Consider the following 72089-nt stretch of genomic DNA (forward strand, 5'->3'; position numbering starts at 1 on the left):
TTGCCCCACAGGAAAAGCCAGTGCCCAGATCCAGAAATCAAAACAGTGGCCCAATGACCTAGCCAGCAACTTGACTGAGACCAAAATCATCTGAAAAGCTAACTGGGATTGCACTAGGGAAGGGTCTCACTTGGTTGCAAGCTGACTTGGATCCCTCAACAGACCAGAAATCTTAACCTCTTTGTTGATAGAGGACCTGGTAGTTATAATACTTACTCTTACATAAATACTCAGTGCTGCTTTTGATTGAATGTGTACAGTATAAAGTTAACTTTTAGAATCTACCTATATTTTATTCCACTCAGCCTACTTCAATACTCCCATAGCATGCAAACTCAACACCTAGGAATACATTTGTAGATACTCTGAGAGAGTCTTAAGAGCCACAACTAACACCTTAAGCTCCTACCCTGAAGATATATAATATCAGATCAATTGATACAGCTAATAATACCCAGCTAGCTAGAAAATCCAAGCATTAACTTAATCCAAGATGCAAAAATATATACATTATAATACAAGAAGCACTAAAAAGTAAGACAATATAAATCCACCTAAAGGTATTAATGTATCAGAAATGACCTCCAGTGAGAACGAGTTAGAGGAAATGCCTGAGAAAGATTTCAAAAGAATGATTGTAAATATGTTCAAAGAAGTCAAAGAACAAATCAAAGGAGTCAGAGGAAATCAAAGGAATCAAAGAAGACACAGGACACCAATTTCATGCAATAAAGAAGGCAATACAAGACATAAATAAGGAAATAGATATAATAAAGAGAAACCAGTAAGAATTACTAGCAATGAAGAACACAGTTAATGAAATAAAAGACTCTGTAGAAAATCTCACCAGTAGAATGTATGAAGGAGAGGACAGAATATCTAAGCTAGAAGACCAGATGGAAGATGTAATACAGTCCAACAAAGAGAAAGACAATCTTATAGAAAAGTATAAGAGGGAATTTCATGATATTCAGGACACTATTAAAAGATCAAACATAAGAATTCAGGGCATAGTGGAAGGACAAGAATTCCACTAAAATGGTGTAGTAGGCGTCTTCAAGAAAAGTATAGAAGAAAACTTCCCCCAAATTACAAAAGAGGTGCCCATGCAGATACAGAAAACCTTTAGAACTCCAGCCAAACAAAACCTGGAAAGGTCCTCTCCTCACCATATTACAATCAAACTACCAAACACACAAACCAAAGAAAAAATATTGAAAGCAAGTAGAGAGAAGATCAAGTTACCTACAAAGGCAAGCCCATCAGGATTACAGCAGATTCTTCAACACAAACTTTAAAAACCAGAAGGGCTTGGAGTGATATATTCCAAGGTCTGGAAGATGACAACTGTCAAACAAGGTTACTTTATCCTGCAAAGCTATCCATTCAAATAGACAGAGAAATAAGGACATTTCATGACAAAAGCAGGTTACAGGAGTTTTTGAAGACAAAACTAGCTCTACAGAAAATACTTGATAGAATCATCCATGCTGAAGAAAAGGAAAAGCACACATATAAGGAACCTAGAAAAAACAAGCAATACCCAAATACTAGTTAACATAAGAGAGCAAATGTTGAACCAGATCCAAAAAAAAAAAAAAAAATGGCAAACATAAATACACAACTCTCAATAATATCTCTTAATCTCAATGGCCTCAATGCCCCAATGAAAAGACATACATTTGCAGGATCCTACAATTTGTTGTCTCCAAGAAACTCACCTTTCTACAAAGGATGGACATTATCTTAGGGTGAAAGTTTGGAAAATTGTGTTTCAATCAAATGGACCGAGAAAACAAATAGGGGTTGCAATCCTAATATCTGACAAGGTAGACTTCAGTCCAATGGTAGTCAAGAAAGATAAGGAGGGCTGGAGAGATGGCTTAGCGGTTAAGCACTTGCCTATGAAGCCTAAGGACCCCGGTTCAAGGCTCGATTCCCTAGGACCCATGTTAGACAGATGCACCAGGGGGCGCATGCATCTGGAGTTTGTTTGCAGTGGCTGGAAGCCCTGGCATGCCCATTCTCTCTCTATCTGTCTCTCTCTCCCTCTCTCTCTGTCACTCTCAAATAAGTAAATAAAAATGAATAAAAAATATTAAAAAAAAAGAAAGATAAGGAAGGTCAATTTATATTGATTAAGGGCACACTCCAACAGAAGTACATTACAATCCTAAACATATATGCCCTCAAATGGGGGCTCCCAAATTCATCAAACACTATTCGAACTAAGGTAACAGATAACACCAAACACAGTGGTGGTGTGTGACTCTAACACCCCACTCTCATCAATTGACAGGTCATCACGAGAAAATATAAACCAAGAAGCTTCTGGAGTAAATGAAGTCATAGAAGGAATGGACCTAACAGATATATACAGGGCATTTCATTCAAATGCTGCAGAATATACATTCTTTTCAGCATTACATGGAACATTCTCTAAAATAGACCATATAGGACACAAAGCAAATCTTAACAAATTCAGGAAAATTGAATAATTCCTTGCATTCTATCTGACCCCAATGGAATTAAAGTACAAATCAATATCAAGAAAGGCTATAAAGCATGCACAAAATTATGGAAAAGACTAGATGAAATTATTTTAGAAAATTTTCTTATAAAGAAATGACACCTGTGTGAGAGATGTGTCTATTTGTCTATCCAGTTTATACATGCATTGATACACCATGCCACTCCATTAACAGGTACAGTTTTATCCTTTTTATAAGTTAGCTAGAATAAATTTAGTTTCTAATTAAAATAATTTTTGAAAATAAATTCCAAAAGGGAAGATAAGAAGGCATAAAGACATAGTATTGGGTTAGGGGAGAGTGAAGATGAACAAATTTAAACATTTAGCCAACAAGGCCAACATCTTTTCTGATATAGTTCATATGAGATGGATGAGACAGGATGCATGAAGGAATCCCAGCACAATGACAAGAACCAATGGGTAGACTCACTGTCATTTGTCAAATTGAAGATGACAGGATTGGGGGAGGGGGTGAGGAGCATAAAATCTAATTGTGTAGTTTGCAAAATGGCACACTATATCCCTAACTCCATACAACCATTAAATATTAATGAAAATTAAGAAAGACAATTTGGGGTGACAAAATATATGCTGAGCATGAAATATCTATGATTATATATTCAAGTATGAATGCTTAATTTCCAGTTGAATATGAGCCCTTGTGGTTGAGGAAAAGAATCCAGGATCAAGATATACTGAAATTTATCAATACAGGGACAAGCTTCCTGCATATGCTTCCAGTGCAAATTACACCTCAGAATTCCACATCCCTCCTCCAAATACAAAATGAAAGTGGTAAATAGAGTCCTGCTTTTTGGGTATTCTGTCCTTATCAGGACACGTCTTTTCTTAGGACTCATTTCCCCTTCTTGCCCTACCTTTACTGTTACTGACACTGTTGGTTCACTTCCTGAAGTGCCCAGCTTTCATCAAGCCCCTTGAACTTACAAGTAGATGCTTTTCATTTGGTCAAGGTGATTAACATTCAACTACAATTATGAAAAAATATTTTTCAAAATTTTCACTCAAGCTGGAGAGATGGCTTAGCAGTTAAGATATTTTCCTGAGAACCCTAAGGACCCAGATCTGATTCCTCAGTATCCATGCAAGCCAGATGCACAAGGTGATATATGTGGCTGGAGTTCCTTTGCAGTGGTTAGAGGCCTTGGCATGCTCACTCTCTCTTTCTCTTTATCTGCCTCTTTCTCTCTCCTTATCTTTCAAATAAATAAATAATATATTATAAAATAAAATAAGTCTGCTCTGTTTCCATTTACTACCTGGAGAAACCATTGAAATAAACTCAGTGTTTGAATGAACAGTGCCAAATGACGGTGCACTGGGATATCTGCAGAAATGCCCAATCATCATCAAACCCAAGAACTCTCTTGAACCAAACTAGTAAAATGTGATTTAAAAAAGATATAATTTTATTTTCCTTATTGACAATGGTATTCATGTTATAAATTTGACTAGCAGAAAGGCTTTGTGTTAAAATGTAGGAATGTTTCTTAGATTGCATTTAAGAAACACCATGCTGAAAGTCACAATTATGCTTTTGGTTTTCATTTGCTTGGACTGATTGAATACTTATTTTTTTTTTTTTTTTTTTTTTTTTTTTTGTTAAAACTATCCCTTGAATCAGCAACTCCCCAAATTCCCTGGAGAAAGGATGAAAATATGAAATGTCACTTTCATTACCCAGGGTCCTGCATTTGCATCATCAGGTAACTTTTATATGAATGCTAGTATGGGAGATTATGGAACAAAAGCAGGAAATTCAAATGAATTCCTGTAATATTGGAAACAGATATAGACTAATATTCTAGGAATTCTACTCTCTCCATTGATCTGAAATCCTAGTCTGTCCTCATAAATCAAAAGAAAAATAAACTAACCCAAATGATATTTTCACTGTGTGCAAATGGGGATGTGAACACTGCAGCTTGCTAGAACCAGATCTAGATCCTGCTAGGTGTACTCATGCAGCCTGCATCATTTCATGCTGGAAATATAGTAGACGATTTGAAATCAGAATTGAGAATTTCCCAATTATTTATTATATCAGCTTTCAAGAAAAGAACTTAGCTATAATTTTATTTATTTAGTTTTATTTAACAAAAACCTAGAATCTCTTATTAAAAAAGAAAAAAAAATTACCATGAGGGTATCCTTATAAAAGGATTATTAAATCACAGAAGCAAAGGTACTGGCAGTGTTTAATCTCTTAAACATGATGTTGGAGTATGAAAATTTATCATATTCTCCCTGGTTCTATGGGATGGGGAATGGAATTTTTTTAATGAGGAAAATGTGTGTGTTCACAATGAAGCCATTTAGGGAAAACAGATAAATCTGCACTATTAGTATGGTAATGTCTAGAAACTGTACCTCATGTGACAAAAGAACCTTGATACACAGAATGGCATATTTAATCTACATTATTATAGTCTATGATTTGCAAACCCATAGTCATACAACAAGTCTAATATAGACAATGTCTGATGTTTCCAAGTTTCATTGAATTGTTTAATATGCTGTTTCCTTCTATTTAAATTGCTTGACCAGACAAAAATAGTAACATACAATTTAGGGGAAGTTCTAGAATTGGCATATTGAGAAGTTCTGTAATGTCATACCTGTACAGAAATACTGAAAATATTGACAAACATAGTCAAAATCAAATTTTTCCCATCTCTGAAAATTAAACAATGTCTTCTAAGATAATAAAATATTTTATTTTATTTTATTTATTTATTTATTTGAGTGCGACAGACACAGAGAGAAAGACGGGTAGAGGGAGAGAGAGAGAATGGGCGTGCCAGGGCTTCCAGCCTCTGCAAATGAACTCCAGATGCGTGCGCCCCCTTGTGCATTTGGCTAATGTAAGACCTGGGGAACCGAGCCTCGAACCGGGGTCCTTAGGCTTCACAGGCAAGCACTTAACTGCTAAGCCATCTCTCCAGCCCCCAATTTTTTTTTTTTTAACTGTGCCACAACTTGTTCAGAACAGCAGGGCGAGTGGGTTTGCATTTTGCCTACCCACCTCCAATAAATGTAGTGGTTAACTTGAGCCCATTGGTGAATATATCCAGGGGTAGCAGGTATGCAGAAACTGGGATGGACTGACATTCTGCAAAGGATGCTTCCTGAAAGCAACATCACTACTGGACCTGCATTAAAGTCACCTGGAAAAACTCTACTTGGGGGCTTGATCATTATTTGTTTCATTTCTTATTTCTTAAAGAAAAGCCTAGTTTCTAGGACACTTTTCTTCAAAATAGAGCAATAGTTATTTAGCATGAAATCATCCTGACCTATAACATTAGAGTTTATAAAGAAGATACTGATGTAAGTAGAAAGAAGAAATATGAATAGATTATATGAGAAGACAAAAGTGATACAGCTAACCCCCAAAGTAAGTACAAAGATCACTCAAAAGAAATTAATCCCACCATTCTTTGGTATTTACCAAAAGCCAGAAATGGAAGAAATCTTCCTTAACTCAGGCTTGGAAAACATGATGTCTGTTATGCCAGATCTGGCAAAAGTTTTATGAGAAAAGCAAAACAAACTAAAATCAAAAGCTGGATAATTTTAGTATGTCAATAAAAAGTTTCAAAAATGCTAACTATCTGGGTTTAATAACAGTGTAAAGAGAAAAGAAAGAAAGGAAACATGAATTGAAAGGGATTCCTCAAGCTTAAGAAAACTCTATCAGGGCTGGAGAGATTGCTTAGTGGTTAAGGTGCTTGCCTGCAAAGCGAAAGTACCCAGGTTCAGTTCTTCAGGTCCCATGTAAGCCAGAGGCACAAGCTGGCGACTGCATCTGGAGTTTGCAGTGACTAGAGGCTCTGGAATGCCCATTCTCACTCTCTGTCTCTTTCTCCCTTTTTCTCTGACTCTAATAAATACATGAAAATAAAATCTTAAAAAAAAAAGATGTGGACTATCATGCCAAACTTCATTAAAAAAAAAGAAAAACTCTATCAAATCCCCTTAAAAAGGATAAAAAAAAAATCAATCAGCAGAATCGAGGAAAATATGACCGAATTATATGACTAGTAGAGGATTAATGTTTGGAATATGTAAAATTTCTAAATTTTATACTAAAGAACAAAAATACTCCAATAAGAAAATATCCAACACACACCAAGGGACATTTCCAAATAGAAGATGCACAGATGAAAAGTAGAAAATGGAAAGGATGTTGAACATACCCCTCATGGACATGTAACTGATAGTTTTTACTCCACATCTATCAGATAGTTAATATATTTTCTAAAATTTTTGTTTATTTGAGAGCAACAGACAGAAAGAACAATTATTTTTTAAATATTTTATTTATTTATCTACTTATTTGAGGGGGGTGGCAATGGACATGCCAGAGTCTGTAGCCACTGAAAATGAACTCCAGATGAATGTGCCACCTTGTGCATCTGGTTTATGTGAGTATTAAAGAATCAAATCTGGGTCATTAAGCTTCACAGGCAAGTACTTTTACCCCTAAGCCATCTCCCCAGCCCATTAATTGAATGATTCTTATATTAGTGAGGAAAATTTAAAAAAAAATTGTAAAATTACTAAACAAAAGACCAGATCTTGCCACATTGTTCCAGTTCACCAATTCTATTCCTGGACAATTATACGAGAGAAATATGATATATGTACTCATACAATCCTATATACACTAATGTGTGTATACATTTTATTATCAATATTCCCAAAATGAAGACACTCTGTATCTCCCAAAAAGCAAATGAATAAACAAACCACAGGAAAAAAATCTCACTATGGCTTTTTATTCAGCATAGACAAAAATCAATAAGCTATGATATGTACAGTAAAATTAATGAATCTTTAGAGAGTTATAGTGAGTGAAAAAGTAAATTCCTAAATATCACATACATTTCATTTACATAGTACTATAAGATAAGATCATCAATTGGGGAGATTTGAAGTTCACAAAGACATCTTTGATATGGTATATTGTTTTTTAAATTTATTTTTATTATATATGGACATATTTAGTATGTAAACAACACATGTTGGTACCATCTTTCCCTGCTCCCTGCCCCTTTTCTGAAGACACCTTCCTTGTTGGGGATATAGGACAACCCCATGGGGATTGTTGGTTATGCATTATGGGGGCAGCAGTCAATTATGGGTGAAAGGCAATGTCTCCATGCATCATGTTCCAACTTGTGGCCCTAACAATCTTTCTGCTCCCTCACCCACAAAATTCCCTAAGCTATGCTGTATTTTAAATCTGCTTTAGTGATGGGCACTCAGGAGCCTCTGGATCTTTGGTTTGGGTTGGTAGGTATTGAGAATCCTCAATGTCTATCTCCTTCACCCTTGTGCTGATATAAGCTTTACTAAGAAAGCAGCACTCTTGTCCATTTCCCCAATTCCTCTGTGATTTCATCTGTGCCGGGAGTGGAGTGTTCTGGATCATTTATCTCCTTAGGTCCCACTCCCATCTGAAAAAGAGAAGCAGATTCTCCAATGGAGAGTGAAGTCATTAACAGTTAAGTGGGATAATAATTATTAATTTAGCGATAATTTAAAAGGTGTAGACCATCTTATAATCAAAGATTAGTGGGAGCTTGACAATGGAAAGCAGAATCTTTTTCTGGATGTGAATCTGATTTGTTTTTCAGTTCCAGATATGGTTACCTTTCCACTGAGTGGATCTGCTAGCCAATCCAAGAGCAGTTAATACTCACCATGATTGTGTGCCACTATTGCACTTGTGTGAACACCACATCAGGTTGTTTGCTTCTGAGTCACTTAGACTTTGAGTTTCTTAGACAGATGTTATGACTTTCCCCAGGAAACTCATGGAGTGTGTTCCATGACTAGATGGGATAATTGCCTGGGAACTGGAGAGTTTTCTAATATTTTATTCCATCAAGTTAAACCTACTGTCAAAAGTTGAATGCTCTAGGAGATGATTCTATTCAATTTCATTGATATGATTGTTGGGTCTTTGATGGTGAGCTGCCATTTCAGCAATCTTTTTGATTAGGGTTTCTTTGATTATTGTGTTTTCATTTTTGGAATGAATTTCTGTTGATTTCCCTATGATTTCATTGGAGGCTTACATTTTAGGGCTAGACATCCTTGGTGGAGATCCCTCAGTTTTCTGTCTTTCATTGACTTTTTTTTTCTTTGTTCCCTGCCTATTTTTGGGATACTCTTTGTTTTATTGAGGAGGAAGGATGTTTTTGTACTTTGGCCCATGAACTCTCTGACTCAGGTGGACAGGAATGTTGGTATACAGTGGCCAGTTAAGATACCAGAGCAGAAGGCCTGATTCCATAGCTCACTAAGGGAGCAGACCCCCCAAGGAAGGCACAGTGGGACCAACCAGGACCAGGGAACTGGGAGTGGCTGGGAGGAGCCAGGAGACAGGGTTCTGGCCTACTCACTCTATATTGCCCAGCCTATCTGCACAGTGTCCATGCAGAAAACCCAGACCAGGGAGCTGGAAAGAGCCAGGAGACAGAGATCTGGGCTACTCAGTCCACACTGCCAGCCTGCCTGCACACCATCTGTGCAGGGAACCCACACCAGGGAGCTGTGAGGAGCTGTGAGGATAATGCTTTCCAAAAACTAGTGAGTACAATTGGAAATCCACATGCAAACAAACAAATGAAAAAAAAACAATACTTAAAACATACTAAGAATTTAATTTCTATCTTACATGATATATAAAATTACTCAAAGTGGATTTACAAACTTAATGTATATCTATGATTATAAATCAGTATATAACATTATCACTTTCAATTATATAGAAATTCCTTAGAAATGGCAATAAATCAGAGACATTGACATAAAATAAATTTTAGTTAAAACTTAAAGTTGTCCTTCAAGAGAGTCCATAAGTGAAATAAGATAAATAATATCCTGGAGAAGTACTTCAAAATATGAAAGGAATTAAATTAGCTATGTAAAGAACATGTACAATCCAGTAATTAAAGAAGGCAAAACAACTAATGTTGGAGAAAACTTTAGAACCAAAAGTTCTCCAAAGAGCATATACAAATGAACAATAAATACATGAATGAACATGAACACCATCCATCACTAATTAAATGCATATATAAGCTACAAGGAGATACATTTTATACTTATAGAAGGTTCCAATTAAAATGAGAGACTATAGCATGTGTTGGTGAAGATGTAGAGAAGTTGGAAATATAATAGATTGCTAATGAAATTTTTAAAATGTTCTCCCATTAGATTGGCACTTACTCAAAATAGTAAACACAAACTTAACCTGTGATTATGCAATTCCACTTCCACACATAAAACATATCTTCACACAAAAACCTTTTCAAAGTTAATTTTTACAATGCTACACATAGTAGTAGTTAAAAATGGAATGATTATCTTCAAATTAAGACATGGCATATCTGTCCATGGAATGTTATTAAATGCAATTGAATGAAGATTTATATGAGCTACAACTTAGATGAAACTTAAGTAAAGTATGCTAAATGAAAAGTAAAATAGAAACCAAAGAAATTAGATGGCTAAAAATTCAATTCATTTGAAAAGTCCAGAAATGCCATTTCTGTGCTACCAATAAATACAAACAAGACCAACCTATGTGGATTGATAATGCAGATAACTATGGTCATAAACACTTCAACCAGGTTTAACAAGTTTATAGGTTATCTGAATATATGTACTCAGAAAACAATTTTTCTTACATGAGTCATCCACCAGTTTCCAACATATGTTTTCTATGTATACAGAAAACATATAAAGAGCTTCCAGGCTAGTGGGTTGTCCTAACACACAACAGAGCAACCTGGAAGAGTGTTCCATACAATTTAAGGACACTCTAGCCATCCACCTGAGTGATAGGAGGAACTGGCAGAAATTTCAATAGCCTCACATCTCCCAACACTCAGAGTGGAAAATCCATTCAAACAAACCATTGGCAATCAAAGCAGTAAGGAAGCATATTCCCATAAATAATATTTTCATGAAAATGATTAAACATGTAATAAACAGAAATAACATCCCCCAAACAAGCAAAAACAAAAACAATGCCTATATCACTTTCAGGGAGCTCAGGTGATGGGAACACTAGATGAAAATTAACTTGGCTATCACCATTATGTGGGAAAAATTCAGAAATAACTAACGGTATTGGGAGGTGCTGACATATAAAACTGAGATAAAAGAAAGCTAGAAATACATTAGGAAAGCAGAAATAAAGAGAAATTTGTGAGGTCAATAGTTTACATTTAAAAATTAACCAAAGAGGTTTGACAACTATGAAGTGGCAAAGAAAAAGACTTAGCATAGCTAGGATATATATATACACAACCTAGAGTGATACCTTTTTTTCATACTGAGTGACTAAATGAAAATAAAACAATAAAGAAGCCTCAGAGACGTTGGCTCTCCAACAATTAATTAAAACTTCAATGATATTTGCATAGCAGCAAGTTACAAAAGGTGAGGTGACATGAAGCAGAGAAAGTACTAGAAGGAACATGTGTCTATAGTAAGAGAAACAGTGAACTAGTAAGTCAAGAACTCCTCTACAGAGAAAGCCCATGCACAGAGAGAGCACTCATGAATGTGGGTAACCGGCTAAATCATCCTATTTCAGCACCCATAAGCACTTCCTAAACCAGAGAAAGAATAAGACTTTGTGAGCTCAGTGTCATCTTGACAATAAGTTATAATATTTTCACAAGAAATAAAAGCCAAATTTGTGTCAATAGGAAAAAAAAAATATCTTAAGGCCTGAAACACTTCTCTATAACATCTCTTAGGGAGCTATCCTCCAGGAGGCCAGGTTAATCAGCCTCAGATGTTTAGAAAAATGATGACACACATATGTGTGAAAATCACACATGCAGTGGTGTCTTATAGTAAAGCAAATTTTAAATTTATTTTCTCATATGCAGAACCTAGCTTTGCAGTTTTAGATTTGTATATGTAAGTAGGAATAAGAGTTAGGAGAAGACAAACATCTACAAACGGTACATGAGAAGGGAAGAGGAAAAGAGCTTAAAGCAAGGGGACAATAGAACACACATGCTATGGAAACTAAAGGCACAGAGAATTGGTCATACAAAGATTTCAGTGGGGGTAGTGGTTGGAGATGGGGAGAGGAAGAAGAATGTCAGGGTACATCAAAACAAAAGACATGAAAAGTCACATGAAAAACAATGTTAACTAATTTATTTTTATTTATTTATTTATTAGTATATAGTATGCATTCAGCCATGATGGTACCATCCTCAGTCTTCTCCCTGTAATCCCCCCATAAGGATTGTGGATGTTGCATTGTAGATGTGGCCATCAATTTTGGGGTAGAGGCAATGTCTCTGTGCATAATTACTCAACTTATGGCTCTAACAATCTTTCTGCCCCATCTTCCCCAAAGTTCCCTGAACCATACATATTGGGTTCATTATAGGTCAATTTCAGTGACAAAGCCTTGAGAGTCTGTCTCTCTGGATATCTAATTTGGTAGGAGTTGAGTATCCTTTGTGTTTATCTCTTTTACCTTTGTGTTGATACCAGGTTCACTGAGAAAGCCACTCTTGCTCAGTACCCCACTAACTTTATGGATTCAGCTGATGCCCTGGTACTGGCATAAACAGGAACATAGATAGACGAATGGAACACAATCAAGGACCTGTAATTTGGGTCAAATAACTATAGCTACTTGGTATTTGACAAAGGCCTTAACAATGTAGACTGGAACAAAAGGCAGAATCATCAACAAATGGTGCTGGACAAAATGGATAACCATATGCAGAAATATTAACCTCGATCCACACATTTTGCCATGCACAAAAATCAAGTCCAAATGGATCAAAGACCTCAATATAATACAAAAAACTCTGCTAGTACTGGAAGATAAAATAGGAAGAATTTTCCATGATATAGGACTGAGAAAAGACTTCCTGAACAAAGTCCCAGTAGTTCAGGAAATTAAATAATCACTCAACCACTGGCATCTCAGGAAGCTGAAAAGCCTATTCACAGACAAACATACAATAAGCAGAGCCAACATACTACCCACAGAATGGGAGAAAATTTTTGCCCTATACACATCAGATAGAGGCCAAATTTCTAGATTCTACAAAGAACTCAAAAACCTAAACAATAAAAAGTAAACAACTCACTCACAAAGTGGGGCAGAGAACTGCACAGGGAGTTCTCACAGGAAGAAATACAAATGGTAAACACACAGTTAAGAAAATGTTCAACATCCCTAATCAATAGGGAAATGCAATTTAAAACAACTATGAGATTCCACCTTGCCCCAGTAAGGATAGCAAACATTAAAAAATCTAATGATAACAAATGCTGGCAAGGTTGTGGAGAAATAGGAAACCTCATTCATTGTTGGTGGGGATGTAAGCTGGTACAACCACTATGGTAAGAAATATGGATACTCCTAAAAAGGATAAGTATAGAGGTACCAACAGACCCAGTTATTCCCTTACTGGGCTGTTACCCTAAAAGCTCCAAACCTCAGCTCAGAGATATTTGTTCAACCATGCTCATTTATTTATTTATTTATTTTTGAGATAGGGTCTCACTATAGCCCAAGCTGACCTGGAATTCACTATGTAGTCAAAAGTTTCCTTGAACTCATGGTGATCCTTCTACCGTTGCCTCCTAGGTGCTGGGACTAAAGGTGTGTGACACCATTCCCATCATAATGCTAGGTAATTAAATATATATATATATGCTGAGTTTATGCGTTTACATTCCAGAAGACCATAAATCTAAAATCAGCATTACTGGATTAATAATATGAATGCATCAACAGAGAGCTATGCTTTCCAAATAATCTGTCACACCTTACTTAGCTTCTAGTGACTGCTGGCATTTCCAGACTAGTGGGCACATTGCTTCCCTATCCCTATCCACATTAAAATCACATTTTGTCTTTCTTTCTTTCTTTTTTTTTTTTTCCAAATGAAACTTTCCTGTCCCTCTCTCTCAAAGGGAACACATATCATTCTATTTTGGATCGAACCAGTAGTGAATAATCTAGCTTTTACAGAAATTTGTCCTTTACCATATCATGGAAGATGAGCATATTTTTTCTTTAAATTGTAATATTTATAGGTCCCAAGTATAGGAACTACCTTTTTGAAACTAGGTATATGTCTAAATTATACACTAAGAGTATAAGAAGAGAATGAGGGCACAAAGGTATTTGAGGATGGTTTGAATGAAGGGATGGGTAAACATCTACAGTTTACTGAAGCTGAAGATAGCATAAGGGTCACTATCTAAGTCAAAGTTTCCGGGCATATGAGGAAAACACCTGTATTTTATGAGTTAGAATAAATATTGGTCAACATGCGAAAGTTTCTATTTAAACATAAATATATTTTTATTATACAAGTATGTAATATGTAATATAAATTATATTATTAATTAAATTATAATTTATACTTATATAATATAATAATATCAAATTATATATTTATAATTATAATTTATAATAATTATAGTTATAAATTTAAATTATATACATATATACACACACACATACATGGAAAGAAATTGAAATAATCTGGCTTACATGTATACTGTAAGCCAGATGTACAAAGTGGTGCAAGCCTTTGGAGTTTGCTTACAGTGGCTAGAGGTCCTGCATGCCCATCCTCTCCCTCTCTCTCTCTCTCTTACTTTTTTTCTGTCTGTCTCTCATAAATAAAGAAATAAATTTTTAATTAGGAACAAAATATCAGGGTAATAAATATGAAACAAGCAATTATGGCAGAAGATATTTAAAATTTATAAAAATTATTTCAATATCTGTTGTCTAAATTCATTCATTATGAAGCAGAGATTGTCACAATGGTTCAAAGCATAACTATATTTTATAAGAAACTTCACTTAAATAAAACATTAAAAATAAAGGTACTAGAGAAATATGGCACTAAGAATAATCAAAAGAAAATAAATATTTATAAATTTAATACAAATCAACATTCACAAAAATGGAATTATTATAAAAAAGTGGGATTACAAAATAGCCCAAAGATCAAATTGTTAAGCAATATTCTAAAATGTCAACTGTTGCTTAAAACTTATTTAAATTGTATTTGAATGAAATTCATTCTAGATTTTTCATATTGTAAATAGTGGATGTAATTGAGATTTGAGAAGGCATACCTTCTAGTAAACTTAGGGAAGCAGACATTTTCTGTTGTGAGATATTTATGTATACCTGAAGAATCAAAATTTCCTTTCATTTTTCAGGTATTTTTGCATTTATTTATTACCTCATAAAGAATGACCACATTGTAGTAGAATTTCTCTGAGTAATTTTATACTTATCATTATGATTATAATATACTAGCCTACTAAATATATTAATAGGTGTAAATTTCAAAATTTGTGAATACATTAGAATCTGTATGAAAGGTATGAAATAATTTTTATCACTAAACTTACATAATGTGTAACAATATGCTTTTAAAAATTATAGTGGTAAATACTTAAGTACCAATTTTGTGATTTTATATGTCTTGTCTATTATAACTATATGTCCAAAATTAGAACAATAATTTGGATAAAATACAATTTGTATATCATGAAAACTATTTTATGTTATAACCAACATTACTTTTTCATTAATGTTGCAAAGTAGCATTTGGAATGCTAAGATCTCTTTTGGTATCTCCTTACTTTGTAAGATATTTTCAGTTACTACATATTAAAGTATAAATTACATTGTGTCTTTCATGTGTGTGTGAGACAGAGAGACAGAGACACAGAGAAAGAGAGAGAGAGAGAGAATGGGCATACCAGGGTTTCTAGCCTCTGTAAATGAACTCCAGACGCATGTGCCACTATGTGCACTTGGCTCACATAGGACCTGAAGAATTGCACCTTAACCACTAAGCCATCTCTCTAGCCCTGTTTTTATTTTCTACATTCTTAATTTCATCTTAATTTTCACTTAACTTTCCAAATTGTCCTTAATCCATTTAACTTCCACATCTCTCTTCTTCTTTTTTTTTTTTTTTGAAGTTCTTTTGAACTTAAACTCTTTTGTACTTATACACTTGTATTGTTGGGTTAGCCTGCTACTTTTTTTCTATTAAAAAAAAAAAAGAAGTCTTCCTGACAATTTGCAGAAGTGATATTCTTTCTTAAATTTCCCTTGATAAATGAAAAGCCCTTTTCTAAATAAGAAAGATACAGTAATCCTACAATATCAGTATGGTATTATATTCTAAATAATGAAGATACCTATAACTGAAGCAAAGAGACACAAATCACCTAGAACTCTAGTGCCTGCCATAGTATTGGTAGGATCAATCTAACCTAAACCTTCTACATATTCCATCCCTCCCTCTCCCTCTCTCTCTCTCTCTCTCTCTCTCTCTCCCCTCCTTAACTCTTGTATATTAGTTATATTCTTCCTCATTTTCTTAGTGTGCACTGACCTGTGACTCCCAGTACCAGCATGGGGCTATCATCTACAATGAGCTTTTGATCAGAGAGACCTACAAGGTTTCCTAAAAGAATGACAGATTTCTGACAGAGTACTTGATGATCCACCAAAGGTTAGTGGTAAGAACCTATTGCTGAAGACACCATAAGCAGCAGACAAGTAAAATGGAATGGCATGGCTGGAAGCCAGGAGAGAGTCAGTCCCCAGACAGTCAGCATATCTAGTACCAGAAGGTACTACATGGGTGACTGGGGGAAATAACCAATATCTCTCTAAGCAACTCATGGTCTAACCTACTTAGCAACAAATAACCAGTTGTGATGCCCACACAAGTGCAGTAGTGGCACACAGCCATGGTGGGGAACCAACTGCTCTTGCTTTGGTTAACTGATCCCCTCAGTGGTATGGGACCCATAGCTGGAGCTGGGAAACAAGTCAGAATCATATCCAAACATAAGCTCACTCTCCAATATCAAGCTACCATCAATCATTGGCTACAAGAGGGCCTACACCTATTAAACTCTCTATTAAAAAAAAAAAAGTAAGGGTTATTCCATTTGTCTTGGAACTAACTTACTCCCCGTTGGAGAATCTGCTTCTCTTTTTCAGATAGATGATGATCCTAAGGAGAGAGCCACCCCATCATACCTCAAAAGGGGTCCCGGCTGAAACAAGCAAGGGTGCTGATTTCTTGATGAACCAGATACCAGCACAAGGGGAAAGGAGACCAACACAGAGAAAAAATCAACTCCTACCAAATCAGAGAGCCAGAACCTCAGAGGCCGCCAACACCTCATCACTGAAACCGACCAAAAATGAACCCAACATGGCTCAGGGAAATTTTATGGAAGAGGGGGCAGAAAGAATGTCAGAGCTACATGTTGGGTCAGGATGTGCAGAGACATTTTTCATACCAATAACCATGGGCTAACTCCACAAGGTATGACCTATATACCTCAACAAGGAGGGGCCAATGGGGAGGGGGTCGGTCATGGATGAGCCTAATAATGGTACCAAACTGCCTGTAGTTGCTGAATAGAAAACTAATAAAAAAAAGAGAACATTTAACTGAAAATATGATAATGCTTTCTTGTTTTCCTTTTATAATTTAATTAATGGTACCAAACAAAGTACCAGAATATGACATATGGTATAGGGAATACAGGATTAACTATTAAACAATTTGAGCTATCAGAAAAATGAAGTATTTCATATTATTTAAGTGTTCTGAATATAAAACTGGAAAAAATCTAGTAGATATTAATTAAGATTTTTTACAAATGCAATAACATAAATAGGTATTTGTTTAATTTCCCTTTATATATTAGGATAAAATCTTCTCTGTTACTAATGATATGAAGCACCTCATTTCATATGTTTGAAGCTGATATAAATATATGTTTTAATGCTTTTTTCTATAAACTTGAAAAGAACTATAAATATTAATTAATTTAGAATTGTCTAGTTTAAAAGTAAGAAAACATCTTTTCCAGTCCAACCTCCAATTATTTTAAATAGTTGATTTCATTTTCCTCAAGGGCCAAGGATAATCAGGCACAGTGATAGCTCCTTTGAATAGCTCAGTTACTCTATCCAATGATCCAACTTTGGCTTCAGGTTGCCATAGCAATTAAATGGGAATACTGAAACAAAGCCTAATAAAATTTCACTGAATCCATTCTGTATGGTTACAGAGAACCAGCAGAAAGCTTCCTATGGTCCTAAAGCGGATGCATCATCTCTGTAGATAATGAAGTGTTTTGGTGGGAATTTATTCAGGAAACTTGATGTACAATTAGATAAGTATGTCTGCATATCATGTTTCAGTTAGGTCTGTGTGAGCCTCCATGCTTGTCAATGGGTCCTGCTCCTAAATGTTTTTATGCCTGATTAATTGTCAATATCAGGCAGGAGCGTGCTCATTAGCTCCTCACAGAGCCCATTTTAGATTGCAATGAGCTTCATTTGCTGACGATACCCTAACTGTTAATAAACTGAATGGGATGTGTGTGTGTGTGTGTGTTTGTGTGTGTGTGACTGTATCTAAATGGAAAAATATCTATAGAAGTATATTCATATTAATCAGTCACAGAATTGTGGTTATATTATCCATGGTCCATTAGTTAAATATGATCCTTGCAGTTGTTTGCTATTTTATATATCATGTTTTCAATCTATCTGGTATACTCCACAGATAGACCAATGCTTTTAACTAATGTCACATCTATATATAGTGAAAACAGTTATTTTAAGATTCATTGTATATTATTATTTCTTTAGCAATAATTATAATAAATGTGTATTTTAAACCATTGATAAAAACTGCACAAAGCCATTGGCTTGATATTTCTCCTATGAGTTTACTAAAATTATTATAGGATCAAGTAATATCCCAGATTTATTAACATATGTTGAGACATTTATGGGGCTAGGGAATATTTCCTAAAAATAAAAGAAGGTCATGTTAACTGTGATAGATTAGTTGAAAACATAGTATTCAGCCGGCAGTTGGGAGGCAGAGGTAGGAGGTTCTCTGTGAGTTTGAGGCCACCCTGAGATTACACAGTGAATTCCAGGTTAGCCTGGGCTAGAGCAAGAGCCTACTTCAAAAAACCAAAACAAACAAACAAACTAACTAACTAACTAACTAACTAACTAACTAACTAACTAACTAACTAACATAGTATTCAAGAAAGAATTAGAACCTCATCATTCCCAGTCATGATTTTGGGGTTCCTATTCGTTGTTTTGTTCTCTTCTTTTTGAATTAAGAAATAAAATTTAGGGCTTGAGAAATTGCTCAGTGGTTAAGGTGCTTGCCTACAAAGACCAAAGACTCAGGGTTGATTCCCATGGACACATGTAAGCCACATGCACAATGAAATGCATGTGTCTGGATTTTATTTGAAGTGGATGGAGGTCCTGGTGCACCCATCTCTCAATATATCTACCTCTCTCTCTCTCTCAAATAAAATAAAATAAAATAAATTAGAAAATCCAAAGGAATAAAATTTAACCACTAAATAGTTTAACCTCTGAAGAATCAAACCCAAATTTTCTTTTCGTTTTTTAAAATTTTTATTAGCATTTTCCATGATTATAAAAAAATATCCCATGGTAACTCCCTCCCTACCCCCCCCCCCACTTTACCCTTTGAAATTCCATTCTCCATCATATTACCTCCCCATCACAATAATTGTACTTACATATATACAATATCAACTAAAACTGCTCAAAGCACCACTAAGAATATGTTGGTAATCCCATGCAGATAAAATATATACAAAAGATAGAGAAATCTCTTTGAATTTGGAAAATTATTTTTTAATGAAACAAGGTACATCAATTTAGGTTCCTCTAAAAGAGAGAAGATAAATGCCACAAACCACATAACTTTGTTTCAGCACAAGTCACAAGTATTCTCGTTAAGGAGTTAGAAAAAACTTAGAAAAAAAGTTACATATAGTTAAAATGCAACATATGAAACAAGGGTATATAAAATATTATCTGCTCAAAACTAATGATAATGACTAAGTATAATGCTACCTTTATATAATGAAATATATGATGAAAGCATTGCAGGAAGTTCCAATTATCTCAGGTGTGGAGTGAACTGATATTTTGAGAAAAGAGTGGGAACATTCCTGGTGACAATCAAAAGTTCTCACATTGCAAATGACCCATGTGCATAGAGAAGAGTCTTGGAATATAAAGTGTCCTTTTTGACAGATACCTTGCACTCCAAGTATTTATAGCTTATATATTTATTTATCTTTTTTAAAAACAAGTTCAGGGATGGAGAGATGGCTCATTGGTTAAAGGTTTGCATAGCCTGTTGGCCGTGGTTCATTTCCCAAGCCATTCATGTAAGCTGATGCAAAATGGGGTACAAGTGTGGCCTTCCTTTGCAGAAGCAAGAGGCCCTGCTGCACACAAACACACTCACCCAGTAACACACACACACACAAATGTGCAAGAAATTAAAAAAAACAACAAAACCAAGTTCAGGGGCCAAAGATTGTTTTTTCATACTTAATTGTAAGAAGGCAGGATGATTAGGCTCCTGAGCATGTCTTCTTTTCTATTATGTATATTATTTTCTGTAGTTAATGATTTAATTTAAGAACTTGTGTGACTTAAATTTAACCAATGACTGAGGTGAAAGCAGTTATATATTAATTTGTATTTTGTGTTAAGTTGAAAAAATATGTATGTATGTAATATACATTATATTATTGATGATATTATATTATAGTTGATATTACAATAAATTAAATATTATATTATAAAACAAGGGATGGAGAGATGAATTAGCAGGTAAGACACTTGCCTATGAATCCTAAGGACTCAGGTTCCCTTTCCCAGTACCCATATAAGCCAGATGCACATGGTAGCACATGTATCTATAGTTTCCTTGCAGTGGCTAGAGGCCCTGTTATTCTCTCTCTCTCTCTCTCTCTCTCTCAGCCTCCCTCTATCTCTCTCTGTCAATCTCTCTCTCTGCCTTTTTCTATCTCTCATAAATAGACAAATAAATAAATAAATAAATAAATAAATAAATAAATAAATAAATAACTTTAATTACAAAAAAAGTTCAGGGATGTGGCGATCAATCAGTAGGTTAAAGGCACTTGCTTGAAAACCCTGTTGGTTTTTGTTCAATTTCCAAGCCACCCATGTAAATTACTATATATATAGAACATAATAATGAGTTACATTAGAAAAAATACATATACATAAGGATACAACTTATGAAACAAGGTATATATATATATATATACATATATATGTATATATATATATACATATATACATATACGTATATATGTATATATATATACATCTATATGTGTGTGTGTGTGTGTGTGTGTGTGTGTGTGTGTTTACCCATGTATACCATAGTAATGACCTAATGCATTTTATGACAGTACAAGGTTAACTCCAAACAGAATCTACAATGGAGCTATCACAAGAAGAAGAATTTCAGGAAGTTTGAAATAATATTCTACTTCTTAGTAAGATATTAATTCCCTATGCAAGGAGGGCAAAAGATTCTTAAACTAATGAGTTCGATTTATCTGTTTACATGGCCTTGTAACGTGCATGGTGGGTGTTCTCCTAGCAAAAGAAACTCAAGGTCTCAATTCACCTGTGCAACTATCACTTTTATTTTCAAACTACTCATTGGAAATTGTACCAGTTTCTATTTTCTACACATACCCTTGGGGTTTTCTTTCCTTTTTTATTTATTTATTTATTTATTTATTTATTTATTTATTTATTTATTTGAGAGTGATAGACACAGAGAGAAAGATAGCGGGAGAGAGACAGAATGGGCGCACCAGGGCTTTCAAGCCTCTGCAAACGAACTCCAGACGCGTGCGCCCCCTTGTGCATCTGGCTAACGTGGGACCTGGGGAACCGAGCCTAGAACCGGGGTCCTTAGGCTTCACAGGCAAGCGCTTAACCGCTAAGCCATCTCTCCAGCCCTCCTTTTTTTTTTTTAATGAGCACCTATCGTATGTAGAATATTTGCTGTGCATCTCGGACTGTGAAGAGCAAATCCATGCATCTTCCTTGTTTCCTTTCAGTTTTATCACTTTAACATTGCCTGAGCAATTCAAGGAATGTGCTCTATTCACACCAATGTCCAAAACTATGTTAGTTGTGTCCTCTTAGTTTTACATATTTTCTACTGAAATAGTTGGGTTTAAATATTTTCTTGTAAAGTAGTCGGCTTGAATATAATTATGACATTTGTGATATTGAGATATAGACATTATTAACAAAGAAAAAGGAAACACAGTGACAACAGACTCCCCAGTGGGAAGAAAAGAAATTAATTTTAGTTAATAGTTATAGAGGCCTAGGGGTGTGTGTGTGTGTGTGTGTGTGTAAGGTTGTTTTGTGGTATATACATTTATAGAGTGGTCCACTTAGCTTCACAATCTAGAATGGAATATCAAAGTATCCTCATAAGGATTTTTCCTTCTCTTAGATAATCAATCATTGCTTCTCGCCTAGCAATAGGAAACATCTTATTTTTATATTTGTGTTATATTTTACTGAACTTTTTGTGAATGGAACCCTAAAGAACATAATCTTTTGTACCCAAAACTGTTTATTTAGTATAGTATTCTAGAGGATCATCATTACATACCAGACCATTCCATTATTATAAGGACATGTAATATTTTATGCACCCATTAGCTGAGGGAAATATGCATTATTTGGAAAGTTATTGTGGTGGTTTGATTCAGGGGCTCCTCATAAACTTTGGTGTTCTGAATGCTAGGTGCCAAGCTGATGGCAATTGGAAATTAAAGCCTCCTGGAGGCTTTGTATTGTTGGGGGCAGGTGTATGGGATTAGAGCCAGTGTCCCCTTACCAGTGTTTGGCACACTCTCCTGTTGCTATGGTCCACCTGATGTTGGCCAGGAGTGATGTCCACCCTCTGCTCATGCCATTGTTTTCCCCTGCCATTGTGGAGCTTCCCTTGAGCTTATAAGCCAAAATATACCTCTTTTTCCCACAAGCAGCTCTTGGTTATGTGATTTCTACCAGGAATGAGAACTTGGCTGCAACAGTAAAGTGGTACTGAGAAGTTGGATGGCTGCTAGACACCTGACTATGTGACTTTAACCTTTTGGAGCTGATTTTCAAAAGGAATGTGGAAGAATTTAAAACCTTGGCCTAGAAGATGCCGTACAGTGCTGTAAATAAATACAGCTTGATGGACTATTCTGGTCAGAGTTGAAAGACATGAATGCAATAAGAAATATGGGCTGTGAGGTTTTGCTTATGAGGGTGAGAAAGAGCTCTGCTTGGACTTGGCTAGCAGTTTGTTTGAGAAGCTTGCTCTTATATCTGTGACCTGAGAAGTTGTGCAGGGTTGCTATGCATAAAAATGAACTGGTGTGAGCAGAGGGATATGGCACACACACACAAAAAAAAATATTTTGGGTGAATTGCTGCCCATTCAGCTGAAATCAATAATTTACAACCTTTGAAATTGGGCCAGCTGACCTGCACTGGGGCAACAGGAAGAATGTAGTCTCTTTTGAAGGAGGCTAAGTACTCAAGGAGTGCTCTGTTCTTCAAAGTCTGCTTTGTTTCCCCATGGATTAACAAACTGACACTTTACCTGGTGTTGTTGAGTGTGAGAAATGCAGAAAAGGGAGGGTCATTGAGTTTGCAACATGGTCTTGTGTTTTGGAAACAGCCATGGTCAGTGTGAAGCAGGTTTGCTGGTTGCCTGCATGGAGACCATATGGGGCCATGAGGATGAACCGTGGATTGCAGTGGAGACACAGTGGAGGTGCCAGGACCATGAGATGGCTGATAAGGAAGGTTGCCAGGACCAGTGAAGTTATCCAGGACTGTGAGTAGACTAGCTGGAGGGGAGGAATTGGAAGTCCAGAGACTTGTTCCTGCTTAAAAGTTATGGAACTGGGAGATTTGTCACTAACTAGAGTTGTTGGACCTGGAGCTACAGAGTTTGGTATTTGCCATTTTAAATCATGTATTGTTTGAGTATCTCTTTGCTATGCCCAATGCCATCTTTTGCAGTGTGAATGTTTATGGGTTTTAGGGGGATTTTTTTTTTTTTTGATATTATGGTTCAGTTAAAAGATGTTGGATTATGGGGATGTTTGAACATCATGAGGATTGATAAAAAATAAGGCAACTCTTAAAGTTATACTGAATGCACTGTATTTTACAACATGTAAGCTTATGTGGGCCAGGGGCAAAGTGTGGTGGTTTGACTCAGGTGTTCCCCATAAATTTAGGTGTTCTAAATGCTAGGGTCCTGTTGATGGCAATTGGAAATTAAAGCCTGCTGAAGGTGGTATATTGTTGGGGGCAAGAATATAGGTGTTATAGCCAGTTTGCCCATGCCAGTGTTTGGCACACTCTCCTGTTGGTACTGTCCACATTATTTTGGTCAGGAGTGCTGTCCACCCTCTGCTCATTCCATCATTTTCCCCTGTCACTGTGGAGCTTCCCTTCACACCTGTAAGCCAAAATGAACCTGTTTTCCCAGAAGCTGCTTTTGGTTGGGTGATTGCTACTAGCAATATGAACCTGACTGCAATAGTAAAGAGCCTCTGATATGGTAGTATTCCTCGGGGTGACTAGCCAGCAACCTGGTGGCAGGTTGACTACATTGGACCACTTCCATCATGGAAAGGGCAGCATTTTGTCTTTACTGGAATAGACACTTATTCTGGGTATGCATTTGCCTTTTTTGCATGTGCTTCTGCCAAAACTATCATTCATTGCTTCTGACCAAGGAACTCACTTCACCACCAAGGAAGTATGGCACTGGGCTCATAGTCATGGAATTCACTGGTCTTACCATGTGCCCCACCACCCTGAAGCAGCTAGCTTGATAAAACAGTAGAATGGCCTTTTAAAGAAACAGCTACAGTGCCAACTAGGTGGCAGGAGCTTGGAGGGTGGGGGGAGTGTCCTCCAGCAGGCTGTATATGCTCTCAATCAGTGTCTTATATGTGGCACTGTTTCTTCTATAGCCCGGATTCACAGGTCCAGGAATCAAGGGATGGAAATGGGAATGGTCCCACTTACCATCATCCCAAGTGACCCGTTAGATAAATTTTTGGTTCCTGTTCCTGCATCCTTATGCTCTGCTGACCTACAAGTCTTGGTTCCAGAGTGGGGAGTGCTTTTGCCAGGAAACACGAAGAACATTCCATTGAACTAGAAGCTAAGACTTCCCCCTGGTCACTTTGGGTTCCTAATGCCCTTGAGTGAACAGGCTGAGAAAGGAGTTATAGTGATAGCAGGGATGATTGATCCAGATTACCAGAGGGAAATTGGACTGCTCCTCAACAATGGAGGTACGGAAGAGTATGTTTGGAGTACAGGAGATCCTTTAGGGTGTCTCTTAGTGTTACCATGCCCTGTTATCAAAGTCAATGGATGATTGCAACAACCCAATAGAAGTAGTGTGATAAATGGCCCAGATCCTTTGGGAATGAAAGTATGGAACACCCCTCCAGGTAAAGAACCAATACCTGCTGGGGTGCTTGCTGAAGGTGAAGGAAATATAGAATGAGTAGTAGAAGAAGGCAGTTACAAATACCAGCTGAGGCCACGTGACCAGTTACAGAAATGAGGATTTTAATTGCAATGTTTCTGTCCTACCTTGATATAGAATGTTTGTACATATCTACACCAATCTTAAGATTATATCACTGTTGAATTTATGATAGACCTATTATACTAGAGAGTAAGCTAAGCTTTGTGTTGGGGGAAGATTTTGTGGTTCTGGTTATAAATGGGACAGTTATACCATGTTAGGTGGAATTATGAGCTTGTTACTGTTTTCATTTGGAAATTAAGTATGATCTAAGGAAATATGGTTTGGTATCAAGTTGACAAGGGGTGGACTTGTGATAGTTAAGGTGTTGTCAACTTGTTCTGTTTAGTAATCTACAGAAATCCCTTTTGGGTGGGTCTCGGAGGTTGCTTCCAGGAAGGATTAACTGAAGGAAGAAATGCTTCCCCCAGAGTTTGCCCTTCCTCCAGAGCATGCAGCTCCTCTCGGATGGGGACTTTTATATAAGGCATCTCTCGGTGAGAAGAGCCCCTTCCTTCTTCTCCTTGGCTGCTAGATCTGCTCCCTGCTCCCTGCTTTACATTGTGGATTGAAGACCAGAATCAACTGAAGACACACATGGATTGAAACCCAGCAGCTCCTCAGGAAGCCTCCAGACCTTATGGCTCCATCTGTAGTGTCTGATCAGGGCTGCTGAGGCATCTGGCCATGTGAACTAAGTAGCTACCAGGTTCCTTGATTCTTGAGCCTGCAACTATTATTGGACAACTGTAAGCTAATCCAATCAATTTCCTTTTTAAAATAATTCATTCTAGCAGTCCTGTTCCTCTAGAGAACCCTAACTAATACAGTTATGTTAACTTTTTATTTATCTATTTATTTATAATCAATTTTATTTTTAGTTATTTGAGAGAGAGTGAGAGAAAGAGAGATAAAAGAGAGAAAGGGAATGGCCTCCATCCACTGCAAATGAACACCAGATGCATGCACCACCATGGGCATCTGGCTTACATGGGTTCTGGAGAGAATAAGCTTGATCCTTTTGGCTTTACAGGCAAGCCCCTTAACTGCTAAGTCACCTCTACAGCTCTATGTGAAATTTTAAATAACATGTCCTTTAGCAATAGGAGGGTATTTTTAAATATTGAAAAGTGTTTGAAAAATTGCTTTATAATTTATATGAAGTAATACATTGTTGTTTCAGTTTGCATGTGCCTAATACATAGTAATGTTTATATCAATTCATGTGATATCCACCATCCATGTTTCTACTTTGGTGAAATATCTATCCAAATATTTTATTTGTTTATTTATGAGAGAAAGAAAGAAAGAAGGAATGAAATAAAGGAAGGAAAGAAGGAAAGAATTGAGGAAGGAAGAAAGAGAAAGAAAGAAAGGTAATGAGAAAGGCAATGGGAATAGCAGGGCTTCTAGCAACTGCAAACAAACTCCAGATGGATGTACCACCTTGTGCATCTGGCTATATAAGGGTACTGGGAATCTAACCTAGATCCTTAGCTTCACAGGCAAACATATTTATCATTAAGCCATCTCTCTATCACCTATTTTTATCACTTTTTTACCTTTATTTATTTTTTTTAATCTTATTTTTTTCTCAATTTTTAAAAACATTTTCTATGATTATAAAAAATATCCCATGGTAATACCTTCCCTCACCCCACTTTCCCCTTTGAAATTCATTCTCCATCATATCCCCTCCCAATCTCAATAAGTCTCTCTTGTATTTTGATGTAGTATGGTCTTGTGTACATGGTGGCAGGCACTATGAGGTCATGGATATCAAGACCATTTTATGTCTGGAGGAAGCACATTGTAAGGAGTCCAACCCTTCCTTTGGCTCTTACATTCTTTCTGCCACCTCTTCCACATTAGACTCTGAGCCTTGGAAGTTGTGATGGAGATGTTACTTGGTACTCTAGTCACTTATTTCCAGCACCATGATACATTTTGAGTTGTCCCAAGGTCACTGCCATCTGAAAAGGGAAGATTCTCTTCCCAAAGTGTGAGTAGCATTAATATAAGGGTATGAATATTAAGAGAAGTGCTTACTGGGCAGTTTGATAAGCATAGTATATACACTTATCCAGAAATCAACAGATGTTACATGCCTAGGGCTCATGACTACCTCTGTTTTAAGTTTTAAGTATCAGGGATGTATTTCCTCCCTTGGAGCATGCCTCCAGTCAAATTGGAGGCAGTTGGATTCCACCATGACAGATGTGCCACTATCGCACCTATTGCCTCATTTGGGCTGGCTGGCCAATTATAAGGCCTGCAGTGTCCACTGTTGAGTATCTTCACTGGTGGTATCTCTTTCTCCCACTGAACAGCATGTAGAATGGCTTCTTCCAGATTTCTGTCAGCTGATCTACATGGAGGAGTTTATTAGCTCAGTTCCAGCAGGATTTCTCAGTGGCCTTGCAGCCCAAGTATGAGAAGTCCTCAGCAATAGGGTCTTACTATTGATTCCTGGTCAGAAACCAGGGGCGTCATCAATGGCCTATAATGTTTTTGGGGCATCAGGGACCTCCCTGACCAACAACTCACTGGAAGGTATGCCATTCTTGGCACTGAAAATTTTCTGGCAACAATCTACAGCTCCTGAGTGTTCCATTGTCCAAAATCAGAGTATTACATATGCTTTATTTATATCCTTTTAGATTTTGATTAGCCCTCCCTCCACCTTTCCTTTACTCAATTTCCTCCCCTGACCTCACTTTTGGCCTTTTTACCCCCATTAATCTATTCTTTTATTTACATATATACAATACCAACCAATCAAGTAACCTCCTCCATTATTTTCTCTTCCTTTTGTATCTCTTTTTTAGCTTACTGGCCTCTGCTACAGAGTTTTCTCCTTCTCACACAGAAGCCCAATCATCTGTAGCTAGAATCCACATATAAGGGAGAACATGCCGTGCTTGGCTTTCTGGGCCTCTATTACCTCACTTAGCAAAATCCTTTGCAGATCCATCCATTTTTCTGCAAATTTCATAACTTCATTTTTCTTTACCATGGAGTAGAACTCCATTGTATAAATGTGCCATATCTTCATTATCCACTCATCAGTTGAGGGACATCTAGGCTGGTTCCATTTCCCAGCTATTATAAATTGAGCAGCAATAAACATGGTTGAGCATGTACTTCTAAGGAAATAGGATGAGTCCTTAGGATATATGCCTAGGAGTGCTATAGCTGGGTCATATGGAAGATCAATCTTTAGCTGTTTTTTGAACCTCCACACTGATTTCCACAATGGCTGGACCAGATTGCATTCCTACCAGCAGTGTAGAAGTGTTCCTATTTTTCCACATCCCCACCAACATTTATGATCATTTGTTTTCATGATGGTAGCCAATCTGACAGGAGTGAGATGGAATCTTATTGTACTTTTAATCTGCATTTCCCTGATGACTAGGGATGTAGAATATATTTTAGACACTTATACACCATTCATATTTCCTCCTATGAGAACTCTCGATTTAGCTCTATAGACCATTTTTTAATTGGCTTGTTTGATTTCTTATTATTTAACTTTTTGAGTTCTTTGTATATCCTAGATATTAATCCTCTATCAGATATATAGCTGGCGAAGATTTTTTCCCATTCTGTAGGTTGCCTCTTTGCTTTATTCACAGTGTCCTTTGCAGTACAAAATCATTTTAATTTCATGAGATCCCAGTGGTTAATCAGTGGTTTTATTGCCTGAGAATTTGTGGTTGTATTCAGAAAGATTTTGCAAAGACCAATATGTTGAAGGGTTTCCCCAACTTTTTCCTCTAGCAGTTTTAGGGGTTCTGGTCTGATTTTAAGGTCTTTAATCCATTTGGACTTAATTCTTGTGCATGGAGAGACAGAAGAATCTATTTTCATCCTCTACAGATATATATCCAGTTTTTCCAACACCATTTGCTGAAGAGGCTGTCATTTCTCCGATGAGTATTTTTGGCATTTTTTATCCAATATCAGGTGGCTATAGCTACCTGGACTTACATTTGGGTCCTCTATTATGTTCCATTAATGTATGTGTCTGATTTTGTGCCAGTACCATGCTGTTTTTGTTACTATGGCTCTGTAGTGTAGGTTAAAATCAGGTATGGTGATACCACCAGCCTTATTTTTGTTGTTCAGTATTATTTTAGATATTTGAGGGGTTTTTTTTATTCCAAAATGAGTTTTTGGACTGCTTTTTCTATTTCCATGAAGAATGACTTTGGAATTTTGATGGGGATTGCATTAAATGTGTAGATTGCTTTTGGTAAGATTGCCATTTTCACAAGATTGGTTTTTCCAGTCCAGGAACAAGGGATGTTTTCCCACTTCCTAGTGTCTTCTGCAATTTCTTCCTTGAATGTTTTACAGTTTTCATTGTAGAGATCCTTTACTTCCTTGGTTAGTTTTATTCCAAGGTACTTTATTTTCTTTGATGCAATTATGAATGGGAATGACTCTCAGGTTTCATTCTCTGTGTGTTTGTTGTTAGCGTATAGGAAGGCTACTGATTTCTGTGTATTTATTTTGTATCCTGCTACATGGCTGTAGGTGTTTATCAGCTCTAACAGTTTGCTGGTAGAGTCTTTAGGGTCCTTTAGATTCATGTCATCTGCAAATAATGATAATGTGACATCTTCCTTTCCAATTTGTATCTTTTTTATGTGTGTCTCTTGTCTTGTTGTTATGGCTAAGACTTTTCAGTATTATGTTAAATAAAACAGCAGACAGTGGACAGCCTTGTCTTGTTCCTGATTTTAGTGGGAAAGCTTTCAGTTTTTCCCCATTTAGTAACATGTTGGCTATAGTCTTGTCATAAATAACCTTTATTATATTGAAATATGTTTCTTTTATGCCCAGTTTCTATAGGACTTTTATCATGAAGGGATGTTGGATTTTGTCAAACACTTTCTGTGCATCTAATGAGATGATCATGTGATTTTTGTCCTTCAATTCATTTATATAATGTGTTTCATTTATATATTTGCATATATTGAATCATCCCTGCATTCCTGGGATAAAGCCTACTTGGTCAGGGTGAATGATCTTTCTGATATATTCTTGTGTTCTGTTTGCCAATATTTTGTTGAGAATTTTTGCATCTATGTTCATAGGGAGATTGGTCTGTCATTTTCTTTTCTTTTTTTTTTATTATTTTATAAGTGCTAAATACATGTGTAATTTGAGTCCTTAACAAAGAGGAAAGAGGGTAACAGAAATAGTTTACTAAGCAATGGCAAACTGTTTCTCAAATTTGATTTTTTTGAAATATAAATATTAATCATATATCCTAGATTCTCAGTAAGTTTCATGGAAAAATTATAAAAATAATAAATCATATTTTAAGGCAACTTGTCCAAACCACACATGAAGTTAAAGTCATGAGAGCATTTAAAGGAAAAACAAAACTCATTACAGATACATGGACAAGGAAAATTGGGAGACTTCCTGTGAAAACAATGGGAGCCATAAGATATAGAAACATCTCCTTCAAATAACAAAAGAAAAGAAAGGTCAAACATTGTAGCATTGAGAGAGGAAACACCCTGAGAATCTGAGTTACATGTAAAACACTATCTACTATAAATTCAAAATAAGATAGGCTCCACTTTTTCCCCAAATTTTAAGGAATTTATCCCCTTCTTCTTATTGAGTCATTGATAAATACAAAGTTATATTGATAAGTGTCTAGCAGGATGACATACCTAGGCTTTGCATATATCTCTGGAATCTCATATTGTCTCATTTTTTTTTAATCTGGTTATTTAATCTTCCTGGACAGAATTTTATGTATTATCTTTATTTTCATTGAGTGGATGGTCAGAACAATCTAGCCAAACCCTAATTCTGACAAAGGATCCAATGATTTTCATAATAATTCTCCATTTCTTTACAGTACTGGTAACATTTTATTACTTAAAATCCATAATTTATCTAATTATTCATTTTCATGGTATAGAAAAACACAGGAAGGACACTAAACCACAAAAGGACACAATAGGTGCCACTTTCTAGCACTCTGTACTATAGAGTTGCCTTGTACATTGCCTCCATTGTCCCTCATGGGATTCACTAATGTCGTGAGGGGAAACAATCTGACGAGAGAAAAAAAGAAAGGTGTTTACAATAATAAAATTAAAAGTTCATTTAGCTTTATTTATTCCCCATTTTATGTTTAAAATAAACCATAATAGAATTTATCATGTTTTTATCAAAATCAATGGGTCATATTGTTAAAAAATGAATCATGTACACTTGTTTTGAAGTAAAATGTGGTTGAATATTGGCAGTTTTCCAACTATAGGTTCAACTTCATCTATTAGATGAATGGCCTTGGTAAAGTTCTATTAACATTCTGTGTCCCTATTGCTTCATGAATGAAGCAAGGATAATAATGTGGACACTATAGTGTTGCAATCAGATTTGAATGTGTAAGCTTAGAGCATGATTACAAAAACCTTAGCATATAAGAAGACAGTGTGTATTCACTCTATTATAGCAAGACTTCATTATAAATTGAAAGGTTATTCCATACATTGTCTTCAAGTGGACACTAACAAATAAAATAATGAACTAGAAGGTAATACTATTGAAAAGCAAAATATCAGGGACTCAAGTCATAATTGGAAAAATGTTTAGAATTTTAAAAAGGCAAAATAATGTATCATTACTTATTAATATATTAACTTGTGTATATATACACATACATACATACATACATACATACATACATACATAAGGGTAAGCTTTAGTTAAAAATATTTATTTATTTAATTTTGTTTTTTTTTTTTCCTTTCTCAACTGTTTTTTTTTTTATTTAATTTATTAGTTTTCTTTTCAGTAAATACAGGCAGTTTGGTACCATTATTTAGGCTCATCTGTGATCTACCTCCTCCATTTAGACCGTCCTTGTTAATGAAAATGGGTCGTGCATTGTGGAGTTAGCCCCCAGTTATTGGTATGATAAATGTCTCTGCAAATCATGACCCAACATGTGACTCAGACATTCTTTCCACCCCCTCTTCCGCAAAATTTCCCTGAGCCATGTTGGGTTCATTTTTGGTCTGCTTCAGTGCTGAGGTGTTGGGGGCCTCTGAGGCTCTGGCTCTCTGATTTGGTAGGAGTTGATTTTTCTCTGTGTTGATCTCCTTCCCCTTTGTGCTGGTATCCAATTCACAGGAAAACATCACCCTTGCTTATTTTGCCAGTTGTCCTTAGTTTCAGTTGGGCCCCTTTTGAGGTATGTTGGGGCAGCTCTCTTCTTAGGATCTGCATCTATCTGGAAAAGAGAAGCAGATTCTCCAACGGAGAGTAAGTTAGCACCCGGAAAATTGAGATAACACTTACTTTTTTGATAGACAGTATGATAGGTTTAGGCCCTCTTATACCCCGTGATTGATGGTAGCTTGATATTGTAGAGTGGGCTTGTGTTTGGGTATGGTTCTGACTTGTTTCCCAGCTCCAGCTATGGGTCTAGTACAACTGAGTGGATCAGTTAGCCAAATCAAGAGCAATTGGTTCCTCACCATGGCTGTGTACCACTATTGCACTTGTGTGGGCATCACATCCGGTTATTTGTTGCTAATTAGGTAAAACAATGTGTTGCTTGGACAGATCTTGGTCATTTCCCCCAGTCGCCTATGTAGCGCCTTCTGGCACTACACACGCTGACTGTCTGAGGACTGACTCTCTCCTGGCTTCCAGCCATGTCATTCCATTTTACGCGTCAGATGCATATGGAGTCTTCAGCAATAGGGTCTTACCACTGGCCTTTGGTGGGTCATCAAGTACTCTGACAGAAGTCTGTCATTGTTTTGGGAAACCTTGTAGGTTTCTCTGATCAAAAGCTCGTTGTGAATGGTAGTTCCAAGCTGGAAGTGGCGGTTACAGGTCAGTGTCCACTAAGAAATTGAGGAAAAACATAACTAATATAGAAGAGTTAGAGAGGAGAGAGATAGAGGGGAGAGCGGGAGAGGGAGGGAGGGAAGATGTAGGAGATTTAGGTCAGTCTTGATCCTACCCTCTCCAGTGTCTTGTGGTTCAGGTGTTTCCTGTAAGGGTCTAGTGAAGGTTCAGCCATTTAGTCTGTCTTTTAGGAAGTAGAATTTTATGGTACCATTGTCGTTTGGGTCCGGATTACTGTTTTCCACCCTTCGATGCCCTCCCCGCCCTCCCATCCATCTTATTGTCTAGTCCATGAGGTGCTTGCTGGGTATGTAAGGCATCTTGGGCAGATTCAGGTTAGGTGTTGGAGATGAGTGAGACTATGTGTCAATTTTTTTTTCTGTGATTGGGTAAGTTGGCTGAAAATGATCTGTTCTAGGTTCAACCATTTTTCCTCAAATTTCTTTATGTCATTTTTTCTTACTGCTGTATAGAATTCCATTGTGTAGATATACCACATATATGTTCTATCTTTGCCTGGTTTTGGTATCAGGGTGATGCTGCCTTCATAGCAAAAGTTTGGTAGAATTCCTTCTTTTTCTAATATATGGGAAAGATTAAGAAGCAATGGTGTTAGCTCTTTCTTGAAAGTCTGGTAAAATTCAGCAGTGAATTCATCTGGGCCTGAGCTCTTTTTAGTTGGGAGATTTTTGATAAGTGTTCTGATCTCCATGCGTGTTATAGGTCTATTTAATTGATTAATCTCATCTTGATTTAATATATGTAGGTCATATAAATCAAGGAAATAATCCATTTCTTTCAGATTTTCATACATTGTGGAGTATATGCTTTTATAGTATGTCCCTATGATTTTTTGAATTTATCTGGCATCTGTTGTGATGTTACCTTTTTCATCTCTAATTTTATTAATTTGTGTCTCTTCTCTCTTTCTTTTGGTCAGATTTGCTAAGGGTTTATCAATCTTGTTTATCCTTTCAAAGAGCCACCTTTTTGTTTCATTGATTCTTTGGAATTTATTTTTTTTTTTATTTTTTAGTTTCTATTTCATTAATTTCTGCCCTAATCTTTATTATTTCTTCCTGTCTGCTGATTTGGGGTTTGCCTTGTTCTTCTTTTTCCAAGGCTTTAAGGTGCAGCATTAGGTCATTTACTTGCAAACTTTCTAATTTCTTAATATAGACACTTAAAGCTATAAATTTACCTCTTAGGACTGCCTTCATTGTGTCCCAGAGATTTTGGTATGTTGTGTTCTCATTATTGTTTGACTCTATACATTTTTGATTTTACTCTTGATTTCTTCATTGACCTATTCATCATTTAGTAATGTGTTATTTAATTTCCATGATTTAGTGTATGCTGTATAGTCTTTCTTGCTATTGATTTGTAGTTTGATTCAATTGTGGTCAGATAGAATGAAAAGAATTATTTAAATTTTCCAGAATTTGTTAAGATTATTTTTGTGTCCTAATATATGGTCTATTGTAGAGAATGTTCCATGTGCTGCTGAAAAGAATGCATATTCTGCATCATTTGGATGAAATGTCCTGTATATGTCTTTTAGGTCCATTCCTTCTATGACCTCATTTAGTTCAGATGCCTCTTTGTTTATTTTTTTTCCCGGGAGGACCTGTCAAATGATGAGAGCAGGGTGTTGAAATCTCCCACTACCACTGTGTTTGGTGTTCTGGGACCTTATTTCTAATAGCGTATGTTTGATGTGTTTGGGGGGGACATGTTAGGTGCATATATGTTTAAGATTGTAATGTCCTCCTGTTGGAGGGTGCCTTTAATCAAAATAAAGTAGCCTTCCTTATTTTTATAAACTAATGTTGGACTGAAGTCTACCTTATCAGATATTAGGATAACATCCCTTGCTTGTTTTCTAGGTCCATTTGCTTGAAATGCTGTTTTCCAATCTTTCACCCTAAGATAGTGTCTGTCCTTTGTAGAAAGGTGGGTTTCCTGGCGGCAACAAATTGAAGGATCCTGCTTTTTAACCCAGTCTGCAAACCAATGTCTTTTGTTTAAGGCATTGAGGTCATTGATATTAAGAGATATTATTGAAAGTTCTGTATTCACTTTTGACATTTTTTTTTGTAGTTCTTCCTGTTTTACCTTTGCTCTCTTGTGTTAACTAGTATTTGAGGGTTGTTTGTTTTTTCCTGGTTCCTTATATGTGTGCTTTTATTTTTCTTCAGCATGGAGGATTCTTTCAAGTATTTTCTGTAGAGCTGGTTTTGTCTTCAACTATTACTTTAGCCTGCTTTTTTCATGGAATGTCCTTATTTCTCCATCTATTTGAATGGATAGCTTTGCAGGGTAAAGTAACCTTGGTTGACTGATGTTATCTTTCAGGACTTGGAATACATCACTCCAAGCCCTTCTGGCTTTTAAAGTTTGTGTTGAGTAACCTGCTGTAATCCTGATAGGCTTGCCTTTGTAGGTAACTTGATTTTTTCTCTGTCTGCTTTCAATATTTTTTTCCTTGGTTTGTATGTTTGGTAGTTTGATTATAATATGGTGAGGAGAGATTCTTTCCAGATTTTGTGTGGCTGGTTTTCTAAAGGCTTCTTGTATCTGCATTGGCACCTCTTTTCTGATTTGGGGGAAGTTTTCTTCTACGATTTTGTTGAAGACACCAACTGTGACTTTGGAGTGAAATTATTCTCCTGCTACTATGCCCTGAATTCTTATATTTGATCTTTACATAGTGTCCCAAATATCTTAAAATTCCCACTCATACTTTTCTGTAACATTGTCTTTCTCTTTGTTGGATTATATTAGATCTGCCAGCTGGTCTTCTAGCTTAGATATTCTGTCCTCTCCTTTATCCATTCTACTGGGAAGATTTTCTACAGTTTTTTTTTTTTATTATTTAATTGACTATGTTCCTTGTTGCTAGTAATTCTGACTGGTTTTTCTTTATTATTTCTATTTCCTTATTTATGTCTATTATTGACCTCTTTATTTCATTAAATTGATGTCCTGTGTATTCCTTGATTCCTTTGATTTCTTCTTTGAGTTCTTTGAACATATTTATAATCATTCTTTTGAAATCTTTCTCAGGCATTTCCTCTAACTTGTTCTCACTGGAGGTCATTTCTGATGCATTAATACTTTCTGGTGGATTTATATTGTCTTGTATTTTGGTGTATCTTCTGTTATTTATTTTTGCATCTTGGATTTTTTAATGATGGGATTTTCCAGTTAGCTGGGTGTTATGTGATGTATCAACCAATCTGATGTTATATATATTTAGGGTAGCAGCTTAAGGTGCTAGGTCTGGCTTTGGAGACTCTCAGAGTATCTACAAACGTGATTCTAGGTGTTGGGTTTGCCTGCTATGAGAGTATTCAAGTAGGCTAAGTGGAACAAAATACAGGCAGATTCCAAAATTTAACTATATAATGTACACATTCAGTGCACAGTAGCACATTGTATTTATCCAAGAGTAGGTATTATGACAACCAAATCCTCTGTCTGTCCCTTAGGCTGTGTGGTGCCTCACCCACTCCCTTAATCCTAACAACAAGGCAGTTAAGATTTCTGTAGAGGGTTCCAAGTCAGCTTGTGACCTGGTGAGACTCATCCCTAATATATAACAGAAGAATAAACAAAGCCACTATAAATCTAGAAGCAACAGATAACAAGCCCAAAATACAGCTTATTTAAGAATGCCAAATTTGACCATTCATCTGATTAAATGTGTAATTTATCCTGATATGGAAGGTGCAATTAGCACTTCTGGTTCAGGCATATATACCAGGTTTATTAGGTGGGTACTGACCTGGTGTAATCCCAGTTCCCTTTTGGGATGATTTTGGTCTCAGCTGGACTCTTGATTGGGTCCCTATTTGGTGCTCTGTCAGTTCAAGTAGGTGTGGCCATGTCTCTGCACCACTGCTCTGTTCCGGAGGGCTGGGCACTGGTGGCGGGGAAGGGGAGGGAGCTGATGCTGCTCTAGTTCATCTGCTGTTCCATGTGTTCTTTTACCTTGTGATCTGTTCCTCCATTGTTCACTGCCATTCTCCTTACATGTTTCTTGATTTTGCAGAGAGCTCCGGTGTGAGTGCAAAATCCCCTCGCCTGGCTTTTCCTGTGGCTCAAGCCTCGTGCTGCCACCACGGTCTGGCGCGCCTTGCCCTGCTGGCCCATGTGGGCTCTGGATGCTCTGGATCTCTCCTACTTCTCCGCTGCTGTTTCAATTTCCTATATACCTTACTTTTTAGTTAAAGTGTGTATTTTGCTAGGTTGTTTTTTTTTTTTTTTTTTTGGCTTTTTTCTCCCTAGGCTGCGTTGGCATGGTATCTATGCCACTATCTCAACTGGAAGTCTATTTTTCTCACTTTTAAACAGAGTTTGAAGTCTTAAAACTATTGAGTTATAACTTTTTCATAATTTGTTTCATAATTATTGTAGCAAATTCTTTAAGAGATACATGATTCTTGTATGAATACTTTGCCCATTTGTAGCTACTCTTTATATGTTTTAAATATTTTTATTTATTTGTTTTTTGACTGAAATATGGAGGTAGAGAGAGAGAAAGAGAAAGAAAGAGAGAGAATTGGCATGCCAAGGCCTCCAACCACTGCAAAATACTCTAGATGCATGTGCCACCTTGGACATCTGGCTTATGTAGGTCCTAAGGAATCAAATCTGGTTCCTTCGACTTTGCAGGCAAATGCCCTAACCACTAAGCCATTCATCCAGCCTTATATTTGGTTATATCCTTTAAATATTTAAGGTTTAAAAAATTTTGGTGAACTTTAATTTGTCTCTTTCTGTGTTTTTTGCTTTGAATACTTTTCTTAACTAAGGTCACAGGATTCTATTTCCTTCTAGAAGTTTTATGAGTTTTGCTTTTACATGAGATCTATAACTCAATTTTGAGTTAGTTTTATGTGGTGGGATATAAGGTTAGGCATTAATCTTTTAGCACATAGGGCATCCACTTGTCTGTGTACTTTTCCCATAAAACTATGCTTTTGTGGTTGAAGTGCTAGTTTACCTTTATTGACAATCATTTTACTATGCCTGCATGTGTTCTAGGACTCTCATTCCTTCATTTTTGGTCTACATGACTGTCCTCTTTGCTATTTTGTGGTTGTTTAACATGGAAGCCAAAGCCATGCAATGTTTTTCTTCTCTTTCAAGTTCATTTTGATTATTACTGGACATCTTCAATTTTTTAAAATAAATTTTAGGATAATCTTGTCAAATTTATATCAAATAAGTACCTGCTGAGATCTAGATAGTGTGTACTGAGAAACAATACAATAAAATGTTAATTTTTAAATTCTCAAAAAGTGAGTCACAGCAATGCTTTATATGTATATATATATCTAAGCTTCGTACCTCTTTTGTTAAACTTATTTCAAATCATTTTATTTTTGATAATTTTGTGTAAGAGAATATACATTTTTAAATTTCATTATTGGATTATTTGTTATTATTGAAATGCAAACTCTTAAATATTGCTTACACATGAGTGACAGTTACTGTTGTGGCCATTTCATCAGGCTTAGTGGTTTTATTTAATATTCATGATTTTTTTTTTCATATTTGATACCAACTATTTATAGAGAGGTTTACTTCATCATTTCCAGAATGAAAACTTTAATTGCTTTAGTCTAATTGAGAAGTTTAATACATGAACATACTATAATTTGATCATAATCCCCTTTCTTTACCTTCTTTTATCTCCTCTTCCTCACCATCATTCTACAGAACTCACCTCTTTGCAAGCAGAACCTCTTCTTTTTTGATGTCTCATTGTTTTCATCATCCTCCATTTTCTAAGTCAAAATGCTGACAGGCATCATATAGTGCTGGTTTTGAGGAGGTCACAACATCCACTGTGAGGTCACATCTCCACTGGTTAGTTCATATCCGGAGGACAGTGTCTCAAAGTACTCTTACCCATGCTATAGTTCCTATAGTCTTTATACCCCCTTTGTTCTGCAATATTTCCTGAGCCTCAGAGGGTGTGATAGAGATGTCTTATTTCATACCAAGTTCTCAGCAGCACTTTGATGGGGTTTTGCATCTCTTCAGTAACCACCACCATCTACAAGAAGAAACTTCTCTGGGAGAAGTCCAGCAGTGACAGCAGCACTAATATATCTTTATGCCTCCTCCTCCTCAATGTACCCTGAGCTCTGGTGGTTTGAAGGGGGTATCTTATCCAATTCTGAGCTATTGGTTGTCCCTTCTCATCACTGCTATCCACAGCAGTAGGAGAGGCTCCTTTTAGTTCCTCTTATTTAGTTTTTATATTGGTTCTAGCTTTAATTAGCATTTTGAATAGAAGGTATGAGATTGGAAATCCTCATTTTTCTCCACCCCATAGGTAACACATTCAGTCTTTCCATGTTAAATGTGATGCTAGATATAGGTTTTATGAAGATGTCTCTAGAATGTTGAGGAAACTACTTTCTTTTGATTTGTTGGGAGTTTTCATTATGGAAGGTATGATAATCTTGATTGTCAACTTAATAGTCGTAGACTTCAACTAAGAGTCAGAAATTCAACAAGAGACAAGCCTCTGATGAGGTCTGTGCAGGCATTTACAGGAAAGAATAACTGAGGTGAGAAGACTCTCCATCAAAGACCCTTTCCATGGATGGTCCACATGTAAAGAGGTCTGAATGAAAATGCATGTGCCTTTCTTGCCTGGCTCTACTTCTTGTTTTTTTGTCTATTTCTGTTGCAGCTAATATTGTCCTACACTGAGACCAAAGTGGACTGGAGACCAACAGCTCCCCTGGAATCTTCCATGCTTTATATAGATTAGATCTATAGCTTGGTATCTCTGAGGCATCCAGTTTTATGGGATGAATAACTACCAGGTTTGCAGCCTCTCTAAATTGTAGATGGCTGGTGTTGGACTCCTCAGCTGCAATCTTAGAAAAATTTTCATACATCCATTTTGAATGCACACATACACACGCACAGTTTTTCCAGAGAACCCTATGGTGTCTTTAATCATTATCTTCAGATGTTAAAACAATTTTGCATTTCATATATTCAGTAAAATAGCCTTTTTTCTAATAATTCAAAGGTATTTTGTGTACTTACAGTCACTACATAAAGGTATTACACAGTAGTTAAAATTTATTGTGGCTCAAGGAAATACAGGGCTTGATTAATAACTTTAGCAGGATTTTGTACACTTTCAAAAATAGGCTCTTTTGCATAGTTTTATATGAACAAAGAATTGGGAAAATCTTTGAAAATTGATACATGAGATAAAATGTCTTTCAATGACTTTTAAGTGAATGATATCATATTAAGTAATCCATATATGACTCAAGAGTTAAGCCACTCTCTTATCCCTGCCTATTGCTCTGGGAAGTTTTATCTTACACTGTGTAGCTACCAGTTTGTCTTCACTTCCTATGAGTTATAAGTGAAACCATGCCACATTTTTCCTTTTGTGTCTTGTGTGTTTCCATAAAGTTATGCTGTCAAGATTCATCTGTGTTGTGAATTGAATCACAGAAATTTCATTGTTTTTACTATTTAATAGCATTCCATTTTATGTCATAGCATATTATATACATCCATTCATTTGTTGGTTTGCTGGACTTTGATATGTTTCCACATATTTTTCTTTTTAAAATTTATTTTAATTATTAGATATGGTCATATTTTGTATGTAAACATCACACGTTTGTAACGTGCTTTCCCTCCTTCGTACCCCTTTTCTGAAGAGGCCTTATTCATTGGGGATGCAGGTCAACCCCTTAGAGATTGTTGGTCATGCATTATGGGGGCAGCAATCAGTTATAGGGGAGAGGCAATGTCTCTGTGCAAAATGTTCCAACTTGTGGCTCTAATAATCTTTCTGTTCTCTCTTCTGCAAAATTCCATTAGCCATGCTGGGAGCATATTAAGTCTATTTCAGTGATGGACACTTAGGAGCATCTAAGGTTTGTAGGTGGTTTTGTAGGTGTTGAGTGTCCCAGTGTCTTTATCTAAAATCCTTGTGCTGATATCAGCTTAACTAAGAGAGCAGAATTCTTGCTCATTTCCCCAATTCTTCTGTGGTTTCATGTGGGTCTGGAGTGGAGTGTACTGGGTTGTTTATCTCAAATTCAGTTCCAATAGAGAAAGAGAAGCAGATTCTTCAGCGAAGAGTGAAGTCAGTCCCAGTTAAATGGGATAACCATTATTAATTTACAGGGAATTGAAAGGGTTTAGATACTCTTATAGTGTAAGTTTAGTGGAAAGCTTGACAATGGAAAGCAGAATCATTAGCTGGATATGATTGTGACTTATTTCCCAGTTCCAGATATGGTTTCCTTTCTACTGAGTGGGTCTGTTAACCAATCCAAGAGCATTTGGTTACCCACAATAGCTGTGTGCTGCTATTGCACTTCTGTGAGCATCATGTCAAGTTGTTTGCTTCTTAGTCATTTAGAATTTGATTTGCTTGGACTGATGTCCACTTTCCCCTGCTAGCTCATGAAGTGCCATCTGGCACTAGATGGACTAATTACCTGGGGCCTGGCTCTCCTCTGGATTCCAATCAGGTCTATCAGTATTCCATGCTAACAGCAATTGGTGTCTTCAGCAGTAGGGTCTTATTATTAACCTCTAGTGGGTAATCAAATGTTCTAACAGAGTTGAATTATTTGTTTTGGGAGATCTAGTAAGACTCTCTGATCAACAGCTTGTTGTGGATATACGGCACAAATCCTGGTATGGGCAATTACAAGCTAGCACCAAGGGAAAGAAAAAAGAAAAACCAGAGAAGAAAGAGAAATAGGAGAAAATTGAACTGAGGTTTTGTTTTGTCTTACTCTCTCCAGGGCCCTTCAATTTAGTAGTGCTTTCTAAGGTTCCCTTGAGGGCTCCACCTTTTAGTCTGTCTTCCAGGGTATAGGTTTCCATGGTACCAGTTCAATTAGGATTCTTTTCTCTACCTTTTCTCTTCCCCCAAGCTCTACCCACTGTATTGTCCAAGCCTCAAGATGTAATTCATTTATGTCAGCAACTTGGACTGATCCATGTTAAGAACTGTAGATGACTGAAATCATATGGTGGTTTTCTTTCTGTGATTGTTTGAGTTCACTTAGAATGATCTGTTCCAAGTTTGCCAATTTTTTTTTTTTTTTTACAAATTTCAGTATGTCATTTTTTCTTACTGATGAGTAGAATTCCATTGTGTACATATACCACATCTTGGTTTTCCATTCATCCAATAATGGGCACCTGTGTTGATTTCAGGTTTAGCTATTATGAAATGAGCAGCTATAAACATGGTTGAGAAAATATCTCTTTACTGAGATGTGGAGCTTTTAGGGTAAATTCTCAGTGAAAGAATAACAGGGTATGTTGGTAACTCTATATTCCTCCTTTTCAGGAGTCTCAAAATTGATTTCCACAGTTGTTGTAGCAAAATAACACACCAACAGTTCCCACCAAAAGTTCCTATTTCTCCACAGGCTCACCAACATTTCTTTTCATTTGATATATATATATATATATATATATATGGTGTTTGCTATCCTTAATGGGTTAAAGTAGGATCTCAAAGTTGTTTTAATTTGTATTTCCCAAATGGGTAGGGAAGTTGAACATTTTCTTAAGTATGTGTTAGCCATTTGCAATTCGTCCTCTGGGAACTCCCTATTTAGTTCTCTGTACCACTTTTGGAGTGGGTGCTTTGATTTTTCATTGCTTAGTTTCTTGAGTTCTTTGTAGATACTAGGCTTCTGTCAGTGATAAAGCTGGCAAAGATTTTCTCCCATTCAGTGGGTAATCTATTGGCTCTGCTTATGGAATGTTTATCTGTGCAAAAGCTTCTTAGTTTCATGAAATCACATTGTTTGGATGCTTGTTTAATTTCCTTGGTTACAGGAGTTTTGTTCAGGAAGTCTTTTCCCAATCCTATATCATGGAGAGTGTTTCATATTTTCCTTCCAGTAGTTGAAGATTTTCAGGTCTTATATAGATGACCTTGATTCATTTGGACTTGATTTTTGTGTATGGTGAAATAAGTGGGTATAATTTGATTTTTCTATATGTGGTCATTTAATTTTCCAACACCATTTGTTGAAGATGCTGTCTTTTTAACAGTGTACATTATTGACATCTTTGTCAAAGATCAAGCAGCTGTAGTTGCTGGCCCTAAGGTCTGGATTTTCAATTCTGTTTCATTGGTTTATGTTAATGTTTTTATTCCAGTACTGTGCTCTTTTAGTCACTATGGCTTTTTAATATAGCTTTAGATCATGTATGGTGATACCTCCAGAGGTGTTTCTTTTGCTGAGGATATGTTTGGGTATCTGAGGCTTCCTGCCTTTCCATATGAATTCTGAGATCATTTTTTCAGTTTTTGAAGTATGATGCTGGTATTTTTATTGGTGTTGTGTTAAGTCTTAATATTGCTTTTGGTACAATTGCAATTTTGAAAATATTAATTCTATCTATCCAGAAGCATGGGGGACCTTTCTGTCTTCACAAGTCCTCCTTTCTTTCTTGAGTGTTTTAATGTTTTCATTATATAGTTCAGTAACAATTTTTAGTGTTATTCTAAGGTATTTAATTTTCTTGTTGCTATTGAAAATGGAACAGCCTCACTGATTTCTTTCTCTGTATATTTGTCCTTTGCATATGGGAAAGCTACTGATTATTGTGCATTGATTTTGTATCCTGGCAGTTTGCTGCAGGAATTTATCACCTGTAGAAATTTTGGGATGGGAACTTTCAGGTCACTTATATATAGGATCATGTCATCTGCAAATACAGTTTACTTGATTTATTCCTTTCCAATTTGAATCCCTATTATTTCTTTTTCCTGTCTTATTGCTTGGGCTGATACTTCTAGTACTTTGTTGAAGAGCAGTGGTGGGAGTGGGCACCTTCCTCTTGTTCCCAATCTGGGAACATCTTGAGTTCATTAAGCGTTACTTGGGCTTTAGGATCTTTATATATAGCCTTTATTGTGAGGAGTTATAACCCCTCCCTGCCCATGCTTTGCAGTATTTTAATCATGAAGCAGTGTTTTATTTTGTCAATGGCCTTCTCTGCATTAATTGAGATGATCATGTGGTTCTTATGGTTCAGTTTATTAATGTGGTGTATTACATTGACCAATTAACACATTAAGCAATTCCTGCATCCCTAGGATGAAGCCTACTTGATCAAGGTGGATAATGCTTTTGATGTGTTGTTGAATTCATTTTGTAAGGATTTTGTTCAGGATCTTTGTATCTAAATTAATTAGGGTTATATGCCTATAATTTTCTTTCCTTGTTGCAACTCTGCCTGGTTTTGGTATTAGGTGATGCTAGCTTCATAAAATGAGTTGGGGGTATTCCCTAATCTCCAATTATATGGAGTAGTTTCTGAGAAAAATTGGTTCTTATTATATAATTGGTTTTTGTATGAAGGTTTGATAGAATTCAGCTGAGAAGCTGTCTAGTTCTGGGCTTTTCTTTATTGGCAGGTTTTTATGACCTTTTCAATACCCATGGATGTGATAGGTTTGCTTAGGAGATTAATCTGCTATAAGTTTAGCTTTGATAGGTATTAAATATCGAGGAATTCATCGATTTCTTCCAGGTTATTTAATTTTGTGGAGTAGAGGCATTGAAGAATGCCCTCATGATTCTTCCAATATCATTGATGTCTCTAGTGATCTCTACTTTTTCATGATTTTGTTAATTTGAGACCTCTCTCTCTCTCTCTCTCTCTCTCTCTCTCTCTCTCTCTCTCCCTCCTTTTCTTGATCAGTTTGGCCAGGAGGTTGTTGACCTTGTGTACTTTCTCAAAGAACCAGCTATTTCATTGATTTTTTTTGTTAATTCGCTTAGTTTCCAATTCAGTAATTTCTGCTCTAATCTGGATTATTTTGTTTCATCTGAAGCTCTTTGGCTTGGATTCTACGTGTTTTCCAGTGTTTTTGGTGGACAGTCAGGTTATTGATTTGTTAACTCTCTGTCTTTGTAATACAGACATTTAGGGTTTTTAATTTTTCCTTTATGACTCCCTTCATTGAGTCCCATAAGTTTCAATAGGCTGGGTTTTCATTATCACTCAAATCTAGGAATTTTACAATTTCTTTTTTGATTTTTTTTTCCCATGATACAGTCATTATTTAAAAGTATGTTGTTTCCAAACATCTACCACAAAAATATGGCAAGGATCAAATCAAATCTCACAGTCATTACCCTAAATATTAATGGCTTTAATTCACTCATCAAGAGACACAAGCTAACAAGATGGATCAAAAAATTACACCCCTCAATCTCTTGCCTTCAAGAAACCCACCTCATCACTAAAGACAGACACTTCCTCAGGGTAAAGGGGTGGAAGATAATATTCCAAGCAAATTGGAATAAGAAACAAGCAGGTGTAGCTATATTAATATCAGATAAAATTGACTTCAAACCAAATATAATCAAAAAAGACAAAGAAGGCTATTTCCTACTCATCAAGGAAACGATCCATCAAGAGGATATTACAATCATAAGTTTGTATGCAAATAACACAGGGGCACCACAGTTCATAAAACAAAACCTACTTGACAATAAAACAGAAATAACCACTAACACAATCATAGCTGGGGACTTCAATACACCATTATTAGTAATAGACAGATCTTCCAAACAAAAACTCAACAGGAAAGTAAGAACTCAACAAAACTATAGAGCACTTAGACCTAATGGACATCTACAGAACTTTCCATCCCAAATCCACAGACTACACATTCTTCTCAGCAGCCCATGGAACATTTTTCTAAAATAGACCATATACTGGGTCACAAAGACAGCCTCCACATATCTAGGAAAATTGGCATAATTCCCTGCATGGTATCAGATCACAATGCTATATTGCTAGAAATCAACAACAAAAAACCCACCAAGAATCCCAATGGCACCTGGAAACTGTACAGCACAGTTTTAAACAATAAATGGATAGTGGATGAAATAAGAAAGGAAATTTCAAAATTCCTGGAATTGAATGACAATGAGAACACATCATACCAAAAATTATGGGACACAATGAAGGTGGTCCTCAGGGGAAAATTCATAGCACTAAATGCCTTCATATAAAAGACATAAAGATCCCAAATCAATAACCTAACCATCCACCTAAAGGCACTGGAAAAACAAGAAAAATCCAACCCAAAGAGCTCCAGAAGGAAAGAAATTATAAAAATTAGAGCAGAAATTAATGAATTGGAAACCAAGGAAACAATTTAGACAACTGACAAAACAAAGAGATGGTTCTTTGAAAAAATAAACAAGATTGACAAACCCCTGGCCAATTTGATCAAGCAAAAAAAGGAGAAGTTTCAAATATACAAAATTAAAAATTAAAAAAAGAGAGATCACAATAGACATAAGTGAAATTGGGAGAATCACCAGGACTTATTTCAAAAATATCTACTCCACAAAACTGGATAATGTGGAGGAGATGGATAAATTCCTGGGTGCATACCATCTATCCAAGCTAAACTCGGAGTAGACTAATCACCTCAATAATCCCATCATACTCATGGAGATTGAAAAATTAATAAAAAACCTCCCCCAAAAGAAGAGTCCAGGACCAGATGGCTTCTCAGCTGAATTATATCAAAACTTCATGGAAGAACTCAAACCAATCTTCCTAAAACTGTGCCACACAATTGAAGAACAGGGAAAGCTACCCAACTCCTTTTATGAAGCATGTATCACCCTAATTCCAAAACCAGGCAGAGATGCCACAAGAAAAGAAAACTACCGGCCTATTTCCCTAATGAACTTAAATGCAAAACTGCTGAACAAAATCCTCACAAACCAAATCCAACAACACATCAAAAGCATTATACACCTTGACCAAGTGGGATTCATCCCATAAACACAAGGGTGGTTCAACATACGGAAATCTGTCAATGTAATACACCACATAAACAAGGGTAAATGCAAAAACCACATGATGATTTCAATAGATGCAGAAAAGGCCTTTGAAAAGATACAACATCGCTTCATGATCAAAACATTGGAGAGAATTGGCATGTTTGGTTCATATCTTAACATAATAAAGGCAATACACAAAGCTCTAAAGGCCCAAATAATACTTAATGGAGAGAGACTGAAGGAATTCCCATTAAGATCAGGAACATGACAGGGTTGCCTTCTCTCACCTCTGCTTTTCAATATAGTACTGGAAGTCCTAGCTCAAGCAATAAGATAGGAGAAGGAAATAAAAGGGTTACAATTTTGAAAGGAAGAAGTTAAGTTAGCTCTATTCGCTGATGACATGATTGTATATGTAAGAGACCCAAGAGACTCCATCCCAAAACTCCTGAAGGTGATTAACTCCTATAGCAAAGTAGCAGGATACAAAATCAATGCACAAAAATCAGTAGCATTTCTTATTCAAATGACAAAGAAACAGAGAAAGAAATAAGGGACATAGTCTCATTTTCAATAGCAACAACAACAAAATAAAATAAAATAAAATAACTTAAACTAACGTTAACCAAGGAAATGAAAGATGTATACAACCAAAACATAAAAACCCTCAAAAAAAAAAAAAAAATGAGGAGGATTTGAGAAAATGGCAAGACCTCCCATGCTCCTGGATAGGCTGATTTAACATTGTGAAGATGACAATCCTACCAAAGGCAATATATAGATTTAATGCAATTCCAATTAAAATCCCTACAGTGTTCTTCACAGAGATAGAAAAAATGATCTCAAAGTTCATATGGAAAGGCAGAAGGCCTCACATATCCAAACATATCCTCAGCTAAAGAAATACTCTGATGGCATCACCATACCTGATCTACAGCTATATTACAAAGCCATAGTAACAAAACAGCATGGTACTGGCATAAAAACAAGAGTATAGACTAATGGAATAGACTTGAGGACCTGGGCTTTGTGTCAAGCAACTATAGCTACTTGATATTCAACAAAGGCCTGAACAATATAGAATGAAAAAAAGACAGCATCTTCAACAAATGGTGCTGGACAAACTGGATAACCATATGGAGGAAACTGAAACTTGAACCACACATTCATCCATGCACTACACTCAAATCCAAATGGATCAAAACCCTCAATATAAGACCAGAAACTCGAATACTAGTGGAAGAAAATTTAGGAAGTACTTTCCATGATATAGGAATGGCAAAAGACTTCCTGAACAAAACCCCAGTAGCTCACGAACTTAAACAGTCACTCAGCCAATGGTATCACAGGAAGCTGAAGAATTTCTTTACAGACAAGCACACAAGAGGCAAAGCTAATACATTACTCACAGAATGGGAGAAAATATTTGTGGGTTATTGAACTGATAGAGGCATAATCTCTATAATCTCCAAAAAACTCAAAAAACTAAACAGTAAGAATTCAAACTCCCCACTCATAAAATGGGGCAAAGAGCTCAACAGGCAGTTCACAGAGGAAGAAACACAAATGGTAAACACACACTTAAGAAAATGTTCATCATCCCTAATCATCAGAGAAATGCAAATTAAAACACCTGTGAGGTTCTACCTTACCCCAATAAGTATAGCAAAAATCAAAAAATCAAAGGAAAATAAATGCTGGTGAGGATGTGGAGGAGTAGGAACACTCATCCATTGTTGGTAGGAATGTAAGATGGTACAACCACTATGGAAAGCAATATGGAGACCTCTGAAAAAGCTGACTATAGAGTTACCAATAGACCCAATTATTCCCTTACTGGGCATCTACCCTAAAACCTTCAAACCACAGGCCAGAGAGATTTGCTCAACCATGTTTGTAGTGACTCAATTTGTAATAGCTAAGAGCTGGAATCTATCCAGATGTCCATCACTAGAAGAATGGATAACTAAGAAATGGTATATCTACACAACAGAATTCTACACATCAGTAAGAAAAAATGACACAAAGAAATTTGAGGAAAAATTGGTGAACCTGGAACAGATCATCCTCAGTGAACTTACCCAATCACAAAAAAAAAAAAAAAAAATCGCCACATAGTCTCACTCATCTACAGCACCTAACCTGAATCTACCCAAGACACCTTACATACTCAGCAAGCATCTCAGGGACTAGACACTAGGATGGATGGGGAGGGAGGGGAGTGCATAGAAGGTATGGGAAACATTAATTTAGACCCAAATAACAAAGGTACCATAAAATTCTACTTCCTAAAAGACAGACCAAATGGTTGAACCCTCACCAGGCCCTTCGAGGAAACACCTGAACCACAGACACTGGAGAGAGTAGGATCAATCTAACCTAAACCTTCTACATCTCTCCCTCCTTCTCCCTCTCCCTCTCTCCCTCTCTTCCCTAACTCTTGTATATTAGTTATATTCTTCATCATTTTCTTAGTGGGCACGGACCTGTGACTCCCAGTACCAGCATGGGGCTATCATCCACAATGAGCTTTTGATCAGAGAAATCTACAAGTTTTCCTAAAAGAATGACAGATTTCTGTCATAGTACTTGATGACCCACCAATGGTTAGTGGTAAGACCCTATTGCTGAAGACACCATATGCAGTTGACACGAAAAATGGAACAGCATAGCTGGAAGCCAGGAGAGAGTCAGTCCCCAGAAAGTCAGTGTGTCTAGTACCAGAAGGTGCTACATTGGCAACTGGGGGAAATCACCAATATCTGTCAAAGCAACTCATGGTCTAACATACTTAGCAAGAAATAACTGGTTGTGATGCCCACGCAAGGGTAATAGTGGCACACAGCCATGGTGGGGAACCAACTGCTCTTGATTTGGTTAACTGATCCCCTCAGTGGTATGGGACCCATAGCTGGAGCTGGGAATTAATCATAATCATATCCAAACATAAACCCTCTCTCCAATATCAAGCTGCCATCAATCATGGGTGTGGTGGTTTGATTCAGGTGTCCCCCATAAACTTAGGTGTTCTGAATGCTAGGTTCCAAGCTGATGGATATTTGGGAATTAATGCCTCCTGGAGGGAGTGTATTGTTGGGGACAGGCTTATGGGCTTTATAGCCAGTTTCCCCATGCCAGTGTTTTGCACACCATCCTGTTGCTGTAGTCCACCTTATGTTGGCTAGGGAGTGATGTCCACCCTCTGCTCATGCCATCGTTTTCCCCTGCCATCATGGAGCTTCCCCTCAAGCCTGTAAGCCAAAATAACCATCTTAGAGAGTCTTAGAGAGTTTCTTCTCTGTTTCTGCTCATTTGGTGTTCTGTGGGCTTCTTATATCTGGATGGGCCTCTCTTTTGCCAGATTCAGAAAATTTTCTTCAATAATTTTGTTGAGTATGGTTTCTATACCTCTGGTCTGGATTTCCTCTCCTGGTATACACTTGATCTGAATGTTTGTCCTATATATTAGAGTGTCCTATATTTCCCTCATATTCCGTTCACTTGATTGTTTGAACTTAGCAATTTTTTTTTTTTTTTTGCCACCTGATCAATTTCTTCTGATTTATCTTCCAGATCAGAGGTTCTGTCTGCCATATGAGTGAAGTTTTTAAAAATTCTATATGGTTTTTGTTTTCTGTTGTGTTATTTTGTATCATGTCCATCTTATTTTTTGAGGTATGATTTCAATTTGAATACTAATTTTCTTGATGTTTCCTATAGTTCATTATTGCATTTGATTAAGTCTTCATTAACCTTAATCAACCAGCGGTTGTGGTGTTCCATTTCTTGACATACCTTCAATGTGTTCATATCACTTTGGAGTGTTCTAACATTTTCTTCAATAACGTTAAGTCTACTATCAAAGACTGAATGGTCTAGGAGATGATTCTGTTTAATTTCACTGGTACAAATGTTGGTTCTTTGATACTTTGCTTCATTTTCAGTGCTTTTGTTTTTGTATCAGGGTCTCATTGGTTGTTGTGTTTTCATTTTGTAAATTAATCTGTCTTGATTTCTGTATTATTTCATTGGAAGCTTCCATGGTAGGACTAGGGATCCTTGGTGGAGATCTCTCTGTTTTCTGTCTTTTGTTGGATTTTCTGCATTGTTATATACCCCTTTTAGGAGGACTCTTTATTTTATAGAGGAGGTAGAAAGTTTTTGTCCTTGGGTCAGTTTACCCTCTGACTCAGGTGAACACGGATGTTGGTACCTAGTAGCCCGTCAAGATAGCTTAACCCATTTAACATTAAAAATAAACAAGGGATAGTGAAATTTTCTATTATTTTCTATGAGTCATTTTGTAATCATAATTTATTTTATGGGGGTTTCTTTTTTATTTAATGAATTTTTATAATAATATGTTTGATCCCTTCCTCCTTTGTACATACTTTGTAGATAATTTCATTGTAGTATCCATAAGGGATACATAAAACTACCTTAACTTTTACCTAACTTGAATACAAGCTTAATCTCAGTTACACATATAAAGTCTATTCCTATAAAATATGTAAAACTCTGGTCCCTGTATGTTGAGGATATCATGAATAAGACCTCCATTTACTAAATGCACAATTCATAGTTTTAAATTCATAGTTTTATTTTATAATTTAGCCCTTAAAATCTGTAGAAAATGAAGCATACAGTTGTAAATAGAGACAATCACAGTAAGACAATCATTGTAAGATCTCACTAATCTGCAGTTCCTAACCTGTAATAGCCCAAGTTGATGACATAACTTCAAAGCATCTTGAGGCTTGGACAATAGGGAGGGTAAGACTTGGGGGAAGGGAAAGGGTAGGAGGGACACAAAATCTAAACCCAGGTTGAGCTGGTACCATAGAATCCTATATCTTGGAAATCAGACTAAAAGGTAGAATCCTCAAGAGGACCTTAGAAGGAGCACCTGAATCAAAGGGTTCTGGAGAGAGTGACATGAAACAAAACCTCAAATTTCTCCTGTTTCTCTTCCTTCTCTGGCGTTGTTTCCCTTTTCCCTTGGTGCTAGCTTGTAATACCCTGTTCTAGGATGTGCTCTACATCTACAATGAGCTGTTGGTCAGAGAGTCTTACTAGATCTACCAAAACAAATAAGACAGACTTCTGTCAGAGCACTGGATTACCCACCAGAGGTTAATGGTAAGAAACTACTGCTGAAGACACCAATGGATGTTGGCATGGACCGTGGATGTGATTGGAATCCAGCAGAGAGGCATTCCTCAGATAATTAGCCCATCTAGTGCTGGAGGGTCCTTCATGAGCTACCAGAGGAAAGTGGTAAACAACTGTACAAGCAACTTAGAGTCTAGGTGACTCAGAAGCATACAACCTTATGTGATGCTCACACAAGTGCAACAGAGGCATAAAGACATGGTGGGTAACCAACTCTTCTTGGGTTGGTTAACAGATCTGCTCAGTGGAGAGGAAACCATATCTGTAACTGGGAAACAAATCACAATCATATCCAGATAATGATTCTGCTTTCCATTGTCAAGCTACCACTAACCTTAGATTATAAAAGTATCTAAACCTTTTTATTTTCATTACGACATTTTAAAGAATTTATTTATTTATTTATTTGTGTGTGTGAGAGAGAATGGGTGTTCTGGGGCTTACAGACATTGCATAACTCCAGATGCATGTGCCACTTTGTGCACCTGGCTTATATGGGTCCTGGGGAATGAAACCTGGGTCTTTGGGCTTTGCAGGCAAATGCCTTAACTGCTAAGCCATCCCTCCAGGCCCATTATGACATTTTAAATATATCTGTATCATTGTGCCTTTTTTTTTGTTTGTTTTGGTTTTCGAGGTAGGGTCTCCCTCTAGCCCAGGCTGACCTGGAATTCACTGTGGAGTCTCAGGGTGGCCTCAAACTCATGGCGATCCTCCTACCTCTGCCTCCCGAGTGCTGGGATTAAAGGCATGTACCACCACGCCCGGCTTCATTGTACCTTTTCAATTCTTCCCATTGTACTTTCCCATCTGACCCCATCTCCTCTAACACTATAACACATTCTTACCCAAATAGTTTCCTGCCTGCTTTCATGTTGAAAACTATACACACACACACACATACACACACACACACACACACCCATACATATATATTTAGATATACATTCTACAAATGGGAAGCAACTTCCACTATTTTCTTTCACCCCTTTTATTCTTTCCCTTGCCCCTCCCTTAGAGCCCTTCCTCCCCCATTGGTCATCCTTTACCTTAATGTCATATATATATATATATATATATATATATATATATATATATATATGTACACATATATGTATATAAATTTTAAATATAAGAAAAAAACATGGTATCTATTATTCTGAGTCTAACTTATTTTGCGCAACAAAATCTGCAATTTCATTTAGCCTCTGACAAATGACATAATTTCATGTTTCTTTGACAGAATAAAATTCCATTAAAAATGCTTATCGCATTCTCACATCATCTATTTGTTGATGGACATTTAGGCTGGTTGCAACTCTTGGTAACTGAGCAAAGTGTAGCAATCAGCTTAGATGTGCAGGCATCTCTGAGGTGGGAGGACTTGGACTCCTTCAGGGGTATGCCCAGCTGTGATATTATATGGTAGTTCTAATTTTTTTTTAATTTTTATTAACATTTTCCATGATTATAAAATATATCCCATGGTAATTCCCTCCCTCCCCACCCCCACACTTTCCCCTTTGAAATTCCATTCTCCATCATATTACCTCCCCATTACAATCATTGTAATTACATATATACAATATCAACCTATTAAGTAGCCTCCTCCCTTCCTTTCTCCACCCTTTATGTCTCCTTTTCAACTTACTGGCCTCTGCTACTAAGTATTTTCATTCTCACGCAGAAGCCCAGTCATCTGTAGCTAAGATCCACATATGAGAGAGAACATGTGGCGCTTGGCTTTCTGGGCCTGGGTTACCTGACTTAGTATAATACTTTCCAGGTCCATCCATTTTTCTGCAAATTTCATAACTTCATTTTTCTTTACTGCTGAGTAGAACTCCATTGTATAAATGTACCACATCTTCATTATCCACTCATCTGTTGAGGGACATCTAGGCTGGTTCCATTTCCCAGCTATTATAAATTGAGCAGAAATAAACATGGTTGAGCATGTACTTCTAAGGAAATGAGATGAGTCCTTTGGATATATGCCTAGGAGCGCTATAGCTGGGTCATATGGTAGATCAATCTCTAGCTGCTTTAGGAACCTCCACACTGTTTTCCACAATGGCTGGACCAGATTGCATTCCCACCAGCAGTGCAGAAGGGTTCCTTTTTTTCCACATCCCCGCCAACATTTATGATCATTTGTTTTCATGATGGTGGCCAATCTGACAGGAGTGAGATGGAATCTCAATGTAGTTTTAATCTGCATTTCCCTGATGACTAGTGATGTAGAACATTTTTTAAGATGCTTATATGCCATTCGTATTTCTTCCTTTGAGAACTCTCTATTTAGCTCCATAGCCCATTTTTTGATTGGCTTGTTTGATTCCTTATTATTTAACTTTTTGAGTTCTTTGTATATCCTAGATATTAATCCTCTATCAGATATATAGCTGGTGAAGATTTTTTCCCATTCTGTAGGTTGCCTCTTTGCTTTTTTCACTGTGTCCTTTGCGGTGCAAAATCTTTCTAATTTCATTAGGTCCCAGTGGTTAATCTGTGGTTTTATTGCCTGAGCAATTGGGGTTGTATTCAGAAAGTCTTTGCCAAGACCAATATGTTGAAGGGTTTCCCCTACTTTTTCCTCTAGCAGTTTCAAAGTTTCCGGTCTGATGTTAAGGTCTTAAATCCATTTGGACTTAATTCTTGTGCATGGCGAGAGAGAAGAATCTATTTTCATCCTTCTGCAGACATTTATACAGTTTTCAAAACACCATTTGCTGAAGAGGCTGTCTCTTCTCCAATGAGTATTTTTGGCATTTTTATCGAATATCAGGTGGCTATAGCTATTTGGGCTTACATCTGGGTCCTCTATTCTGTTCCACTGATCTACATGTCTGTTTTTGTGCCAGTACCATGCTGTTTTTGTTACTATGGCTCTGTAGTATAGGGTAAAATCAGGTATGGTGATACCACCAGCCTCTTTTTTGTTGCTCAGTATTATTTTAGATATTCGAGGTTTTTTGTGATTCCAAATGAAGTTTTGGATTGTTTTTTCTATTTCCATGAAGAAAGCCTTTGGAATTTTGATGGGGATTGCATTAAATGTGTAGATTGCTTTAGGTAAGATTGCCATTTTCACGATATTGATTCTTCCAATCCAGGAACAAGGGATGTTTCTCCACTTTCTAGTGTCTTCTGCAATTTCTCGCTTGAGTGTTTTAAAGTTCTCATTGTATAGATTCTTTACTTCCTTGGTTAGGTTTATTCCAAGGTATTTTATTTTTTTTGATGCAATTGTGAATGGGAGTGATTCTCTGATTTCATCCTCTGTGTGTTTGTTGTTAGCATATATGAAGGCTACTGTTTTCTGTGTATTTATTTTGTATCCTGCTACATTGCTGTAGGTTTTGATCAGCTGTAACAGCTTGCTAGTGGACTCTTTAGGGTCCTTTATGTATAGAATCATGTCATCTGCAAATAATGATAACTTGATTTCTTCCTTTCCAATTTGTATCCCTTTTATGTGTGTCTCTTGCCTTATTGCTATAGCCAAGACTTCCAAAACTATATTAAATAGAAGTGGGGACAGTGGACACCCTTGTCTTGTTCCTGATTTTAGTGGAAAAGCTTCCAGTTTTTCCCCATTTAGTAATATGTTGGCTGTAGGCTTGTCATAAATAGCCTTTATTATATTGAGATATGTTCCTTCTATTCCCAGTCTCTGTAGGACTTTTATCATGAAGGGATGTTGGATTTTGTCAAATGCTTTCTCTGCATGTAATGAGATGATCATGTGATTTTTGTCCTTCAACCCGTTTATGTAATGTATTACATTTATAGATTTGCGTATGTTGAACCATCCCTGCATCTCTGGGATAAAGCCTACTTGGTCAGGGTTAATGATCTTTTTGATATACTCTTGTATTCTGTTTGCCAATATTTTGTTGAGAATTTTTGCATCTATGTTCATGAGGGAGATTGGTCTGTAATTTTCTTTTTTTGTTCTATCTTTGCCTGGTTTTGGTATCAGGGTGATGCTGGCCTCATAGAAGGAGTTTGGTAGAATTCCTTCTTTTTCTATTTCCTGGAAAAGCTTAAGAAGCAATGGTGTTAGCTCTTCCTTAAAAGTCTGGTAAATTCAGCAGTGAATCCATCCAGGCCTGGGCTTTTTTTAGATGGGAGATTATTGATAACTGTTCAGATCTCCATGTTTGTTATAGGTCTATTTAAGTGATTAATCTCATTTTGATTTAATTTAGGTAGGTCATATAGATCAAGGAAATCATCCATTTCTTTCAGATTTTCATACTTTGTGGAGTATATGCTTTTATAGTATATCCCTATGATTTTTTGAATTTCTCTGGAATCTGTTGTGATGTTACCTTGTTCATCTCTGATTTTATTAATTTGTGTCTCTTCTCTCTTTCTTTTGGTCAGATTTGCTAAGAGTTTATCAATCTTGTTTATCCTTTCAAAGAACCAACTCTTTGTTTCATTAATTCTTTGGATTGTTCTTTTTGTTTCTATCTCATTAATTTCTGCCCTAATCTTTATTATTTCTTCCCATCTACTAATTTTTGGTTTGCCTTGTTCTTCTTTTTCCAAGGCTTTAAGGCGAAGCATTAGGTCATTTATTGCGACCTTTCTAATTTCTTAATATAGGCACTTGAGGTTATAAATTTACCTCTTAGAACTGCATTCATTGTGTCCCAGAGATTTTGGTATGTTGTGTTCTCATTATCATTTGACTCTATAAATTTTTTGATTTCCTTTTTGATTTCTTCATTGACCCACTCATCATTTAGTAGTGTATTGTTTAGTTTCCATGATTTTGTGTATGCTCTATAGCCTTTCTTGCTAAGGATTTGTAGTTTAATTCCATTGTGGTCAGATAGAATGCAAGGAATTATTTCAATTTTCCTGAATTTGTTAAGATTTGCTTTGTGTCCTAATATATGGTCTATTTTAGAGAATGTTCCATGTGCTGCTGAAAAGAATGTATATTCTGCAGCCTTTGGATGAAATGTCCTGTATATATCTGTTAGGTCCATTCCTTCTATGACCTCATTTAGTCCAGATGCCTCTCTGTTTATTCTTTCCCTGGATGACCTGTCAATTGATGAGAGTTGCGTGTTAAAGTCACCCACCACCACTGTGTTTGGTGTTATCTGTGACCTTAGTTCTAATAGTGTTTGTTTGACGAATTTGGGAATCCCCATGTTAGGTGCATATATGTTTAGGATTGTAATGTCCTCCTGTTGGAGTGTGCCCTTAATCAATATAAAGTGACATTCCTTATCTTTCTTGACTAACGTCGGACTAAAGTCTACCCTGTCTGATATTAGGATAGCAACCCCTGCTTGTTTTCTAGGCCCATTTGCTTGAAACACCATCTTCCAACCTTTCACCCTAAGATAATGTCTATCCTTTGTAGAAAGGTGAGTTTCTTGGAGACAACAAATTGTAGGATCCTGCTTTTTAACCCAGTCTGCAAATCTATGTCTTTTCGTTGGGGCATTGAGACCGTTGATATTAAGAGATATTATTGAAAGGTGTGTATTTATGTTTGCCATTTTTGTGTGTGTGTGTGTGTTATTGGTTCTACCTGTGCTCTCTTCTGTTAACTGGTATTTGAGTATAGCTTGTTTTTTCTAGGTTCCTTATATGTGTGCTTTTCCTTTTGTTCAGCATGGAGGATTCTATCAAGTATTTTCTGTAGAGCTGGTTTTGTCTTCAAATACTCCTTTAACCTGCTTTTGTCATGGAATGTCTTTATTTCTCCATCTATTTGAATGGATAACTTTGCAGGATAAAGTAACCTTGGTTAACAGTTGTTATCTTTCAGAACTTGGAATATATCACTCCAAGCCCTTCTGGCTTTAAAAGTTTGTGTTGAATAATCTGCTGTAATCCTGATGGGCTTGCTTTTGTAGGTAACTTGATTTTTCTCTCTAACTGCTTTCAATATTTTTTCTTTGGTTTGTGTGTTTGGAAGTTTGATTATAATATGGCGAGGAGAGGTTCTTTCTGGGTTTTGTCTGGCTGGGGTTCTAAAGGCTTCCTGTATCTGTATTGGCACCTCTTTCCCAATTTGGGGGAAATTTTCCTCTATGATTTTTTGAAGATGCCTACTATGCCTCTGGAGTGGAGTTCTTCTCCTTCTACTATGCCCTGAATTCTTATATTGGATCTTTTCATAGTGTCCCGAATATCTTGAAATTCCCACTCATACTTTTCTATAAGTTTGTCTTTCTCTTTGTTGGACTGCATTAGGTCTGCCACCTGGTCTTCTAGCTTAGATATTCTGTCCTCTCCCTCATCCATCCTACTGGTGAGATTTTCTACAGAGTTTTTTATTTCATTAACTATGTTCTTCATTGCTAGTAATTCTGACTGGTTTTTTTTTTTATTATTTCTATTTCCCAATTTATGTCTTGTATTGCCTTCTTTATTTCATTAAATTGGTGTCCTGCCTCTTCTTTGATTCCTTTGATTTCCTCTTTGATTTCCTCTTTCATTTCTTATTTGATTATTTTCATGTGTTCTTTGACCTCTTTGAATATATTTATAATTATTCTTTTGAACTCTTTCTCAGGCATTTCCTCTAATTCTTTCTCACTGGAGGACATTTCTGATGCATTAATACTTTTAGGTGGATTTATATCGTCTTGCTTTTTAGTGTTTCTTGTGTTATAATGTATATATTTTTGCATCTTGGATTAAGTTAATGCTTGGATTTTCTAGCTAGCTGTGTATTCTTAGCTGTATCAATTGATTTGATGTAATATATTTTCAGGGTAGGACCTTAAGGTATTAGGTGTGGCTCTTAAGACTCTCAGAGTATCTACAAAGATGTTCTTAGGGGTTGAGTTTCCCTGCTTTAGGAGTATTCAAGCAGGCTGAGTGGAATAAAATACAGGTAGATTCTAAAATTTAACTAAACACTGTACACATTCAATCAAAAACAGCCCCGAGTATGTATGCAAGAGTAGTTATTATAATGACCAGATCCTCTATCAACAAAGAGGTTTAGATTTCTGGTCTGTTGAGGGATCCAAGTCAGCTTGTGACCAAGTGAGACCCTTCCCTGGTGCAATCCCAGTTACCTTGGGTGATTTTGGTCTCAGTCAAGTTGCTGCCTGGGTCGTCGGGCTGCTGTTCTGATTTCTGGAGCTGGGCACTTGCTTTTCCTATGGGGCAAACCGAGTTGCTGCTGCTGCCTCTGCTGCTGCCGTAGCTGCCACCACCGGGGCCACCACCACTGCTGAAGCTGTCGCTGCCGTGTTCACCGCCGCTGCTCCCCCCGAAGCCGCTGCTGCGGGATCTGCCGCCGCTGCCGCTCCTGGGTCCGCTGCTGCTGGGGCCGCTGGTACCGTTGCTGGAGCCGCTGAAATTGCTGCTGAACTCTGCTCCTACTTGGGTCCTGCTGTCAGCCCAAGTTGGCATGGCCGGGTCCCGGGCCGCTGCTGTGTTCACTGGAGCTGGGTTCAGGTGTTGGGGGAGGGGAGGGAGCCACGGATGCTCTGGATCTCTCACTGCTCCACGTGTTCTTCTACCTCGCGGTCTTCTCCTCCGCTGCTCGCTGCCACTCTCCCCTCACGTTTCCCGAGTTGTGGATAGCGCGGTGTGAGGGGAAAATCCCTCACCTGGCTTTTCCTGCGGCTCGAGCCGAGAGTCTGGCGGCTTTCTGCTGCGCTGCAGCTGAGCTGCTGGAGCCGCTTTTCCACCTGTGCAGGCTCTGGATGCTCTATAACTCTTCTACTTCTCCGCTGCCGCCTCAATTTCCTATATACCTCACTTTTTAGTAAAAGTGTGTATTTTGCTGAGTTTTTTTGGTCTTTTTCCCCCCAGGCTGCTTTGGCGTGGTACCTACGCCGCCATCTTAACCGGAAGTCCTCCTGGTAGTTCTAATTTTTAACTACTATGTACACACACACACACACACACACACACACACACACACACACTTTTTATGTTATCTTTTTGTGTGTGCATAAAGTATGTGTATGAGTGTGGGTGTGTACATGCCATGGTGTGCCATGGTTTGTGTGAGTGGTAGGAGGACAATTTCAGCCTGTCTCTCTATCAACACAATAGCCAACAACATTAAGTAGCTCAAATGCCTATGGTGGTATAATCCATCCCATCGGGTCAAGTCCCCCAAATCCAGATTCTACCAGTCTACCAGGTGTCTGTGGCTTTTGCTATGGCTGTTAGGCATGTTAACAACTGTTGGCAGTCTTTCTATATTTGGTAACTGATCCAACATTGATACCACTTTAAAATTTTTTTTAGCTTATTTATTTTGTGTATGAGAGAGAGAGATAGGGAGAGAATGGATGAACCAGGGCCTTCAGCTGCTGCAAAGTCCAGACACATGCACCACCTTGTGCAGCTGGCTTATATGATCATGAGGAATTGAACCTAGGTCCTCTGGCTTTGCAGCTAGTCCCTTAACCACTAAGCCATCTCTCCAGCCATGATACTGCTTTTTGATTTGATCATATTTTTATAGACTTTTATTTTAATTTTTTTGAATTTTTTTCTCAAATAGTTATTAATATTTTCCATGGTTATAAAAAATACCCCATGGTAATACCCTCTCCCTCCCCCACTTTCCCCATTGAAATTCCATTCTCCATCATATCTCCTCTCCATCTCAATCATTCTACATACATATATACAACACCAACCTATTAAGTATCCTCCTCCATTACTTTCTCTTCTCTTTATATCTCCTTTTTAACTTACTGACCTCTGCTACTAAGTATTTTCCTTCTCACACAGAAGCCCAATCATCTGTAGCTAGGATCCACATATGAGAGAGAACACTTGGAGCTTGGCTTTCTGGGCCTGGGTTATCTCACTTAGTATAATCCTTTCCAGATCCATCCATTTTTCTGCAAATTTCATAACTTCATTTTTCTTTACCGCTGAGTAGAACACCATTGTATAAATGTGCCACGTCTTCATTATCCACTCATCAGTTGAGGGACATCTAGGCTGGTTCCATTTCCCAGCTATTACAAATTGAGCAGCAATAAACATGGTTCAGCATGTACTTTTAAGGAAATGAGATGAGTCCTTAGGATATATGCCTAGGAGTGCTATAGCTGGGTCATATGGAAGATCAATTTTTAGCTGTTTTTTGAACCTCCACAATGATTTCCACAATGGCTGGACCAGATTGTATTCCCACCAGCAGTGTAGAAGGGTTCCTGTTTTTCCACATCCCCACCAGTATTTATGATCATTTGTTTTCATGATGGTTGCTAATCTGATAGGAATGAGATGGAATCTCAATGTAGTTTTAATGTGCATTTCCTTGATGACTAGTGACATAAAACATCTTTTTATCTGCTTATAAGCCATTCATATTTCTTCCTTTGAGAATGTTCTATTTAGCTCCATAGCGCCCCCCCTTTTTTTTTTGATTGGCTTGTTTGATTCCTTATTATTTAACTTTTTGTGTTCTTTGTATATCTTAGATATTAATCCTCTATCAGATATGTAGCTGGCAAAGATTTTTTTCCCATTCTGTAGGTTGCCTCTTTGCTTCATTCACATTGTCCTTTGTAGTTCAAAATCTGTGTAATTTCATGAGGTCCCAGTGATTAATCTGTGATTTTATTGCCTGAGCAATTGGGGTTGTTTTCAGAAAGTCTTCAACATGTTGAAGGGTTTCCCCTACTTTTTCCTCTACCAATTATAGAGTTTCTGGTCTGACTTTAAGGTCTTTAATCCATTTGGACTTAATTCTTGTGCATGGAGAGATAGAAGAATCTATTTTCATCCTTCTACAGATACATATCCAGTTTTCCCAACACCATTTGCTGAAGAGGCTGTCTTTTCTCCAATGAGTATTTTTGGCGAAGAAAAATGAAATTATGTCATTTGTCAGAGGTTAAATGAAATTGCAGATTGTTTTGTTGAGCAAAATAAGATAGACTCAGAATAATAGATACCATATTTTTTATCAAATATCAAGTGCCTATAGCTACCTGGACTTACATCTGGTTTCTCTATTCTGTTCCATTGATCTACACGTCTGCTTTTGTGCCCATACCACACTGTTTTTAATATTATGGCTCTGTAGTATAGGTTAAAATCAGGTATGGTGATACCAACAGCCTTATTTTTGTTGTTCAGTATTATTTTAGATATTCGGAGATTTTTGTGATTCCAAATGAATTTTTGGATTGTTTTTTCTATTTCCATGAAGAATGCCTTTATAATTTTGACGGGGATTGCATTAAATATGTAGATGGCTTTTGGTAAGATTGCCATTTTCACAATATTGATTCTTCCAATCCAGGACAAGGAATGTTTTTCCACTTCCTAGTGTCTTCTGCAATTTCTCGCTTGAATGTTTTATAGTTCTCATTGTAAAGATTCTTTATTTCCTTGGTAAGGTTTATTCAAAGGTACTTTATTTATTTATTTATTTATTTTTGCAATTATGATTGAGAGTGAGTCTCTGATATCATCCTCTGTGTGTTTGTTGTTAGCAAATATGGAGGCTACTGATTTCTGTGTATTTATTTTGTATCATGTTATGTGGCTGTAGGTTTTTAATCAGCTCTCACAGTTTGCTGGTAGAATCTTTAGTTTTCTTTATATATAAAATCATGTCATCTGCAAATGATGATGACTTGATCTCTTCCTTTCAAATTTGTATCCCTTTTATGTGTGTCTCTTGCCTTATTGCTATGGCTAAGACTTCCAGAACTATATTAAATAAAATTGGGGACAGAGGACACCCTTGTCTTGTTCCTGATTTTAGTTGAAAATCTTCCAGTTTTTCTCCACTTAGTAATATATTGGCTTTAGGCTTGTCATAAATAGCCTTTATTATATTGAGATATGTTCCTTATATTCCCAGTCTACGTTGGACTTTTATCATGATGGGATGTTGGATTTTGTCAAACACTTTCTCTGCATCTAATGTGGTGATCATGTGATTTTTGTCCTTCAGTCCATTTATATGAGGTATTACATTTATAGAATTGCATATATTGAACCATCTCTGTATCTCTGGGATAAAGCCTAATTGGTCAGGGTGAATGATCTTTCTGATATATTCTTGAATTCTGTTTGCCAATATTTTGTGGAGAATTTTTGCATCTATGTTCATGAGGGAGATTGGTCTGTCATTTTCTTTTTTTGTTCTATCTTTGTCTAGTTTTGGTATTAGAGTGTGCTGGCTTCATAGAAGGAGTTTGGTAGTATTCCTTCTTTTACTATTTCATGGAAAAGCTTAATAAGCAATGGTTGGTGTTAGGTCTTCCTTGAAGGTCTGGTAAAATTCTGCATTGCATCCTTCTGGGCCTGGGCTTTTTTTAGTTGGGAGATTATTGATAATTGATTGGATCTCCATGCTTGTTATAGGTCTATTTAACTGATTAATCTCATTTTGACTTAATTTAGGTAGGTCATATAAATCAAGGAACTCATCCATTTCTTTCAGATTTTCATACTTTGTGGAGTATATGCTTTTATAGCATGTCCCTATGTTTTTTTGTATTTCTCTGGTATCTGTTGTGATGTTACCTTTTTCATCTCTAATTTTATTAATTTGTGTCTCTTCTCTCTTTCTTTTGTTCAGTTTTGCTAAGGGTTTATCCATCTTGTTTATCCTTTCAAAGAACCAACTCTTTCTTTCATTAGTTCTTTGGATTGCTTTTTAGTTTCTATTTCATTAATTTCTGCCCCAATCTTTATTATTTCTTCCCACCTACTGATTTTTGGTTTGCCTTGTTTGTTTTTTTCCAAGGCTTTAAGGTGAAGCATAAGGTTGTTTACTTGTGACCTTTCTAATTTCTTAATATAGGCACTTAAAGCTATAAATTTACCTCTTAGAACTGACTTCATTGTGTGCCTGAGATTTTGGTATGTTGTGTTCTCATTATCATTTGACTATAAATTATTTGATTTCCTTCTTGATTTCTTCATTGACCCAATCATCATTTAGTAGTGTATTCTTGCTATTGATTTGTTGTTTGATTCTATTGTGGTCAGATGGAATGCAAGGAATTATTTCAATTTTCCTGTATTTATTAAGATTTGCTTTGTGTCCTAACACATGGTCTATTTTAGAGAATATTCCATGCGCTGCTAAAAAGAATGTATATTCTGCATTTGGATCAAATGCCCTGTATATATCTTTTAGGTCCATTCCTTGTATGACCTCATTTAGTCCAAATGCCTCTCTGTTTATTTTTTCCCGGGATGACCTGCCAATTGATGAGAATGGGTTTTTGAAGTCACCTACTACCATTGTGTTTAGTGTTATTTGTGACCTTAGTTCTAATAGTGTTTTTTTTTTTTTTTATGAATTTGGGTGCCCCCATGTTAGGCACATATATGTTTGTAGAAATGTGAGTTTCTTGGAGACAACAAATTGTAGGATCCTGATTTTTAACCCAGTCTGCAAACTTGTGTCTTTTGTTTGGGGCATTGAGGCCATTGATATTAAGTGATATTATTGAAAGGTGTGTATTTATGTTTGCCTTTTGTGTGTGTGTGTGGTTCCGGTTCTACCTTTTCTCGCTTGTGTTAATTAGTACTTGAATATTTCTTGTTTTTTCCATGTTCCTTTTATGTGTGCTGTTCCTTCTCTTCAGCATGGAGGATTCTTTCAAGTATTTTCTGTAGAGGTGGTTTTGTCTTCAAATACTCTTTTAGCCTGCTTTTGTCATGGAATGTCCTTATTTCTCTATCTATTTGAGTGGATAGCTTTGCAGGATAAAGTAACCTTGATTGACAGTTGCTATCTTTCCGAATTTGGAATACATCACTCCAAGCCCTAGTGAATTTTAAAGTTTGTGTTGAGTAATGTGTTGTGATTGTGATTTGTAGGTAACTTGATTTTTCTCTCTGACTGCTTTCACTATTTTTTTGTTTGGATTGTGTGTTTGGTAGTTTGATTATGATATGACAAAGAGAGGTATTTTCCAGGTTTTGTCTGGCTCGGGTTCTAAAGGCTTACTGTGTCTGCATTGGCAACTCTTTCCCAATTTGGGGGAAGTTTTCTTCTATGATTTTGTTGAGATACCTACTATGCCTTTGGAGTGAAATTCTTCTTCTACTATGCCCTGAATTCTTATATTTGACCTTGTCATAGTGTCCCAAATATCTTGAAGTTCCCATTCATACTTTCTATTAGTTTGTCTTTCTCTTTGTTGGTTTTTACTAAATCTGCCACCTGGTCTTCTAGCTTAGATATTCTGTCCTCTCCCTTATCCATTCTAATGGTGAAATTTACTACAGAGTTTCTTATTTCATTAACTGTGTTCTTCATTGCCAGTAATTCTGACTGGTTTTTCTTTATTATTTCTATTTCCTTATTTATGTCTTGTATTGCCTTTTTTATTTCATTAAATTGGTGTCCTGCATCTTCTTTGATTCCTTTGATTTCCTCTTTTATTTCCTCTTTGTTTCTTTTGATTTATTCTTTGACTTCTTTGAACACATTTACAATCATTCTTTTGAAATCTTTCTCAGGCATTTCCTCTAACTCATTCTCACTGGAGGTCATCTCTGATGCATTAATACTTTTTGGTGGATTTATATTGTCTTGATCTTTGGTGTTTCTTGTGTTATAATGTATACATTTTTGCATCTTGGATTAAGTTAATGCTTGGATTTTCTAATTTGCTGGGTATTCTTAGCTGTGTTAATTGATCTGATGTTATTTATCTTCAGTGTAGGAGATTAAGATGCTAGGTGTGACTCTTAACACTCTCACAGTATCTAGAAAAGTGTTCCTAGGGGTTGAGTTTGCCTGCTATGGGAGTATTCAAGTAGGCTGATTGTAACAAATACAGGTAGATTCTAAAATTTAACTAATTGCTGTATACATTCCATCAACAATAGCACTGAGTATTTATGTAAGAGTAGATGTTATAACAACTAGATCCTCTATCAACAAAAAGGTTAAGATTTTTGGTCTGCTGTGACCAAGTGAGACCCTTCCCTGGTGCAATCCCAGTTACATTTTTGGATGATTTTGGTCTCAGTTAAGTAGGCTGGCTGGGTTGCTGGACTGCTGTTCTGTTTTCTGGGGCTGGGTACTGGCTTTTCCTGTTGGGCTAACCGAGCTTGGCAACTGTGGCCCTGCAGATAGGCTCCCCCACTCTCTAAACCCTTTTAATTCTCTCAAATTAATAATTATTATCCTATTTACCTGGCACCTACTTCACTCTCCATTGGAGAATCTGCTTCTCTTTTTCAGATAGGAACTGGACTTGAGATGAATGACACAGCACACTCCACCCCAGCCCCTGCTGGAACCATAGAAGAAGTGGGGAAATGAGCAAGAATGCTGCTCTTAGTTATGCTGATATCAGCACAAGGTTGATGGAAAAGGATACTGAGGACACTCAACACCTACCAAACCAGACATCTAGATGCTCCTAAGTATCCATCAGTGAAGTAGGTTTAAAATGATGCCAGCATGGCTCAGAGAATTTTGCAAAAGTGGGGGCAGAAAGATTGTTAGAGTCACAAGTTGGGATGTTTTGCTCAGAGTCATTGCCTCTCTGCTAAAACTGAATTCTGTACTCCCTAATGCATGATCCACAATCCCCATTGGATTGACCTGCATCCAAATGAGGAAGGCCTTGTTAGAAAAAGGGTAGGGAGGAGGGAAAGTATTGTACCAACATTTGATGTTTACCTACAAAATATGTCTACATCTAATAATAAAATATGAAAAAGAAAGAAAATAGACATTAAAATAGTAGGGGTTTTATATGTGATACATATGTTCTAGGAGAATTTTTATAAATTAATACAGCCTCACTTTATTATATAGTATCTTTTCATTTCAAGCTGGAGATTTTTCTTTCACATTTTGTATAGGACAGGGCTATAATGAATTACTTCAAATTTGCTTATCTGGAAATGTGTTCATCTCATAGTTGAAGGATAATCTAGAAAAAAAAATAATTATAAATTAAAAGGCTTTTATTCATTTAACACTTTACATATAACATTCTTTAATTGATTTCATTGACATATCTGGTGAGAGACTGTCTTGTTCCTGATCTTAATGGGAAATCCTCCAGTCTCTCTCCATAGATGCAGAAAACGCCATTGACAAGATACAACATTACTTCATGATCAAAACGTTGGGGAGAATTGGCCTGGTTGATTCATATCTTAAAATAATAAAGGCAATATACAAAGCTCCGAAGGCCCAAATAATACTTAATGGAGAGAGACTGGAGGAATTCCAATTAAGATCAGGAACAAGACAGTGTTGTCCTCTCTCACCTCTGCTTTTCAATATAGTACTGGAAGTCCTAGCTCAAGCAATAAGACAGGAGAAGGAAATAAAAGGGATTCAATTTGGAAAGGAAGAAGTTAAGTTAGTCTATTTGCTGATGACATGACTCTATATGTAAGAGACCAGAGAGACTCCACCCCAAAACTCCTGAGTGTTATTAACTCCTACAGCAATGTAGCATGTTACAAAATCAATGCACAAAAATCAGTAGCTTTTGTATATGCAAATTACAAAGATATGGACAAAGAAATAGGGACATGGTCCAATTTTAAATAGGAACAAAAAAAAGTACTTAGCATAATTTTAACCAAGAAAGTGAAAGATGTATACAATGAAAACATAAAAACATTCAAAAATAATTGAGGAGGTTGAGAAAATGGAAGGACCTACCATGCTCCTGGATAGGCAGAATTAACATGGTGAAGATGGCAATCCTACCAAATGTATAGATTTAATGCAATTACAATTAAAATCCCAGCAGTATTCTTCACAGAGATAGAAAAAGTGATCTCCAATTTTATATGAAAAGGGAGAAGGCCTTGCATATCCAAACATATCCCTTGCTACAGAAATACCTCTGGAAGCATCACCATACCTGTTCTAAAGCTATATTACAAAGCCATAGTAATAAAAACAGCATGGTGCTGGCATAAAATCAGGAGTATAGATCAATGGAATAGACTTGAGGACCCGGAATTTGGGTCATGCAACTATAGCTACGTGATATCAGACAAAGGCCCTAACAATATAGGCTGGAAAAAAGAAAGCATCTTCAACAAAATGGTGCTGTACAAACTGGATAACCATATGCAGGAAATTTAAACTTGATCCACACATTTTGCTGTGCACTACACTCAAGTCCAAATGGATCAAAGACCTCAACATAAGACCAGAAACTAGACTAGTATTCAAATAAAATATATGATATACTTTCCATGATATAGGAATGGAAAAAGACTTCCTGAACAAAATCCCAGTAGCTCATGATCTTATGCAATCACTCAATCAATGGAATCACAAGAAGCTGAAGAGTTTCATTACAGACAAGCATACTATAAACAAAGCCAATCGATTACCAACAGAATGGGAAAAAAATATTTGCTGGCTATCTAACTGACCAAGGCCTAATGTATAGAATCTACAAAGAACTCACAAACCTAAACAGTAAAATGTCAAACAACCCACTTACAAAATGGGGCAAAGAGCAGAACAGGCAGTTCACAGAGGAATAAATACAAATGACAAATGCACGCTTAAGAACATGTTCATTATCCCTAATCATCAGGGAAATGCAAATTAAAACAACTACGAGATTCCTCCTTACCTAGTAAGGATAGCAACCTCAAAGAATCAAGTAAAAATAAATGCTGGTGAGGCTGTGTGGAATTAGGAACACTCATCCACTGTTGGTGGGAATGTAAGATGGTACAACCACTTTGGAAAACAATATGGAAACTCTTGAAAAAGCTGACTATAGAGTTACAAACAGACCCAGTTATTCCCTTACTGGGCATCTACCCTAAAACCTTCAAACCACAGGCCAGAGAGATTTGCTCAACCATGTTTTAATGGCTCAATTTGTAATAGTTAAGAGCTGAAATCAGCCCACATGTCCATCACAACACAATTCTGTACAGCAGTAAGAAAAAATGATACAATGAAATTTGAAGATAAATGGTTGAACCTGGAAGAGATCATTATCAATGAACTTACCCAATCACAGAAAGAAAATTGCCACATAGACTCACTCATCTACATTATCTAACCTGAATCTACCCAAGATGCCTTACATACCCAGCAAGCATCTCGTGGACTAGACAATAGGATGGGTGGGGAGGGAGAGAAGGGCAAGGGAGGTGGGTGGAACACACAAATCTAGACCCAAATGGAAATGGTACCATAAAATTCTACATCCTAAAAGGCAGAAGGGGTGGAAAGAATGTCAGAGCCACATGTTGGGTCATGATATGCCTAGACATTTGTCATACCCATAACTGAGGGCTAACTCCAGAATGCATGACCCATATACCTCAACAAGGAGGGGCCAAAGGGTAGGTCATGGATGCACCTAACAGTGGTACCAAATTGGCTGTATTTGCTGAGTACAAAGCTAACTATTTAAAGAAAAAATGTGTGGTACATCTTCTCTACAGCTTACTGTCTTTCATTAAAATACCTATTCCATGTATGTATCTAATCACTGGAGATACAATTATGCCATCCTTGATTATAGATTGTTACAGTAATTTTGCATTTGGGAACATCATTTCTTCTGTTTGTTGTGTGTGGTTTCTTCTTAGGATGGTACATTTCATATAAATCACAAGCTCCTCTTCAACAGTAATTATTTTTCCATGGTACTAGATACCTTTCTGTAGAAATGAAGAATAGTGTTGGATAAATTTTGCCCTTTCTTGTAAAAGATCTTTTTACAAGTTTTGTCTTGAGATTTTCAGTTATGAATTACCCAAGTCAGAAAAGTGAAATAATAAGACTGTGTTGCTCTGCATTAGGACAAAGAATCTGAAATAAACTCCAGCCATATTAAGGGAATGTGGCACAGATTTAATGTTTCTATTTCACTTAGAAAATGTTTCTAAACCATATCTCTGGTGGTTTGATTCAGGTGCCCCCCATAAACTTAGGTGTTCTGAATGTTAGGTTCCCAACTGATGGGTATTTGGGAATTAATGCCTCCTGGATGGGGTGTATTGTTGGGGGTGGACTTATGGGGGTTATAGCCAGCTCCCCCATAGCAGTGTTTGCACACTCTCCTGTTGCTATGGTCCATGTTATGTTGGCCAGGGGGTGATGTCCACCATCTGCTCATGCCTTCATTTTCCCTTGCCTTTGTGGAGCTTCCCCTCAAGCCTGTAAGCCAAAATAAATCTCTTTTACCCAGAAGCTGCTCTTGTTTGGGTAATTTCTACCAGCAATGTGAACCAGACTGCAACAATAAAGTGGTACCAGGAGTGGGGTTGCTGCTAGCCACCTGACTGTGTGGCTTTGGCCTTTTGGAGCTGATTTTCAAGAGGAATGTGGAAAGATTTGAAACCTTGGCCTAAGAGATGTCTTGCAGTGCTGTAAGTACAGCTTGTTTAACTATTCTGGTCAGAGCTGCGAGACCTGAATACAGTAAGAACTATGGACTGTGAGGCTTGGCTTGTGAGGGTGAGAAAGAGCTTTGCTTGGACTGGGCTAGAAGTTTGTGTGAAAATCTTCATGTTATGCCTGTGTCCTGAGAAGTTGCGCAGGATTGCTTTGTACAGAAATGAACTAGTATGAGCAGAGGGATATGACACAGAAAGAAAATTCTTTGGGTGAACCGCTGCCCATTCAGCTACAACTGAGAGATTACAACCTATGAATCTGGGCTAGCTGACCTGCACTAGGGCAATAGGAAGAATATCGATTCTTTTAAAGGGGCCTGAGGGCTCAAGGAGTGTCCTGTTCTTCAAAGTCTGCTTTATTCCCCTAAGGATTAACAAATTGGCACCCTACCTCGTAGTGTAGAGTATAAGAAATGCAGGGAAGAGAGGGTCATTAAGTTTGCAACACGGTCTTGTGTTTTGGAAATGGACATGGGCAGTGTGAAGTGGGTGTTTCTGGGTGCCTGCATGGAGACCCCATGGAGCCATGAGGATGAACTGTGGCTTGCAGTGGAGACACACTGGAGATGCCCGACCAGGGGATGCTTGCCAAGGAGAGCTGCTGGCCTCAATGAAGTTTTCCAGGACTTTGAGTAGCATAGCTGGAGGTTATGGAATTGGAATGCCAGAGACTTGTTGCTGGTTAATTATCAGTCTGGGAGATTTGTCACTAACTAGAGTTGTTGGACTTGGAGCTACAGAGTTTGGTATTTTCCCTGTTTAAATTATTTATTGCTTTAATATTTCTTTGCTATGCCCAATGTCATCTTTTGCGGTATGAATATTTATTCTGTGCCATTATGGTTTTTTTGATGTTATTTTTTTGTATTATGGCTTAGTTAAAGGATCTTAGACTATGGGGATGTATGAACATCATTGAAATTGATAAAAGAAAAAAAAAGTATGGGACGTTTAAAGTTAGATGTTTGCATCATGTATGGTTATCAGATTATGGGGACCTGGGGCAGAATGTGGTGGTTTGATTCAGGTGTCCCCCATAAACTTAGGTGTTCTGAATACTAGGTTCCCAGCTGATGGATATTTGGGAATTAATGCCTCCTGGAGTGAGTGTATTATTGGGGACAGGCTTATGGATGTTATAGCCAGCTTCCCCATGCCAGTGTTTGGCCCACCCTCCTGTTGCTGTGGCCCACCTTATGTTGGTCAGGGGGTGATGTCCACCCTCTGCTCATGCCATCATTTTCCCCTGCCATTGTGGAGCTTCCCCTCAAGCCTGTAAGCCAAAATTAATCTCTTTTTCCCAGAAGCTGCTCTTGGTTGGGTGATTTCTGCCAGCAGTGTGAACCAGACTGCAACAATATCTTTCAAAATTTAGAAGTTTATTTTCCTTCTTATTCTCCCTCCTTCACTGACAAGAACTTGCCTAATTTCTGTCTTAGTGGATTTCCCTGTTCTGGACATTTCATATAAATAGGATCACACATATACTCTCTCTCTCTCTGTTGCACACCACACACACACACACATTTATTTTCACCTAATTTTGATAGTGGTGTGTATGTTTGCTTTTCCCTTTTTGGAAATTGTATATTTCAGAGAATATTTTAGAGAAGTTTTATTTTGTGTAGGGAATCTCATATATATTCTGTATTCACTTAACCAAAATAATATTCAATTTCCCCTGAATTTTAGGTTTCAATATTTTGTTTT

This window comes from Jaculus jaculus, chromosome 4 (assembly GCF_020740685.1).
Source record: "Jaculus jaculus isolate mJacJac1 chromosome 4, mJacJac1.mat.Y.cur, whole genome shotgun sequence".
NCBI classification, from domain to species: domain Eukaryota; kingdom Metazoa; phylum Chordata; class Mammalia; order Rodentia; family Dipodidae; genus Jaculus; species Jaculus jaculus.